The sequence below is a fragment of the Leguminivora glycinivorella genome, chromosome 13 (assembly GCF_023078275.1).
Source record: "Leguminivora glycinivorella isolate SPB_JAAS2020 chromosome 13, LegGlyc_1.1, whole genome shotgun sequence".
Lineage (NCBI taxonomy): Eukaryota > Metazoa > Arthropoda > Insecta > Lepidoptera > Tortricidae > Leguminivora > Leguminivora glycinivorella.
The window spans coordinates 22,866,349-22,938,437 of NC_062983.1; the positions used below are offsets into that span (position 1 = coordinate 22,866,349).

Here is a 72,089-nt window from a genome sequence, read left to right on the forward strand (position 1 = left end):
AAGATTTTGACAGACATGAAAAGAATCGATTTTTCAAAATGAACTGAGTTGTGGACTGGATAACTGATATTGAGTCCATGGAATTTAGATGTTGACCTAGGGTTAGATTTCATGATTTTATATTGACTGATATGAGTTTTCACAAAAAGACATGTTTCATAAATGTATAATGTTGGTAACGGAAGAATTTTTAATTTAGTAGTAGTAGTTAGTAGTAGTTAGAAGATTTAGTCATACACTGTAATGCAACTAGAATGCAGCAGTTACTTTGAAATGAAGAGAGGTATCTAAATTTATAGCATTGTTTTTTTTTAATAGTGGTTAAAATGTGTGATGGTAAGAAAAGGGCACTATTGAGTGTTTCTAGGCACATTTCTGTTGGATTCTTTGTTGACTGGCAGAAATCGCCGTAATGTCTGTGACATGCACAGACATTGTTCTACAGACATAGCACTGAAAATGACCTCTTGTCGATAAGTGTGTATGTATAGGTACCCCGGTAGCCGCGTTGAATCCCACTACCACCACCTTTAGATTATTTAAAAGCAAGTTTGCGCGGTATTACAGGTGAATCGCTCGTAAATCTAAATTAAAAATCTTCTAAAGTTTTTCTAGATTTCTAAACTTATTCTAGTACGTTAATTCGAATATTCTGAATAAGCCCCTGCGCCCTGGCAGCGGCAGCGCCGAGCTCCACTGGGTCGCAGCGAACCGCGCGCCGTCGCCTCGATACACCTAATTGTACAACAATGTCAGTCCGCAGTCAACGAGCCCGCCACATGGCAATGTTTACAAGTCTAACGAGAAGCCTGTTGTACGGCACCGTATCCGAATAGGTCCCTGGCACCGGCAGCGCCCTGCTCCACTGGCTCGTAGCGAACCGCGCGCCGCCGCCTCGATGCAGCCGCTTGCGCACCTAATTGTACATTGTACGCCACCAACACGACAACTGTACTTCAGTGTACCTTATACCTTTGCAGTATGGCTTAGAAATAGTCATTTAAAAGGAAGATGGTACGCTGGCAAGCGTTTCCATTTCTTACTCTCGAGACATCCAGAGAATCTGCGATCTTAGTATACGTAGCAACTATGTGGTTACCAGCTCATTTAATACTAGCTCGAGAATAGTTGAAAGTGTTTGGAGTAGCAATATTAGAGTAGACTGTTGTGGAGTCAGGACTTATGCTAACGAGACAGACAAACAGGTGTACTGAGGCAGTCGTTCATTATCATTTTATAATAAATCACGCGATTTCTGTGTAGGTCCTTACTACCGGGAAATGTAATTATTTAAATTGGAATCAATGTCCTCTCAGAAGTCAGAAGTATTAATGTAGTGTATGCATGGCTTGAATTGATAATTACTAATTTGCTAATTCTGTAACAAACGGGTCAGAGAAAGTTATTTTGTAAAGGCTTTATAAACGAGCACGCTACAGTTACTTGTTATTAAGTATGAACAGGGCGATCAGTAGGTGAGTGTTGTTTCTCTAATTGTAATAGTTATTTGTTATACAAGTTGTATTTTAACGCCGAGTGTGGAATTGAAAAACGAGCAAGTGTAAGGATTCTATAGTTGAATCACGAGCGAAGCGAGTGGTTCGAGAATAGAATCCTGAACTTGCGAATTTTTTAACACACGAGAAGTAAAATATATTTGCACCCGAGTGTAACACAAATAAACTTTTCCCCTCACTATAGCGAGGAAAGTACAACGCAAAAAACGCATTTACCACTGCTTTCAGTAGTTCCACAGGTGGTAAAACATCGTCATCACTAGATTCACTCACTTTTATCAATTTTAAAGCAGAAAAAATGACTATATTCAAGGTCAAACTACTTTATCCACTAGTGGATAAAATGCGTTTTTACCCGCTGGTATTAAAGGACAAAACACGTGTTTCCGAGCTAGTGAGGGGAAAAAATAATTTCCACTTACTAATTGCTTAGAACTATTATCTTTCCTTTATATATTTACCTCCTTATTTATAAACGCACTATAAAGTTATCAAGCCGATAAAGTTCGTTTGTCTTTTTTCGACGTATTGGTGTGATAGAAAAGGACAAACAAATTTTAACGGATTCATAACTTTAGAGTGCGTTTATGAATAAGGTGGTTAATGTTTATTGTTAATATCAATTTAGTAGGAATAAAACTAATAAAATATATCACGCAACGTTAAGAACTTAGTAAAATAAATAAGAGCCACCTACACATCCAAGACAAATAGCCTGTTTTATAAGCAAAATTGAAATTCAGCGTGCGTTCACGAAATAATAACAATCAATAAAACTCAATTACGTGTGGTCGGAAAAATGAGGTGGTATGGCCGGTTCGTTCCGCGCGCGGTGACAAACGGCTGGAGTGGCTCGTAATGGCGTCGCAATTAATCAGACAAGCGTTTTATTGGCGGGTTCCGCCAGATCACTCAGGCGACGACAAAACGTTCGGCCGCTTTTGGACGCAAATGGTCGCGGCGGGACTGCCACCTGATTTATCCCGGGGTGTAACCCCAAGGATATTTATATGGTCGCTGAAGATACGCGTTTAACCATAGCTAAGCTAGACTAGGATTACTAAATATTCTTGTGTGCTTAGAAGTTACTTTTGTCTTTATATCTGTAACTTTTCAAGCTTTAAGCGCTGAAAATATATACTTAGACGTACCGTGAAATAAAGCATAACGTTACCATGATTTTCATCAAGAAAATCAGCACTTGAGGACAGAAAGAAGGGTTTAGTATTAGTACTTATGTAGTTACCGCTGTAGTAAGAGTAAAATATACCTGTAGTAACTAGCGTTCTTTACGATTTAAAAAAAAAACGCAGAAACAACAGTGTAGGTGTAGACAGACTAAAATTAACATCTTTTTATATACCGTCCGGAAGTAATTACAGGTATATTTTTGTGTGTTTAGATCAGAAGAGCGTCGGTACAATCACATCGGTCCGTCTCGCCATCTGTCACTGCGCAGCGTAGCGGGGAGACTTGCGCGCGCACAAATGTTTCGGTTTAACCAAGACGCTGTACAATCATGTGGACAAACTTGTCCATACTTAACTAACTCGACTGTGATGATTAAAGTATGTTGAACCGTTAATTAAATTAAACCTCTAGGAAATAAAATGGAGAAAACAACAGATTCTAACTGAACTTAACATTTCCCTCTCCTTAGGATATTATGTATACCTTGTACTTTTGGCACTTGAAAAAAGTGTAAACAAACCTGAGCTGTCAAATTTGAGGGTTGTTTATTAGGTAACGTTTGGTTCCTGAATTTTTTTCTCTATTTAAAAATAATTGAGCTCACTACTATTTTCCATTTCATTCCACTAACATGTAATTTCGTTTTCCCCTCACTAGCTCGGAAACACGTGTTTTGTCCTTTAATACCAGCGGGTAAAAACGCATTTTATCCACTAGTGGGTAAAGTAATTTGACCTTGAATAAAGTCAAATTAACTGCTTTAAAATTTATAAATGCAGGTGAATCTAGTAATAAAGATGATTTACCACCTGTGGAACTACTGGAAGCAGTGATAAACGCATTTTTTGCGTTGTAGTTTCCTCGCTATAGTGAGGGGAAAAGTTTTGTGTTACACTCGGGTGCAAATGTATTTTACTTCTCGTGTGATAAAAAACTCGCAAGTTCAGGATACTATTCTCGAACCACTCGCTTCGCTCGTGGTTCAACTATAGAATCCTTTCACTTACTCGTTTTTCAATTCCACACTCGGCGTTAAAATACAACTTTGCCCCCTTGTATAACAAATAACTATTAATTTGACGAAACGTATACACATTCACGAATATAAAAATATCGTCATTACATTTAATGAATATTATTATTTTCTTCAGGGAATCATCAACCAAAAAGTACCTAATTTTGTAGAGGTTTAAAACTCATGGTTGCATTTTAATCTGGGTGTAACTCCGGTTTCACATTATCCGATCCGATATTGGATGTCGGAAGGATTTCGATTGAAAAATCCAAGATGGCGCCTGTAATGTATGGGATATCGGTCCTACATCCGATATCGGATCGGATAATGTGAAAACGCACTAACTCTACTAAAATATAAAGGTAGTACAACTTACGCGATTTTTAATTTTATATGTCTAACATTTGCCATTGCTTGTTATCAATCATCATCATCATCATCTGTTCAGAGTTCGATATTTGTGTTGATGATTGTTATATTTATGTTTTTTAGGGTTCCGTACCAAAAAGGTACAAAAGGAACCCTTATGGCTACGCTCTGTCCGTCTGTCTGTATGTCTGTCACATTTCTAAATATCTCGAGAACTACTTACGCTATCGATTTGAAATTTGGAACAGTTATGAACATTTTATACCTCTACAAGCTGAAACTGTTCTATTATTTTAAAAAATATATTAATATTAATTATAGAAAATGGCCAAAATGGAAGGGGGGCAAACTGTAAATGTCAAGTTACTAGGTCAAGTGGGGTATCGTTAGAAAGAGCTCAAATTTTACATATCAAAACTATTTTTTATAATTTTTTTGTAGTGGAAAATAAAAAGAATTATGAAGGAAAATGTAAAAAATAAAATACCATTCCTCCCCCCCCCCTTATCTCCCGAAGTTTACCAACGAAAACTTATGACTTTTTACGAAATATTGGTTTTAAGCTAAATTTTACAGGAAAAGGTTTCTGGCCTTAAAAGGTTCACTATCCCTGGATCTGTCAAATTTGACGGCTCCGGTTTGTTTACACTTTTTTCAAGTGCCAAAAGTACAAGGTATAGGTAGGTACGTCGATACCATTTGCGTCATTGAAGGTTAATAAGTTCACCTGGCCATAACATTGCATACCTGCAGTCCATGTTGTCCGCTTGCCCAGTTCAGGGTGTTGCTGTTAGAGCAGAGGCTAGGCACGTCGACCTTAGCTGACGCAACTCCTTGTTTCCAAAACATAATTCCGCTACGCCGAAATCCATTTGAGTGGAAATGTACAACAAACCTTTCTCGTTGACGCCGTCAGATGAACGTGGTATGTATGAGTCGAGTTTCCTGTGTAGCAATGCGATCCCACAGCAAGTGTACCGGCCAGAGACTTTGCCTTTTTAAGGATCATCATATTTAAGTTGCCTTTACTGTCTTATGATTGGATGATGAAAATCATTTCACGGAACGTTGCGATTTATTGGTAAAGCGGGTATGCGGCCGCCTGAAATGAAAAACCGGCCAAGAGCGTGTCGGGCCACGCTCAGTGTAGGGTTCCGTAGTTTTTCGTATTTTTCTCAAAAACTACTGAACCTATCAAGTTCAAAACAATTTTCCTAGAAAGTCTTTATAAAGTTCTACTTTTATGATTTTTTTCATATTTTTTAAACTTATGGTTCAAAAGTTAGAGGGGGGGGACGCACTTTTTTTTCCTTTAGGAGCGATTATTTCCGAAAATATTAATATTATCAAAAAACGATCTTAGTAAACCCTTATTCATTTTTAAATACCTATCCAACAATATATCACACATTGGGGTTGGAATGAAAAAAAATATCAGCCCCCACTTTACATGTAGGGGGAGTACCCTAATAAAACATTTTTTTCCATTTTTTATTTTTGCACTTTGTTGGCATGATTGATATACATATTGGTACTAAATTTCAGCTTTCTAGTGCTAACGGTTACTGAGGACGGACGGACAGACAGACATATATGGCGAAACTATAAGGGTTCCTAGTTGACTACGGAACCCTAAAAAGGTTATCTAAAAAATGATAGTATTTTTTTAGGTGGGTTAGGTACATTACTTTTGTGCTGCACAGTTAGAGCTGTTTCTCATTATTCGATCCGATATCGGATGTAGGATCGATATCCTATACATTACGGGCCATCTTTGATTTTTGCCTTTGAAATCCTTCCTACATCCGATATCGGATCGGATAATGTGAAAAGGTACTTAGCATGATTTTGGAGCGACCTTTCGTATGCTACTAGGATACTGTTGATGCATGGTTGATGCTGATAGGACAAAAACGAATTGGAAACGATTGTTTTTTTTTTTTACATAAACAATTTGTCAAGCGCCTACGGCCCATATTTTGACTAGATAATCATTATGCCATTGAGGAGTGAGCGTACTCAATCCTGTGTCATGTAAACAACCGACTCACCGCTGTCACTACTAGTTTAGTGTAGGACGCCGCGCCGCCGTCAGCTTGAGGCGGCCATTTTTCATGGCACGGCTGAACGCTCGGCCGCGCCTCGGATTTAACCACAGACAACAGACGCGGCATAACAGCTAATTGCTTTTTTCAGCGGGAACGAGGATGCACGCTCCGCTGAACCAACGATATTTTAATAGGCTTCTTAAACTTGACTAGTGATAGTTGTGTAGGTAAAGAAATACAATCTCAGGTCGGACGGAATTGTTTTGTTGCACTTACACAAACGGTTGTCCTTTTTTTCACGTTGTAAGCAACTATTCAGCTTGCGTCTTGTCTATAGAAGTCCTCGTTGCCTATGGTGTTACGTATCTACACACCTACGCGTCGGTGACCCTTTAAGAACCCTTTTTTGAAAGACCCCGTCTACATACTAGGTACTACATTTTACTATAGATATTTAATTATACGATTTAGATTTGTACATCGTTAAGAATAGCAGAAGATCGTAAAAGATTACCAAAGATAAGTGTCATTCATGTTTGTATGTCGTACATGTGTATGACCCAAAATTTACTGAGTATGTACTCTGGCATCGCCAAACTGACACGACACAGTGCGTGCGGTGCGGACAGGCGCGGGCGCCGGCGCAGCCGCGGCGCGTGAAATTAACCGCCCACCGGAACGCGCGCGCAAAGCCCGCGCGCCGCCGCCCAACACGCAAAAAATACTACAATCTTGTTTTAATTACATTTTCATAATTAGCCACGCGGCGTCTCTGTGTTCGCTTCTGTGCCGATCATCTGCAGCCAACTCGGTCGAATGTCACCTTCCCTAAAATGTTAAAATAACACATTGGACGATAGGTAATTAAATTATGTACAAAATACCATAATATGCGGTACAAAATTCAATGCGGTACAAAAAATGCGTTTAACACTGCTTCCAGTAGTTCCACAGGTGGTAAATCATCTTTATTACTAGATTCACCTACTTTTATCAATTTTAAAGCAGTTGATTTGACTTTATTCAAGGTCAAATTACTTTACCCACTAGTGGATAAAATGCGTTTTACCCGCTGGTATTAAAGGACAAAACACGTGTTTCCGAGCTAGTGAGGGGAAAACATAATTATTCATATTGCGGCTAGGTAATACTTGATTAGGATTACAAAGAGCTATTTTATAATACGGCGGCTCAACGATTGTCATTGCGATACGTTCTTCTATAAGGCAGCCCACGTTTATCCGTATCAACTATCTCAGAGAGTAACGATCCTAGTATGTTCTAGTCTACTTAACAGGAGTTTTAAAATTAGAATTTATTTCTATGTATTAAAATACCTACCTATGCATTAATTAAACACATCAACAACGTAAAGAGCAGCTTGTCCATTTCAAAAACTGAAACCTACATGATATTTAGGATAATTTTAGAAATCATAGAAATGAAGATTATCAGTACTTACATAGACATAAATATATTGACCGGGATATAGACCGTGATTACCTTTTTGATTTTATGCTTATAGATCTAAGGCTGGCTAAACTTTAATTTACTCGCACCTAAGAACACACACACAAACACACACACACTCGCACACCTAGAACTCATTGTCAGTCAACACTGTACACTTTTAAACAATAAAATATAGTACTCTATTATACAATTTTAGTCATTTTAAGTAAGGTACATGTTAAAACCTAAAATTGTATATAAAAAAAATGTTAATTAGTCTTAATATCAATAAACAATAACAATATATTTATTTCAAGAAATAAATGACTTTTAACTCTGTAATTGTATCACATGGTGGGCTGCAAGATACAGGCCTAGCCTAGTTTGGAGTCCACCGGATATTACATACTTATGTAAAACTTTGTGTTTTTAATGAATAAATTTACTTACTAGATTTTGCCGAGCTCCCGATATTTCGACGCAGTTGCAGTTGCATGCATCATGATCACTAAATACTATATAAACTCTAGAGTTAATACGTGCAGCTTCTACGTTTCCCATACAATTGAGCGGCAACAATTTTACTAGCGCCATCTAGCGGTTCGAGTTGATCAAAGTAGTTGTTCAGACTTTTATTTTAGTAAAATAAAATAGAAAATGCTATTACTTGATCTACTTTAACATTTTTAGACGGAATAAAACAAAAAATAAGAATTTGTGACTTTTTTTAATTTTATGCTGTATGAAACTAAACTATTTTGATCAACTCATGCCGCTAGGAGCGCTAGTGTGCATGTTGCCAACTTTGGCACCGAGCTGCACGTATTAACTCGTAGAGTTTACATAGTATTTGTGATCACGGAAAACTGAAGAAAAGGCACACACTGTGAGTGTAGTGTGTTTGGAAAGATGGTCTTTCCAGAGTGTGAATGCGACCAGTGGTAACGCTGAAAGTGAACGCAGCCGCGATTATCAGTCTTTATTTTTATCTGTCATTGACCAGTTGATCACGGCGTTTGGGCAATTTTTACTTTACGCTCCGCGCACACGGATGCAACTGTTGCACGGCGACATTTTTTGTCTCTGTCGTCACTCCTTAGACGCACGACAGAGACAAAAAATGTCGCCGTGCAACTGTTGCATCCGTGTGCGCGGGCCCTTAGGCCCCCCACAGACGGGAGACATAACTGTTTTGTTTCCGTCATATTTGTATGAAAAGTTGCGTCGCCTCGTGTGCGCACCTTCATACCAGCCCATAGACCGAGCGACGGAGACAAAACAGTTTTGTCTCCCGTCTGTGGGGGGCCTTAGTAAAGTTTGAATATACAGCGCCACCTGTCGCTAAGTAGAAAAACTATACATACATTGCGTAAAGCGTCATCTAGTGTGCAATAGCAGCAACAGTTGAAAAACTGATCATCTTTGATGAAAATTACTTAAAACTAAATTAAGAAAATATTTGCATTTATTTTAATATTATTATTATATATATATATGTGCTGAAGGTTTGCATGATTTGTAACAATTAAATACATTAATTTTACAAAAAACAAAACGCGAATAGTAACTTCCACAGATAAACAAGAATGACGAAAATAACAAAACGCATTATAGACAGCCATCAGCGGCAGCGGGACGGAAATGTATCTTGTGAAGTGAATTTCTTATTTACTATCAATTTATATTGATTGAGCCCAAAATGGGGACAGAAGTAGCAATATCGTTTACGGCACTTCGTGCTCAGCTGGAATCAGAACGGAGCAGCTTGTATAAAATAGACGAAAACATCAAAAAGATAGTCCAAACGACGGGTCGATTCTCTAACGATAGGTTAGTGTGAGCCTTGACGACAGGAAATTTCCAGTTTATGACCATATTTGCTAAGAAATTTGTTTTGTTTTAGGTTCAATAACTCGTCTAGTGACTACTTAAAAGGTGGACCACGTTTAGGAGGCCGAAATTCATTCCCTGACTCTAGACAAAATGACGATTCTTTTGGAAAGAGAAAACAAGAAACCAAAACAGTTTTTAGCAGGTAAATATCAGACTAATTAATCTCTTGATACGCTGGATACGTCATGCAAGTAATTAAAGTGGTCTGTTGTGTATTTTCCATGCTTATTTTGCACTTAACTTGTCATCTATTGATTGATTTTCATTTCACACATAGTTTATTTCTTAAAAACTAGAAATTATTTGCCAAACATTCTCATTATCCTAGTAAATCTCTTAGTAGAGTTATCCAAAAACGTTATTGACCATAAGTGATGTTAATTTGGTATAGGAAGTGATATTATGGAACTCAAAACCGAAACACCTTCATGTGATGGCTGAATCAATAGATTATTTAAGTACGCTAGTAGTGCGTTAGGCACTGGATAAACAATATAAACATGCTGCAATAATGCTACTACACTTAAAGATGGTTGCATAAAACTTGCTCATAAAAATACTACTGGTAATTATAAAGCTATGTGAAATCTGGCCTCTGGTATCACTATTACTGGGTAACATCTTTAAAGCTTACTATTTGCTGCAAGACAGGTTTTTTTTCAAGTTTATACTTCACAGATTATCAGCCCGCACACCAGGCAGTGATGACGAGGAATCTGGCGGCAAACGTCCGCGTGTCATCTCCCAGGTGTCGCGCGAGCTGCCAACTCGGGCGGCCGTGCTGCGCGCGCAGGGCGGCGACGAGCAGGCGCGGACGCGCAACCGGCGGATCTTCGGCTCGCTGCTCGGGACACTGCAGAAGTTTAAACAGGAAGAGATTGTGCTGCAAACTAAGGTATGGTGTAGACAACGTCATCCAAAACTGGATTGTTATAGAGAGGCCAAGATGCTTAGGTTTGTCATGCCTGTATTGGCTGGGAGCCTTACTGGCTCAGCCACTATGAAATTTAAATTTTTATTGTTTTGTTTATTGTAATGATACAAGATTAATGCTGGTAAATAATTAATTTATTACAGGAAGAAAAAAAGGCGCAGGTGGAAAGAAAAATAGAGGAGCAAGCTCGAGTACAGAAAGAAAAAGAACAGAAGGAAAGAAAGACGCTCTTTGCTGAGAGAGAACACAAAAAAGCCACAATCAAAGCCCTCGAAGCCAAGATGGCACGAGTCCAAGAATTTGAGAAGTGGGAGGCGTCTCAGAAGAATCTGGGTAACTTTATACTGACGCGAGCCAAGCCACATATATACTGGATACCCAAGAAGATGACCGACAAGGCCACAGAGAAGCTCAACTCCAGTAGAAAGTATCACGAGAGTAAGTTATAGTGCTTCTACTTATATTGTAGGTTGATTTTATATTGCGAAATTTGATTTTTTAGTAATTACATGTCAATTTGCAGCTAAATATGGTCCTTTGTATCGCAGTGAGTAGTAACAAAATGAATGTTTTTTTAATGATAATTCTTCTTCTTGAGCTTTCTTTTTTATTGCCTTTATTATAGGGCTGGTAAACTGGTATTAGTATTTTATTGATTCATATTTAAAACTGATCTAATAAAAAGGTTTTTCACACTTCACTTTTTATTTCTACATGTTAGCAAAGACAATATAACTCCGTATAGACAGATAAAGTCTAAGAAAAAAACGTACCTCAGTACCATACAGAAAAAGGTATGGTGGCCTAGATGGCATTACACCTTTTGGGGTACGCTAAGCTAGATGGCGCTAATATTAATATTTGACATTTTAACACATATCAAGATAAAAATATGGGCCAAATTGTCAAAACTGAGGTTCAAAACTTTTAAGCCTGGGTTAAGAGATGGCAGTATATGTACTGTGATTAAACATTTTACTTCGACAGTGACTCTCTATAATACTCGATCCTCTTTGATGTTAGTAACAAACCTTGATCAAAAATCAAATCAAAATAATTTATTCAGCAAATAAGCCACAGGGGCACTTTTACACGTTATATTTAGAAAAGATTTGAAATTACAAATGATAATACTAATTTTAAGTTCTAACTAAAGTGTAACTCTACTACAAAGTGTTTATTTGTTTGTTTATTTGTAAAATATAGGTACAGTATACAGTGGTGGATAAAATTGTAAATATGGTATCACTATGCTTTGCCTTTTGGCGTACAAAAACATATCTTTAAAATAATTCTTACATAAGGTCTAAACTAAAACTACACTAACTAACTTAAAATAAGAAGTACAAATACAAAAAAAAAAGTCTAAAATCTAATCTAATCTTGTATCATTTTCAAAATATTACTATATGTAGGTAAGTAAACACAAACCTTTAATTAATTCATCGAATGTTGTAATCTCCAGAATGCATGGTAAAGAAGCGCGCCGAGCTGCAAGAAGAACTACAACGGATAGAGCAGCGCTGCCTGCGCGCGCGCGGCCCGCAGGCCAAGGAGAACGAGCCCGCTAGAGACGGGGACGGCGCCAAGAAGCGGGACAAGTTCGCCAACGACGCCGACCACAAGGACGGGGACGACAGCGACGGCGACGGGGAGGAGCAGCAGGACCACGAGCCGCATACACAGCCTGAGGGCAACGGGCATGCGGAGATCAAGGAGGAGCCTGGTGAGTTGTCGTTTATACCATCTAGGAGAATCTAGGTATCACCATGGCAGTGTTGGGCAAAACGTAATTGAATTACAAATTGCAATTACAGAATGTAATTTCAATTATAAATTGAAATTACAGAAATGTAATTTGTAATTGAATTACGATTTTCACTAAATTACAAAATGTAATTTGCAATTCAATTACAAATTACATTTTGTAATTTTAATTGGTAATTCATTACTTTATGAAATTACAAATTACATCCACCTAGGAAAAAGATTTTCATTGTCCTAATGTAGCTTGCTACTAAGTATATTTTTTGTGGGTTTGTGTTGCAATATAATATTAGGTATTAAATTAGAAACATTAAAAAAAATTGTTCTTTTTTGTCATACTTGTTTAAGTTTTTTAGTACGTATTTTAGCTCTTACATTTTACTTCGGATGTGAGCTATTTACTAATTTCAATTTTGATAGTTTGTTAGACGATAACTTGTCTCCGATATTTATGAAATTCGGGACGATTACAGCTGAGGTGCACTCAATAAAAAATATACAGACAATCTAAAATTGAAAAAAATGTACCTAAGTACTTTTTTAAATTCCATATTTAGTAATTTAAATTGTGCAGGTAATCGTAACTGTTTATTAAATAATTGTTTAATGTTTTAACACTAATTGTTGTTGTTGTTACACTAATTGTTGTTCTTAACCATTCCAAGTGGGTAAATTGGGTATTTTTGTGTAAATAATAATCAAATTTACATAACGTAAATTCGTAATTCAAATTACAAATTAATGTAATTTCAATTATAAATTACCAAGTAATTTCAATTACATTTAATTCAATTACGAACGTAATTAATTACAAGTAATTGCAATTTTTATAATTTAATTTGTAATTTAATTACAAAATAATTGAATTATGCCCAACACTGCACCATGGTCTAGTGGGCAAGACATTGTCAGCCGCCTAAAGTGGCAATAAAATTACACCATTCATCTAATACGACTTGCGATGGATGCGTATTTATACTATTTATACACTATTCAGCTAAAAAAAAGTATGGGGTTGCTAGGCAACCAAACTTATTTTCATGCGGCGAACGACTCAGTGTAATTGAGCCATTCTTTTTCAAAGTTGTCCCCCCACCACTTTTCTTTGGATTTGGAATTTTTTATGTGGTTCCACTCAGAATCAGCTCTTTCAATCCTAATAGGAGAAAAGAAAGTGTCCCAAGGTTTTTTTTCCCATTCCGTTACCATTTTTTCATACATTTTGTATGGCAGTAACGGAATGGAAGGTTTGAAAAATGTATGGAAATCTTGGGATATTTTTTTTCTCCTATCAGGATCGAAAGACCCCACGATTCGAGTTTGAACCGCATAAAAAAAATACCCAAGTTATAAAAAAAGTGGTTTGCCGCTTTGTTTCAAGACGCATGGTTTACTCGCCTCGGCCACAGGTTGTATGTAAACTATATATCTTGGTCTGAAAGTATTTATCATTTTAGATTTTAGTTTTCATCTGGTCTGTGCAAAAGCAAACAAACAATTCTAATTGATTTGTTTCCAGTAAAAGAGGAAACGAAACTGGACACAACCACCGAGCAGAACTCTACAATGGAAGCGGAGAAGCCCCGAGAAGACTCGCACATGTCGGTGGACAGCAGCTGGATACAGAGCGCGGAGCCGCCGCCTGAACCCGCCCGGGTGCAAGCTGCATGCGAGCTGTAGTGTAGGACAACATGTTAACTGTATATGTGGAGGGTTAGAATTCTGAGCTTTGGTCTCCATTTGACCCTGTACCACAATCCAAGTAACTAAACATTTGTACATGTCATTGCAAAGATTTAAAGCCCGCCCATACGCGTCGCGTGGCTACAGTTCAACATCAACCTTTGCGCAAAATATTGGTTTTTAAATAGAGTAGGCGGTTAGTTCTTGGTATGCCCGGAATGTATACAAACATTACAAACTTCTATAGGTGAGGTGATGCTGTAAGTGGCGTATGGTGATGGTTTTAAACATACGCCGTGGTCGAAATCAGCCAGGACGGATGGTTATCTAGAGACCAAAAGCCTAAAATCAAAGAAATTATTATGCTGTGATAGTGTCAGTTACATTAGATATTTTGATTTTTCTAAAACAGTACTAGTCTGTTTGGAAAGAGAAGAATCAAGTAAAGTGCAGTTAATTTTAAGACTCTTCTTTCTGTACAGACTAATATGTTTATTTGTTTGAGCACAAGGTTTGTACGAGCCTGTTAGAAGGTTGAAGCGTGAATAAGAACTGTGCGTTTCTCCAGAAACTTCCTGCCCCGCACAGCTAAACTGTGGAATGAATTGTCGCCTGCGGTATTTCCGGACCGATACGACCTTTAAATCTTCAAGAAAAGAGCGTACACCCATCTTAAAGGCCGGCAACGCACCTCCAAAACCTCTGGTGTTTCGGGTGTCCATGGGCGGCGGTGATCGCTTACCATCAGGCGACCTGTCTGCTCGTGTGCCTCCTATCCCATAAAAAAAAAATAAGATCACATGTAATTGTCGTCCGAGGCGAAGTGGAGGGCACAAACATTAGAAGGCTTTCTTATTTACTGGCCAAGAACGATGTAGCCGGGAAGCTTCGTTTAGCGCAGTGGCCTGAAATTTGACGCTTTCCGGCCGGAGGACAGAACAATATTCTCTCTTCTATCTTGACTTTTTCACAGCATTATATTTTGTTTGTCTCGTTCTGCCCTCTACTGGTATAAGTGTGAAACTTACTAGTGTATTATAAATAAAATGGAAATGTTTACATTCAGCAACACTGTGATTATAATTGGGATGTGTTACGACGTGAATAAACTGCTGACTTTATGTAAAAGTTTTATTAAAATTTGTCTTTAAATAAGTATGTAACATTAGATCCAATCCATAGTGAAATCTGTGCTACTGTTTGGCTGCGAAACGTGGAGAGTGACAAAGGGCCTAACGAAAAAGCTCCAAGTATTCGTCAACAAGTCCCTGAGGTCGATCCTTCGCGTTTTCTGGTCAAACACTATCCGAAATCAAGACCTGTGGAGTATATGCCAGCAAACACCCATTGACGAGGAAATCGCGACACGAAAATGGAGATGGATTGGACACACTCTTCGGAGAGGGGAAAGAAATAATGCGAGCATTGCTTTCGACTGGAAACCGCAGAATGCAAGCCGTGGCCCCGGGCGCCCTGTTCACTCATGGAAGCGGTCCGTCGAAAATGAGCTACGAGCGGCTGGTCTGAGCTGGAGCGAGGCCACGAGGGTCGCTGAAGATAGAAAGGCGTGGCGCGAGCTTGTGAAGGCCCTTTGCACCTCTGGGGTGCCTTAGGACTACAACATTAGATAATGTTCGAGAAGCGTATTACAATTATTAAGCCTAGTAATTCATTGTTATAATAATACTACGCTACAATCTTTTTACCCATACATAGACAAACGCAGGCCTTGACTGAGCTGACTGAGTGATATAAATATTGAAAGCTACTTTGAACAGTCTTCGACTTTATAATTGTATTGTGTGTGAAGCGTTACTTTTTCTACCCTTAGACTGCATTCCCGCCAGAGTTGTGGCAAGATAAGTATTAGTGAGCGGCACTTCTGTTACGTATCGTCACTTAGCTTAGTTCTGGCTTCCTCATTGCACATCTCTGATATAAAAACCGCCTTACAGTAAGAATATAATATTTCTATACAAGCTACAATAATAGCAAATAAGGTACAGCGGGGCAAATCTAGACTGGGGGGCAAATGTAACTGGTCCATTTTTTTCATATTTTACAATGTTTGCATTATTAAATAGTGTCCACCGGTTAGATAGGTGCGTTCAGTGGATACATGTAGAACTCAACATTATAGTGTAATAATGGAAAGAATGGACTAGTTACAATTGCCCTCCAGTCGAGATTTGCCCCGCTGTACCCTAATGGTTGAAGTTGATCCAAAATAGCTACAAAATGTTAGTTATATCTGACAATAGAGAATTATTTTTACATAATTTAGATCTTATATCAAACCAATAAGATTCTCATTGACTGCTACGTAGTACATCTAAATTTCCTTCTGCATTCCATAAAAACATCAACTGGAATTATTTGAGTAGTAACAGCTAGAGTATAAAAAGTCTAGTCTAATGAGAATATCCGGGAGGCGATGTCGTCCAGCATCCAGTCGATGCCTTCAAGCAGGTTCTCGCCAGTGACGGCCGAGCAGCGCACGATCCGCCAGTGGTGCGACTTGATGCTGTCGAGGTCCAGGGCCTGCGACATAAAAGGTATGTTTAAAACACAAAATAACCACAAAATTAAAATGAAACATGGCTAAGAACACTCCCGACTAACTCAGCTTTCAGACAAAAACAAAATAAATCTAAATCGGTTCATCTGTTCGGGAGCTACGATGCCACACACAGACAGACACGTCAAACTTATAACACCCCATTGTTTTTGCGTCGGGGGTTAAAAAAAACCTATCTTTTGTTTACACATTCACTGCCAACATACGCCTTGTGTTCATTTTGTATTGCAAACGCGCGCGTTTGTTTCATGTGATCGACGTCATGTGATCATCAACTGGTAGAGACTGCTGTCTGGCATTAAGTCCGCCTTTTGTACTATAAGTTTTTTCTTTCTTTGTATACAATAAAGATTAAATAAATAAATCATTTGATCAGCAGCATTGTCATCAAAGGAAAACCTGTACATACCTAAGCCTGTGAGAAGTGCATGGTAATTTTTCATACATTGCGTGCATTTAATGCATGTATCGTAACAAATAGGTGCGCGTTTAATTTTCGATACGGTCGAACATAGGGTTATGTTGCACTCTGAAAGGTCTCCCATTTCATTATAATTTATTCTTCTATTGATAAATTGAAATTGCATTATTCTTACTCACTTTAGATATCATAAAATAAACTGATTTCTGATAAAGGTAGACTATATATATCACAGTTAATTGAAAACTTTAGTCATTCATATTGCCACCAATTCACATGACATAGTCCCGCTCCTGATAGTCCAACAGTAAAATAGCAGTATAAGTTACAACGGTGTTAAACTAAATGGTTTACCTCTCTGATCTCCTGCAAAGTAAGTGCTCCTGGCAGGTCAGCCTTGTTGGCCAGCACCAGCAGCGTAGCTCCGGCGAGCCGCTCCTCCTGCAGCAGCGCCCGCAGCTCCTTCGCACAGCCTTCCAGCCGCCTCGTGTCCGCACTGTCCACTACCCATGCCACACCATCTGTGCTCTCAAAGTAATTCTTCCAATAGGATCTGAAATTAAACAAAATATAGTAAGTACATTTATTCTGCATCAGCTACTGACAGTACTGATCTACTGATTGGGTTGAGAGGCCATTCTAGTTTTTAGTGACTACCTACACTGTATTGTGTTGACTAATCTGCAGCAGTCCAGTATATAGAATTACTTGTAAACAATTACATTGCTCACCTATAATCTCTTTATAACCCTAAACCCGGTCATATTTGATGCAGAGATGACGTTTGATAGGGCCGGCTAGTACTGTTGTGGAGACCTAGGCTGGGAAGCCAAGGTGACGGGAAACCATGAGCCAGATGGTCGGACAACATAAAAAGATGGCAGGGCCGACCTGGCACAGAACCGCCGCATATAGAACGGAATGGAAATCCATGAAAGAGGCATATGTTCAGCAGTAGACGCAAATATGCTGAGAAGAACCCGAAAAACCAACCACTGGTCAAAAGAAAATTAATATAGTACTGTTGGTGGCTACAACAATGGTTTTTCAGTATTTATACCGTCTAGTAGGCTTTATTTAGTAATTTGTGAGGTACCTGAGCGACTTTTGGCCGCCGACGTCCCAGATGTTAAGCTTGTAGCCGCGGTGCTCCAGCGTCTTGATGTTGAACCCCAGCGTCGGCGAGATCGTGTCGATCGGCTCCCCGTTAAACCTTTTCAGGATCGTTGTCTTACCCGCGTTATCCAGTCCTCTGAATGCAAGCTAAGGAAATTATTGTCGAACGACAAAGGCTGAAAGAAAGCAATGGGTAAATTTTCCAAAGGATACAACATAAGTATTCGCATTTCTTTCTCCTTCTGGCGAAGCTTCTTCAATATGGTTAGAAATCCCATTTTATAACAAGTTTTGTGAATGAACAGCTATTTTAATTAAATTTTATTGTTTCATTTCGTGATTCACAACACGTTTGTTTGTCAGCTGTTAAACGTCAAATTTTATTTTTAAATACAAGATAGACTAGATCTTGCGCACAGCGAAACAGCCAAACTAAATTATAGAAAAATAATAAAATAATTTAAGAAAATAAAGAAACTGAAAAGATTTTAGAAAACAGGCTAAATAAATATTATTGCCTAAGTTTCATGTCGCACAATAATGTAAAATCGTTATCTGGGAAGACACTGTAAAAACTGAAGTAGCAATTACATTTATAATCTCAATAGTTAATGTTTATTTTAAGGAGTTATTGTAAATAGTGTAGCCTGATTAACATTACATTTGAATCATAATTCAACAAAATGATTTTATTTAAAATATTTTTATCCCAAAAAGTACCCATGACCAAAAACTCTATCCTGAAACTTTTTAAAATCGAATAGGAATCCATTAGCAACCATAGAGTAAAACATCCATCCATGGCGGATCTCGTCGCTGTCAAGACTTTTATTTAATTCTGTTTCAATTATGAAGCACCTTCAATGATTTTGAGTGGGCTTATTGTGTGGAAGTGATCGTGCGGTGGCGCGGCGCGGTGCCGGCGATCCGGTTGTGTCAGCGCCATGTTCAGCGGAACGGTGCGCGTCAAGGTGTGTGAGGCCACGGGCCTCAGGCCGACCGACTTTCAGAAACGGCACAACATGACCTTCGGGAAACCAGGTGAGTCCCGACCGTAGTCTTAAATCCTTTCTTTATGAACCTTATGACTGGTTTCTAATTAATTATGCCCTTGAAAAATGTCGCGCAGTCGTCAATTTTCGTTCGAAATAGGCGTAGCATGTTTACCAAAATGGGTGTCTATAATGTATGTAAATATGGTGTTTGGTTGTAGACGACCAGCCGATAGACCCGTACGTGTCGATCGACGCGGACGAGCACCACCTGGACCGCTCCACCACCAAGCCCAAGACCTTCGACCCCGTCTGGAACGAGACCTTCATCCACGAAGTGCAGAACGTCTCCAGGTACCGCGCCCTCCGACCCAGTTTATGATATATTATTTATTATCCATGGACTTGTATGTTTATACTCATATTTTTTCTTCAGCTTGGGGATCACTGTATTTCACGATGCTGCTATACCTCCGGATGATTTTGTTGCAAATTGCACAATTCCTTTTGAAGATTTAACTCATCGTGATAAAGACGCCACAGACTTTTGGGTGAGTAAACAAAACAGTGTTACAGCATTGAAGCTACTGACAAGTGATTGGTAGGGATCTAGGAGACAATGGCTTATCTATATCCCGTAATCTCTGATAAAGAGTGCAAACAATGAGTATTGTTGTAAGATGTTATCAGCAATCAGTGTGTTTGTTGTGGTGATAGCGGTTATCAGTCTTGGGATTGTTTGATGGCCTTACATTTGTCTAATCAGAGTGTGACAGGCATGTATTGCTGGAGAAGAGAGCCATTGTCATCTGAACCCAAATATGAGGTGCTAACAAATGAGGTGTTTATTATTTTGTTCACTTGATAAAAGTTCTTTAAATTATTAATTTTAGTTACCTATCTCAACATTCTGGACTAGAAATGATGAATTCATGAAAACTTTTTGTTTTATTTATAAGTAATTATTTTTAAACTGTTTTATGAAACATGTTTACTCAACTATATATAAATTAATGATGTATTTTCCCTTGTAGGTGGATCTAGAACCTCAAGGAAAACTGCATCTGAAAATAGATCTGAAATGGAATTCTCAAGGTGAGTGATTGGTTTATCACAAACACTACATTCCTACTTAATCACTTAATTGGCTAGCTGAAAATAACTCAGACTCATGAATTTAATAATCCTAGGGATTGCAATTCATCATTTATTTCAGTTCAAGTTTTGGTTAACAATTAATTCCATGTGAATAAGAACCCCTAAAGAGCTGTACAATATAAATAACTGGTTGCAATCCTTAACATAACATTTTTGACACTTCCAATATAATTCATGACTACATTTAATGATAAGCTTCATTTTTTAATAGAATCTGTGATTTATTGTTTAAAGGTTTAAGGTCATTTAATATCATTAAGAATTTTACAATTCACTTAAACAAGATAAACATTAATAAGTTAAAACATTGTTATGATTATGAGTTTAATACACAGATAATATTAAAGCAGTGAAGTGAAAGTAAAGATTCAATGTGTGGCACATGTGTGGCTCATTCTCATCTGACTAAGACAACACAAATTACATTTCTATATAATGATTGTAGATGTAGATGATGAAGAGTAGTATCATCCACACTTTAACTGACAATTTGTAAACTTTACCTTTATCTTGAAAATCTAAGGGCCATTGACAGTCAGTAAAAATTGTTGCTGATAGTACCATTGTGAAACCCTGCTATCAATACTGTTATATATGTATGTAAGGAAATTTTGTGAATAAGGGTTGGCAATGAACTTACATCAAATTTCACATAAGCACATCTTAACAAATATTTGTACCTAATACAATTATAATGTACAAGTTTAGAGTTTTCATATTAGTAAAAACAAAATTTTTGTTTGTGTTGGAAGCATGCAACATGTATATTTATTATCTGGCAACTATATAACGAAATCATTGCTTGATATAATTATTATTTTAGTATTTTACTTGGTGAAGTTCACATTTCCTATAGTTAAGGTTTTGCCAACCCTGATTATCAATGAGTTGCAACATTGATAGCGGGTTTGGTTAAGAGTGTAGTTAGTATTATAGTACTAAACCTTGGGACTTTGTATGTCTACTGCTACTCTACACTACTGACAGGATGTGCGATGGCAGCAAAGACCAAAGCCAAATCCTCATATTTCGCGGGCAAGAGTAAGTCCTCATTATCAGTAGTGCTATCTTAGACCGTGTCTCATTGTTCCTCTAGGGTTTATTTAATTGTTATCAAATTTCTTGATGCTTCGCTTTTGTTTAGGAGTCATCTGGCCTCAAAATTTACGCCACAATTGACAAAAAAATCCATTAAAAAGTAGAGGTTTGGATATTTTGTTTGGTAGCAATTTACTTGAGCTTTATTCAGTATGAAGTAACGCGCAAGTTTGCGTGCACCAATCTTAATAATTAAACTTTGCTAAAAACATATTAGAAAATATTGGTTGTCAAAATTTGTTTTAATTTTATTAGCAGTTCAGTTTCAAGGAAGTTTGATATACAATAGCCATTCATAGTAGATTTTCTAAATCATTTAGCTTATGTTCAAAACCTTAAGTTGTCAATTTTCCCGTTATAATTTCACTATCAATGTGGTTTACCGGGTTCCACGGCCACTCGTTCAGTGTAATTGTTGACACAGTTTATTCTTTCCAAGAAATTACACCAATGATCAGGTAAAGAGAGATTGAAACACTAGTTTGCTGCATCTATTAATTACGTGAGGTATTATTAAGGATGTCTTGATGATCTATCTTCCTTCTCTGGTGGATATTGTGGTGGATGACATAGCCTTCTAACCCCCCCTTCTACAAATCTTTCCAAAACGTTATTTTAATATATGTCTATTGCAAGGAATTGTATTTTTTTATGTATAGTATGCAATTTAAATTGATAACGTGCGTTTATGTATTTGCATTTTGATTTTGTTAAAAGTGATAATATATACCTCGACCTCTTTGGGATCATCCACATATTACGTCACACCAAATTTCAGGTTTTTGGACTCCTCCCCCCCCCTATGTCACGCTTTTTTGTATCCCTTTAACAGGGCTTGTCACATTTAGTATGACCCCCCCCCCCCTCCCCCTTACACTGTGACGTAATATATGGATGACGCCTATGCCCTCACGCGACATTTGTTACCCCTCCCTCTTCTGAACTCCTTGCGTAATGAATGGACGCCTCCTTTCCTGCTAAGATTGTGATCGCCTGCGGCATGCCTCTTGCCGCGTTTCCGTCACGTTAGCGTGACGAGACCACGAGATGTCCTTATTATTCTATTACACATTCGTTAGCCACACTGGCGCTACCTACAAATCCTGCAATGAGTAATATCTGACTTCAACGGTGGGGGTCACCAAGTGGAAAATTGTACTGCCGAATTTTTTTAGACACGAATTTGGACGTTCAATTTTATAGGAAATTGCATTTTCCTTTACTTTCAAATTATTTCGTAACTTCGTTACTCAGAATCTAAAACGTAGCTTCTTCTGACCTTAGTTTCTAATATAAGTAGACAGATTTAAATCAGATTGTACGTTATGATTATGATCCATATTCCTTTTTTGCTCGTTCTTCTCCTTTTCTGTTATTCAAAAACTAGGAATAAATCGAGCATATTTCCGATATCGTTTTTAAACACAGATAGGTTTGAATGATGATTGTGAAGTAGTATTGGACTGCTGTTATGATTATGAAATGTTTTTGTTTGAGAAGCACCTGCTGCTAGTGGTTTGTTGTAGCGGCTGCTTGCTATTATACTACTTATCATACATTAAGCTTTCGTGCTACGTTGATTTTGCGATAGATTTGAACGGCAATTACTTTAAGTTTCAGTAATTTTAGTCTAATAATATTATGTAGGAAAGAATTCACGTTACTATGTTATTATTTATTTAATACGTAAGAAAATCTAATTCTAACTTGTAATAAACTATGAAAATGGGTCTTTTTATGTGGAAATTAAATTGTTTGGTGTTATGGTTATTTTAAATTAACAGTTCACAAGTTAAATTATCCATGAAAGAGAAAAAAATCTAATCGTTGAGTTTTCCTCTCATTCAGTATAAAAAAAACATGTTAGTAGTACCTTTATCGTAAAGAAATAATAAATGTTAACTTCTTCACACTTATTTCATTTAGATAGATCTCTTCCGTGTAACACGAGTCGAATTATGGTCTTTAATATGTTGTCAGAATGTAACATTGCCCTGTCCCACAGTAGGTTTAGAATTAGATACTCCATCGTACAATTTAATTATAGTGTACCAATATTTCATATCAGTTTAATTACTAACGGTACAGAGGAGACACATAATACACAACTCTTTAGTTAGTCCTCAAATTTGTACACATCACTTCGCTTAAGTTTAGAACCTAGCGGCCTCGGTTCTCATTCGACGTCCTATGATGCTCAGCGTCAGTATAAAGCGGAGCTAGCCCACTTTAAGAATTACTGATCTAGATAGACCCGGAGAGCAATCTTGAAAGCGGGATCCGTGTGAGGTGTCAATAGTGAGTGGTGTACGTGTGTGCAGGCTCGGGCGGCGGCGGCGAGGCGGCGCGCGCGCCTGCAGGCGGCCATGCGGGCGGCGGCCGGCGCGAGTTCAAGGAGGGCGCGGGCTTCGCGCGCCGCCGGGGCGCCATGCGCCGCCGCGTGCACCAGGTCAACGGACACAAGTTCATGGCCACCTTCCTGCGCCAGCCCACCTTCTGCTCGCACTGCCGCGAGTTCATCTGGTGAGTGTCTCCACATGCGCGAGTCAAGGAGGGCGCGGGCTTCGCGCGCCGCCGGGGCGCCATGCGCCGCCGCGTGCACCAGGTCAACGGACACAAGTTCATGGCCACCTTCCTGCGCCAGCCCACCTTCTGCTCGCACTGCCGCGAGTTCATCTGGTGAGTGTCTCCACATGCGCGAGTCAAGGAGGGCGCGGGCTTCGCGCGCCGCCGGGGCGCCATGCGCCGCCGCGTGCACCAGGTCAACGGACACAAGTTCATGGCCACCTTCCTGCGCCAGCCCACCTTCTGCTCGCACTGCCGCGAGTTCATCTGGTGAGTGCCCTGAACGAACGCCCCGCGAACCCCAGGCTAGCCGACCGTAGCGAGCGGGCGACGGCGCGTTGATAACCTCGTTCTTTGGATGACTTCTATCAAATATCAGCGAGTCTTGCGGCATTTTTTCTAGCGGCATTAATTGAGAGGGACAAGTAGGCGTTCTTATGGGCGATACAGATTTTAACCCATCACTACTCCACTTAGTTTTGCGTGCAATCGTTACATATAAACTTCATTAAAGGAATTCCAGACATTCCAGTTTACTAAAGTCACAATTTGATTACAGGGGTCTCGGAAAACAAGGATATCAATGCCAAGGTAATTATTTGTCTTTTTTGTCAAATCCAACTTGTGCCGCAGAATGTGATGTAAAGATGAGTGTTAACGAGTCCCGTCTGTTGCAGTGTGCACCTGCGTGGTCCACAAGCGCTGCCACTCGTCCGTCGTCACCAAGTGTCCCGGCATGAAGGAAGAGGTAAATTATTTCTAATTTTAATAAGTAGTTGCGCCAGTATCAATTAACTACTTAGGTCTTAAACACATGTTTTCCTACTAATTGCAAAACAATAATAAGCAATGGTTCACTATGTCAGCAGGCCTAGCACATGATGGCCGCGGGAGTATGTCGCCGCGAGATAGACTACCTGTCCTTATGTCATTAATACAATTAGACAAAGACGTGTCATCTATCTCGCGGCGACATACTCCCGCGGCCATCATGTGCTAGGCCTTTAGGCTAGAAACTTTTTGCGCATTTATTTGATTCGTATAATACGTTCTTGGCTCAGAAGCGGCAGAAGTCACGTTTGGCAGAAACACCTTACGCAGAATATGCTTTGACATAAATAATTTCGCAGATATTTATAATACCGAATGGTATATTGACATAATGTTAATGAGCATAATTGTCTTCTAGTTGAAAAGTAATTTCGCAGATAATATTTGTGCACAATAGTTAGGCAGCATAGTTGTCATTCTCCTTTCAAATTGGTTTTTGATTATATTATTATTGGTATTAGGGATGCAAGATACCTAACACTCCTCCTCGCTTCGCTCGTCGTCGTAGCTAACGGTGGCTCTGAGACAGTATTTCCTTTTTGATAGCGTGTCAGAACCTTGCTCTTGTAAAAGTATGCTGTATGATTATTATATTAAGGTATATAAAATTATGCTAAATCAAATTCGACCAAGGTAATATTCTGCAGAACAATATCCTGCCAAGTGTGTCGTACGCGTGGTAGTAATAATGCCAACTATTTTTTCTGCAAAATTTACATTCGACTAAAAGTGTTTCTGCGAAACATGTTATGCGAAGTGTGTTTCTGACCAAAATTATTCTGCCAGATGAGACTAACCCTAAGCAATAGGCTACTTGCCTCCTAGTCAAATCAGCTTCTTTTTAAGAACTGTCAAAACGAATTTTAACGACTTGTTAATATGGAATTAACATGAAATCGAATTGAGTGACGCCACGGTCAACTCAGTTACTGTATTTATTTCTACCTGACTTATTAAATAGAAATTGGAGTTAAAATAACTTCTGTCCATGTTTTTCTTATAATTATCTGATGCTATTTCGTGCACGGTATAAAATATTTTATTTTAACTACAGTCAAGTTCCCTATACATGAGCCTTGTCTTTTGCGATACATGTCTACACAGACCGAGCTATTTCACGAGGCATTCTTTTCACGATATGACTCGATCTGTGCAAGGTTATTCCGCGATTTAAGGTTTGTTGGTTATCCCTAACTTGTGAGTGTTGTGTTGGCAGCAACACAGCGCCGTGGGCGTGTCGGGCGGGCAGCGGTTCAGCGTGAACGTGCCGCACCGCTTCGTGGTGCACTCCTACAAGCGGTTCACCTTCTGCGACCACTGCGGCTCGCTGCTCTACGGGCTCATCAAGCAGGGGCTGCAGTGTGAAGGTACAGTCTGCAGCACAGCCGCATGTAGACACAGCGTGCACGTGCCGTGTGCACTTGTACAAAACAGAATTCAATTCATGACAAAAAAAATATTTTTACATTTTAGCTGTCATAGATTTAATAATAGCCATAATTTTCTCTCCGAAAGCCTCTAAAACGATATCTGATCTATGATAAGTTGACGACTTACGAGCATATATTGACAAGTTTTTGGTTGCAGTATGCTCGATGAACGTGCACAAGCGCTGCCAGAAGAACGTGGCGAACAACTGCGGCATCAACACCAAGGCCATGGCAGAGATCCTCTCCGAGATGGGCATCTCCCCGGACAAGAACCCGCGCCCCAGGACCTCCAAGGTACCCCCATTACTACACCTTTACCTATCATTAAGACACTCCCGATCGGTTGATTCCGGCAACGATCGGCTCGCATTGCTACAACTGGAGCGCTGCTAGATTAGATAATTTCTTCTTTACATAAAAGTCGACCCTGAACTGTCTTTCTGTAAGAACAATTTGTTTATTATGTGCTTTAAATACACCATAAGACCAAAACTGTCTGTAGGCTTTGAGTGGATGACATTCGGAAGATGATTTCTGGGTGAGGTTGGCTTCGGACCAGGTTAATCGCCGGTACGAAGTACTTATAGATACTTTGAGCACAGAATCTGTGCATGTCTGATATACTCCGTGTCAAGTCAACGTGAAGAAGTGGGCAATAAAATGTCATATGATGAAGATGACACTGGAAGGTGTTTTTTTAAAACTTTGATGAAACCTTTGGCAATATATGTACTATAACATAATCCGTTGCAGTACAACCCGGTGCTGATGGAGGGCGGCGGCGGCGACGCGGCCGCCGACTCCGACAAGGAGCCGCTCGACAAACACGACGACAAGGGTGAGTGTCTCCCACACCACACCACACCACACTACTCCACACATGACCTATGTCCAAGTGACAAGGTTTACTTATGGTCGGTTAACTGTCTTGATGCAATATTTATTATTGGCAGCCTGTTATGTCCCACTGTTGGGCAAAGGCCTTCCCCCTACTTTTCCTAGTCTTCCCGGTCTTGGACAGTCTCGGGGAAATGATTAAGGAAGAAATTTAAGGGCCACTTGCACCACCCGCTTAACTCAAGGTTAGTGGGCTGTCAACGGTCAAATTCTATATAAAATGGTGGGTGCCAGATCTTCGCTTTAGGCCGGGTTGCCACCCTGTAGCGATCATAGCTCACTCGGCATGCGGCAGACGTGTCCAGCCCACAGCCACTTTAGCTAGGCCCGCTTTCCGAGCCGCATTGACAATTTTTGTCTTGGAGCGCAGCGTAATTTTGTGGATACATACGTTTTAATATATATCTGCTACTGAACAAAAAACAAACGACTGTAGGTGATTTTAACTGACCATTCTTTAATCTTACTACAATGAATGCACTATTAATCATGTGTTTCTTTGTTGTTCAAATGTTGTGAAATTTTAATATCACTTCCAATTCATCATAAATCACCAGTTTAATCACTTAGCATGAAATTTATTTTCCTCGCTAACCCGAACACGGCGAAGCGTTAAATGAAGAGCTGATTTTGACGAATGAGACTTAACATTCTAAATAAACAAAAAAGTGCTTGTTAATTTTTTTTAACTTTTTATTCCTTAATGTTAGCACCCCAATGTGTTATGTTTTAGTGGCTTGTTTTGTTGATGTTGTGTTGTTACCGTGTTTGTTTGCATCCCACACTAGTGCTGGACCTGCTCATGTCGTCGCCGTACGACTTCGTACCGCCGTTCGACTTGGTACCGCCGTACAACTTGGTACCGCCGTACAACTTGGTACCGTCGTTCGACTTGATACCGTCTTTCGGCGAGTACATACCGGCGGCGCCGAGCGGTGGGGACCACTGGGACGACCTCAAAGACATATTTACGTGCTACGAAGGTTCCTTTTTTTGGTTTGCACGCTTTTTTGGTTATGGATTTTTTTAATTTTCAGGGCTTTCAAATTCGGTGGATTTTACTAAAGTTTATGAAAGTATTTTGTCTTAGTTACGAGCTTACGAGTATGTTTGTATTCTGAAAAATAATAAATCCACCTAATTGAAAGTCTTCACATGTATTTTTAATATCTACCTTAATTACTAGCACATTAAGTTCTGCAGTAGCACACTGGTACTGGTGTCAGTTAAGTTACCTACATATTTATGTAAGTGTATAATGTTTATGTTCAGACGTTTATAATAATATAATTAATGATATACGTCGGTTGAGTCGAAAAACGCCAAGTTTTCAAGGCAAATGCTACATTAACAAATAGTATTTGAATGGCATAAGTAGGCCAGACAACATTTTTAAACGGGTGTGCGTTTAGGTGGCGACGCGGCGGGCGCGCGCGACAAGGTGTCGCTGGAGGACTTCACCTTCATCAAGGTGCTGGGGAAAGGGTCCTTCGGCAAGGTCATGCTGGCTGAGAAGAAGGGCACCGACGAGGTACCACTTGAAAACATTGTATTACCACTTCAACTCTGCTGTTGCTCTTTCGCGAAAGGAGAAGAAATTTAAAATGTTTAACACTGTATTCTTTTTACACTGAATTGATATTATGTACATACATTCTTCCAGATTAGACATAGTTTACTTATATTGTACTGGAACGTCAAAAAATACTTCGTGAGAAAGTCAAGTACTCCGAAGGAATATTTCATTAGTATTGGTGAGTGTCCACCGGAAAACGTCCCACTTTGTCGATTGCTATAAAGCCGCTTTGTCAGTTTATTCATATAAAGATATTAAAGATACAAGTAAATCTCGCCTTAATGGTAACCGACAAAGTGGGACGTTTTACTAAACACACTCACATTTTGTTACTTATATTAAAGAAGTCCTATGATTAAAAAAAGCGCTGGAGGGGGGCTGCGAAAGACGGTTATTTTGTCCGTCGGCCGCAGAGGTGCCCCGTGACTTTAAGATTATGAGATCTGAGGACAAAATCCCGAAATAAATTACGCCCCGCTTGCTACTCACTCGTGTTAGTGCTTAATCGAGTTATTGTTTAGGTGTACGCAGTGAAAGTGCTGAAGAAGGACGCCATAATCCAGGACGACGACGTGGAGTGCACGCTGACGGAGCGGCGCGTGCTGGCGCTCGCCGCGCGCCACCCCTTCCTCACCGCGCTGCACTGCGCCTTCCAGACCAGGGACCGGCTGTTCTTCGTCATGGAGTACGTCGACGGCGGCGACCTCATGTTCCAGATACAGCGCGCCAGGAAGTTCGACGAGCCCCGAGCGAGGTACGCATTCTGTACACCACGCTCACTGCGCCTTCCAGACCAGGGACCGGCTGTTCTTCGTCATGGAGTACGTCGACGGCGGCGACCTCATGTTCCAGATACAGCGCGCCAGGAAGTTCGACGAGCCCCGAGCGAGGTACGCATTCTGTACACCACGCTCACTGCGCCTTCCAGACCAGGGACCGGCTGTTCTTCGTCATGGAGTACGTCGACGGCGGCGACCTCATGTTCCAGATACAGCGCGCCAGGAAGTTCGACGAGCCCCGAGCGAGGTACGCATTCTGTACACCACGCTCACTGCGCCTTCCAGACCAGGGACCGGCTGTTCTTCGTCATGGAGTACGTCGACGGCGGCGACCTCATGTTCCAGATACAGCGCGCCAGGAAGTTCGACGAGCCCCGAGCGAGGTACGCATTCTGTACACCACGCTCACTGCGCCTTCCAGACCAGGGACCGGCTGTTCTTCGTCATGGAGTACGTCGACGGCGGCGACCTCATGTTCCAGATACAGCGCGCCAGGAAGTTCGACGAGCCCCGAGCGAGGTACGCATTCTGTACACCACGCTCACTGCGCCTTCCAGACCAGGGACCGGCTGTTCTTCGTCATGGAGTACGTCGACGGCGGCGACCTCATGTTCCAGATACAGCGCGCCAGGAAGTTCGACGAGCCCCGAGCGAGGTACGCATTCTGTACACCACGCTCACTGCGCCTTCCAGACCAGGGACCGGCTGTTCTTCGTCATGGAGTACGTCGACGGCGGCGACCTCATGTTCCAGATACAGCGCGCCAGGAAGTTCGACGAGCCCCGAGCGAGGTACGCATTCTGTACACCACGCTCACTGCGCCTTCCAGACCAGGGACCGGCTGTTCTTCGTCATGGAGTACGTCGACGGCGGCTCCCTCATGTTCCAGATACAGCGCGCCAGGAAGTTCGACGAGCCCCGAGCGAGGTAAGATATTCTGTACATTGCCAGAAGTGAGAACTCTCACATGCTATTCGTATTGGGCCATACACTCGACTAAATCAGTCTGTGACTAGTGATGGCATCATTACGGCAGCGCGGGGAGCAGAGCGTGACACATACTCACCATAAAAGAGTATGACAAGTTTATTAAAAGTTCCGTTCGTTTCCCAGGTTCTACGCAGCCGAGGTGACCCTGGCGCTACAGTTCCTGCACGCGCACGGAGTCATCTACCGCGACCTGAAGCTCGACAACATCCTCCTCGACGCGGACGGACACTGCAAGCTCGCAGACTTCGGCATGTGCAAAGAAGGCATACTAGGTCAGTTTCTAGACCAGGTGACTGTTGGCGTACGACTCAGCTGTTCAAATCACTGCTTTTCACCTGAAAAGTTGCCAATCCCTGTTCTAATTTGAACTCTAACTATTGTTCGACTAATTCTACCAAATTTAAATGTGGCGATCTTTACAGAAACCATTTTATAGATCATCAAACTAAGCTGAGAAGATAACTGTCGTTATTAATAACACAACAATATGTAAAAATCTTTTTGTCCTATGATTATAAAAAGCGCTGGAGGGGAGCTGCGAAAGATGGACCTTTTTTGATTGTCTGTCTACCGCAGAGGTGCCCTGTGACTTTCAGATTATGAGATCTGAGGACAAAGTACTACCAGCATTTAAAATGTGTCATTTTTGAGGAATTTTAACATAAGTATTTATTTCAGACGGAGCGACGACTACAACCTTTTGCGGTACTCCAGACTACATAGCCCCAGAGGTATGTTTTTCCAGACATCAAACCATCTGTTTTTATTTAAATAAAATTCACCAGGCGCTCAATTCCAATCGTAGAAGTTGGTAATCTTACTCTTATTAGTACTTATTCACACATAACTTACAAATGCTAGCGCGGCAATGATTGACAATTTCCCTGCGAGGCGGCTTATTTTCTACGTGAATATGTTGAGTGATGCCGTAACTATGAATGGAGAACTTGGTCTAGCTGGATTTTTCCTGTAGAGGAACACTATTTTGTAAGAGTGAATCATATCACGCGTGTGTATTTTGTTAATGAGAAGTTGGTGATTATGTACGTTTGTGTGTAGATCCTGCAAGAGTTGGAGTACGGTCCGTCGGTGGACTGGTGGGCGCTGGGCGTGCTGCTGTACGAGATGCTGGCCGGCCAGCCGCCCTTCGAGGCGGACAACGAGGACGACCTGTTCGAGTCCATCCTGCACGACGACGTGCTCTACCCCGTGTGGCTGTCCAAGGACGCCGTGTCCATCCTCAAGGGTGAGTGCACGGACGGACACGTCTTCTCCTATACGACGTGTCGGCCTCGTCTGCTCGTTCAACAATGCAACCTCATGCGTGTGCCCAGTATTCACCTTTCACGCGCGAGTGTATGGACAGAAGTGTGTGAATACGCAAAGTATATTTGGCGCAGTCGGTAAAGCGCTAGTGGCCTAGCGGTAAGAGCGTGCGACTTTCGATCCGGAGGTCGCGGGTTCGAACCCGGCACGTACCGATGAGTTTTTCTGAACTTATGTGTGAAAATGTCATTCGAATGCCAGTCGCTTTTCGGTGAAGGAAAACATCGCGCCTACGCCAAATCTCGGGATCGGTGGCTAACGCCGGGATAACGCAAGGAGGATGATGACTCGGCGCAGTCGGGAGGATCATGTCGATTTCGAGCGATCATATGATCCGACTGATAAACAATGATCGTGTCCCATGAACGTGTGTATCTCTAGAATAGTGTAACGTTGACGTGTATGTAACGAGCCCCCCCCCCCGCAGGCTTCATGACGAAGAACCCGGCGCGGCGGCTGGGCGTGGCGGGCGGCGCGGGCGGTATCCGCGCGCACGCGTTCTTCAAGGACGTGGACTGGGACGCGCTGCAGCAGCGCCGTCTGCGCCCGCCCTTCCGCCCCAAGGTATGCGGCCTCACTGACGATATCTCTCTCGTACCGATCTATCTCTTCTATCTCTATCGCTCTTGCGTATTGGCTCTGTCGCGCCGGACTACATTTCTACGAGGCTTGTACATTATTCGTCGGTCACCGTAAAATATATCGGCACGCGGCGCTGCCAAAATGACCTATGTATAGTTAGAGAAAAGCATGTTTCGATTTTTAGTTGTTCTAAATGGATTTTATTTAGTCTCATGCGAGCTTTTGATCTTGAGATTAAAATGGGATCGATTCGCCTAAACAATTTTTTTTACGTAAAATATTTTTTTCTGTGAAATTTCTAAACGGCAATATTCAATAATTAGAAATCGAAGGATGGTTTCCTATGAGTATTTTCGTGTAGCAGCACGGGATCTGGTAGCTGCCCTCATTGACCCGCTATCAAAATACATTTTATATGTAGACTTAAAAACTGATTTATCCGTCGAAAATGCTTGTAATTCTAATGTATGAGAGACTAACCTTTCGAGTTCTTAAATAGGCTAAAACGAAATTTACTGTTATGTACCAATTATCAGTGTACCACTTGAGTTGTGAGAAATAAACTGACGAAATGTAATGTTGTATTTGCAGAAGAGCAAGCGCGAGGCGGTGAACTTTGACGCGGAGTTCACGAAGGAGGAGCCCGTGCTCACGCCCGTGCCGCCCGACGTCGTGCGCACCATCAACCAGGTACGTGATTCTGTGAAGAAACTTACGCGTGTTCTTCTTTAGTACGCGGAGTCGAAACGTAATCCAAGGACCGGCTTGAAAATAAGGCATTCCTAGTTTCAGTTTTTTGCCCCGTTTTACCAGAGTAGACAAACAATTGAACAATTGAATTGTAACGACGATCATGTTAATTGCAGGAGGAGTTCCGCGGCTTCTCGTTCGTGAACTCGGACTTCACGCCGACGCCGGCGCCGGCGCCCGCGCTCGCGCCCGTCAACTGAGTCCCCCTCCCCCTCCCCCTCCCCGCGCCTGCTCTAACGTTGAGGCTGCCTTATTCATAAACAGGTAACTCTTACAAAAACGTGCTCCTTTAATCTCCGTTCCGGCTCAACAATTGTCGGCTAGAGTATAGATGCTATCTCGCAGTCGTCGCTTTCGTGAATTTCATGATCGTATTTGTAAATTACTATCCTGTGCCGCCGGTTACGTCTGCGACGACCTCCGCATGCGGGGCGTGAAAGTTACCGTATGTGGCGAAGATTAAAGAGATTGAACTGAACGCACGATTAGTATTTTACGTACTGCCTATTCATAATAAAGGTGACTGCGAGGATTTACATCTTATGATACGTTTACTTTGGAGAGTTAATAAGGCGGCTCCGACGTTGGAACGTTGCGGTATAGTTCCGGGCCGGTTCTTATGAAATTCTGTCCACACACGCGAGCCGGCGATCTAATACGCGGCGGCCGGCGACGGCGAATTGTTCTCCGTTCATTGTAAACCGCCATGTTGTATTATACTTTTATAGGCGATCGATAGACGTAGGTACGTAGCCATTCAATTGTTTTTGGTAAGTTACCAGCGGACAATTTAGATGTAACAGCTTAATGCATCTAAATAATCAGATGACATAATATATTTGTCTACAAGGGTATAATGCGACATAGTGCTCTTAACGATGCGCTCGAGTTTATCGCGCGTCATTTTAAATTAAGAAAAAGTATTCGCTCACGAGCTCGCCGGCCGCCGCGAGTACAGTTAAGGGCTAAGATTTATTTACCTAATACATTATCGTAAAGGTGTAACCGTGTACGAGATCGATCGTGCGCGAGTCCCGGCGCCGCCGGCACAGATTATATATAAATGGAAGAGTTAGAGCAATTATTTATCGTTGTAAATATTGGAGATTGAATATTCGGGTGTAAAGCGGAGGCGGAATCAGTAAACCCCACGTCGCCGCCCGGCCGGCTGCAGGCGCGACGCAGCGGCGGCTCTAGTCAGACACGTTTAGCGGAAATAATACTTCATCCAGAACTGTCATTTATCGCATATAGTTTCATTTATCGACTGGTTTTTGTATGCTAGATACTTTTCCTAAACGTTAGACAGAAGGTTACGAATATACAAGTTGATCTTTTAATAAAAAACGTTCAGCATATCGTTTCGCCTTCTAATACTGCGCTCCTTAAGGCTCAAATAAGAAATGACAGTATATTTGGTAGCGATGCTGCGTTCTCTATCATATGTAGTCGCAACGCGATAATCTGTAGCACTTTGTGATGATATATTTATGTTTAGTTGGTTTACAATAAAACGATGACTTTAAGAATGTTTGGCTGTTTCAAAGTCATCTCATCTGCAATTAACAGGTACTTAACCTAAAAAAAGTGCTGTAACAATGATATAAAGTATGCCATTAGACTATACTTCGTATCGACGTTGGCCAGCTTACAGCTTTGCTTTACGATCCGATACATACCTACGTATTTCAAGTAGGCCTAGCCACTAGTTCCAAATGATACCAATTGATAGAATTATTCTTAAAAATCGTAGGTATGTTGTAACTTTCTGTCGCCCGCCTGGTTAGACTAGCAGGACGGCCCGGCCGCTTCTAGTCCGCGCGTTCCGTCCGGAACGCGCCCCAATACTCACTAGGGGTTTTGTTTGACAGTATTCGCGGCAAACGCGCTTCTTTTTATTTCTATTTTTATTGTTGGGTCGATCGAGTTTTTGCTGCTTTTCTTAGCTCAGAGAGCTTGTTGATAACATACAATGTTAAAAGGTTTCTGTCTTGTTACTGTAAAACAGTGTATCTTGATAAGAAATATGTGATAAGATTCATCGTTTTTACCGTAGCAGGGTAGTTAGTGGATGACTCAGGGTGCCATCATGTATTGGTTCAGAACCCTCGTATGATATCGCACAAACGTGGTCAATCGATTGAAACGTCGCTATACACAAGTTATTATCAAATATTTCTGAGTTGACTGAAAATAATCTCAAAGAACATTTTTTAGTTAGCCAGGAGACACACCAGGATCACAATGAGATCGTTAGAAGCAAAAAATCGATCGAGTCAACATTTGTATTGGTACCTCTGGTACATTTTGAGTGATGTTCAATGAATTTATTTATTAACGTTTTTATGAGTTAGTATTGACCGGAACCAAAGGCTATGTTGTTAGAGCGGTAGTCGTCAGTGCGCGCCGCGCGTGCGCCACGGGCGTGGCAGCGCGTGCGCCGCGCACGAGTGATGCTTTATGTAGTTGTTAGTGTATTATAATATTAATAATATTAATTATAAATCTCTGTACGTGTTGCCCGTCTAACGACATGTTTATAACTAATTTCGTGTTCATTTCGGTCGCCCCCCGGATTCTATGATGCCACGGTTCCTTGTACTAGATTAAAGCTGTTATTTTGATTTTGTGTACGTTGTTTTGATAGTGGCGTGTCCGGGAGGGCTTCGTTCGGTGGATTTGTTTATGGTAATAGTGGTGGCACTAGTCGCGGAGCGGCCGCGAGGCTTTCCGTGTCCACTGTGTAATCGCGTATGTATGTATCGTGTTTGGGCGTTTCTCTGTTATAGCGTAAGTGATGTGAGTGCTGGTTTATTTTTGATGTGCGTCGTACTAACGTAGCGTAAGGGCCGCGGCGCAGGGGCGAGATGTGCGCGGTTCAGCGAGGAACGCACAAATGTGAGCGCATATTTGTACGTCGAAGAGATTAGGTTATATTTGAACGGCACGCGCCGTCGCTATGATACGTGTCAATGATATATTTGTGACAGATTTTACATAAAATCGTGTACAAATATCAGTTCATGGCCGGCCGTGCCTATTAGGCCTATGGATGCTTTTATCGCGCGATAAACATAATATAATGCATTTTTATCGTTTTGGCACTTCTCGGTAGCAAGAGACTGATGCTTTATCATATCTTTATCACGTGATCGTGGCCACCGTCACTGTTGTAGTTGTATGAATTTGCAAGTATTATCCGTCTATGATAAGTGAGCCGTCGAATCACATCTCGCCTCCTATTGGTGCGTCGCGGCGACGTATTCCCGTTAGCACGCTCTTACACGTAATTGGGTTTAAAATACTGTCGGTATGTGGCTAAAGTCTGTACACGATTAAGAATGGTGTGTAAAGAAATTGACATATTTAAAATGACGTGACACCAAATACAGTCGTAAAAACAATAACTACTGTTTTTATCATGCAATAGAATCTCGCATTTTTTTTAAATTAATACTTTAATGCACAAATGATAATCTTAGCATAATGGACTCGGTACCGAATCTATTATCTCCACACATTTAACCCTGTTCTTGGCAATATATCTCACGTGTTACATAATTGTACACTATCTTTTTATATTTTGTAGAGTAGTATTTTGCTCTGCCATATTAAGCTAGGCTTAACTCAGGATATGTTTAGCCAAGAGAATGGTAGTACGTATGTAAGTACCGATAGTGTGTTTGAAGCCAGCCGGTGAGAGCGTCCTACGGATAGGATTACCGGCCGCGCGGGCGCCGCTCGCGGGGCGTCTAACTAGTCAGTTAAGCGTAAGAGCGCGCGCCGACCGATCTCCACCCGACAGTGTACTGACAGGAAGGTTTGCTAGGTATTTATATATTCAACTATACTTGCTACTATGTAGGCCAGCGGGAAGCTAGGACGGCAAAGTGGTCATCAAATCAACTAGAAAGAACTAACGAAGTGGTTGTTTCGGTTATTGCGGTAGAACCTCAAATATCAAGTTTTGCCTTTATATTTTATCACTATTTTGAAAAAATCTCGTATCTTACACTGCTACTCAATAATGACATCCTAGAATCATTATTTTGTATAAAAAATTCTTTTCTAAAACAAAAATGAAGTTACTGGTAGTTCTGAATCACGCAGGTTGTTTTATCTTATCTATGGGATTTTGAAGCCGATAGTGTAATATTATTCGCTGAATAAAGTACATATAATTTGAACACAATGCACAGTGTAGGCAAGCTTTGTTCTAGACGTACGTAGTCGGGTTGAGAGCGGCGCGGCGCGCTGTAAGAGCGCGCGGCGGCGCGGGACGGGGACACTACTCAACATAATGTAAACGACCCCTTACATGACATGGCTAGAGTCCGGCTAACTTGATTCACTCTATTGGAACTCATCTGCAGAGTAAGATTAGTCAGACTCTTTCCATTTCATAATCACTCTTTTCAGTTGGCGTGCTAAGAATGTCTGAAGTGTAAATAGGTGTACAGGTAACCCCTCGCGTTGCTCGCGACATCGCGTCGGCAAATGTAATAAACACGGACGCGATACCGCTAACAAAATTGAAAAGTCTTAAACCTCCCTTGGGCTCGAGGTTATTGATTTTCAACTGCAACTAGAGGGGTTCATGTAGTCGTTAACCTTTTTCTCGGGCATATTACGATTTGTCCATTGCATTCGCGACAGTAGAATATTCCCAGTGAGGGTTCGAATTAGATTGCACTGTGAAATGTTAAAGCGGTATTATTTGGAATTTGATATAACCTTATAGTGCAGCTTGAAAAGGGTTAAAAATGTATCCAGTAATGTCTTCTCGGAGCAGAGTAGTGTATGATAAGTATAGTAGGTTTGGTCCCGGCCGCAGGCCCTCCCCGCCGCCGCGGTCCCGGCCGCAGGCCCCCCCCCGCCGCCGCGCGACTGTCCGCATCCGTTTGTTATTGAGAGTTTAAACATTTTTGAACATATGTTTTTTAATCATTTTTCTAAGAGAATTTTACACGTGTTTTAATTTTTTGCGATTCTAAAAGTTTATTTAAAAGAGGAATATATGATGTACAATAGTTGGTAATTATAGTGTTTCGACTCGTCTGAGTTCGCTTCTCCCTTCCGATACTTCGGGTTTAAGAATCTCTAGAGTTCTATTTCTTCCGATCTCTACGTCTGTCGTAGATGTACAGTACAATTACGGACGGGTAAATAATAGAGACCGTCCGCACATCGTCCGATACTTTTTTATTGAAGATGGCGTCATTTAGCGAGGTTGTGCTAATGCTAAATTCTTCCGATATACCTCAGTCTAGTAGTCAGCACCATCTAGTAAATATGTAATATGAAAGTTTAGAGAAATTTACCGTTGTTGCATTACTTAATACACTTCAACATATCTGATGAAAGACTTAGAGAAACTCCACACTGGTGTTTCGCGAGTGTCTTTGCAGCGACATTGGCACTAGTGCGCAGCGGCACAATTTTCTGTAGTTACAGCGGACTCGACGCAGACGCTCAAAATACTTGTGTGGGATCTCTTGAAGTACATGCGGTATATGAAACTGAAACACTTAATGACGCCACCTGCAACATCGAAGGACACATGTACAATCTCTATCATTTACCTGTCTGTCATGAATGCAATTTACGCTTGTTAATAAATAGTATATGAAGAAGCCGTCACCGTTTGTGCCAAATGTCCTAGACCACGTACAAAGCTCGGTTGACTCGACCGTTTCGTAGCGCGCCGCGCCCTCGGCGGGGCGCACTTTATTACATAACTATATTATAGGTTCACACGTCACTTAGGGAGTTAGTCGTTTATGATGTACGCATACCCTGTCAGAGGAGTTGATTGTTTATCTATGGAGATTGTAAGAACGAAGGGAATTGGTGCACAATCGGTTTGTTCCCCAAGTTGATTTTATAAATATCCAAATACTTCCTCCCGATAGTAGTAAAATAACTAATCCAATGTTTATACTTGAATATGTTTACAATTGTATTTATAGTTGGACTGTAAACTGAATTTTTTGTTTAAATGTTAAATCAGAATGTTAGTAAATCTAATTGCCAGATTATGAATCTGTTATTTATTAGATATTGTTTTACTGTAAGTATATAGTTTTTATAAAATTATTTAAAATGGCATATAATGTACAGTGCAATGTGTTGTTTCCGTGACAGGGTATGTGTTGAGGGTTTAAGTGCAATAAGAGTAAGTCGCCACTAGTCACGTTGTTACGTAACCTCGCAAACGTATTCTATCATATTATACTCATTTTGACTTACTGGAGGGTTTGGTGACATTTTATAACTTCATACGTAAACTCGGGGAATGATGCGATCATAAACTCCAAGGTTTTAATCAAATCTATTATTGTTGTAGTATAATTATATATTATAATTATGAAATTTACTATTTAACTAGTTTTATTTGCGTATACATTTAATAGCAGATGGTTTTACTACGAAGTATCACAACAAAACCTGTGAAAATATTGTCATAATAAGTAGTTAAGAGTTGGATTGTATTTTTTTATTTTGATAAGATGTGATCTCATGATTTTATTGAATGTCACCGAACGGTTTCGCACAACACCATTTGTTAGCCACATATTAGCCACATCGTGATACAGTAGCCGCTCGCTCCGCGCCGGGCCCCGCCGAGCGCGAGCGTGGCCACGCGCGCGTAGTGCGCCCTAACCTAACATATCACGCTGTTTTCTTTACATATATATAATTACATGTATTGTCCTGTGTCAAACATAGAGCATTGTTTTATGTACTCCGTCGGCAGGTGGATACACAATCAACACAGAAAATATAAGTTCCGTCTGAGGGCACTAAAAAATAAAAAAAGAGATTCAGATATTCTTTTAAAAAATACTTAATACGTGATGTTTCAATTGTGCAATATTTGTTTTGAATCCAGGGTAGAAATGTAACGTTAATATATTAAAATATGATGATTCGACAATTCGCTTGAGTTGCCTGCGTCAATCTTTATTAAAAGCGGGGAACCTAAGCCAAGGTTATAATCGTACATCGACTAACGCCTAATAAAGTTACACAATCAGTCATTAAAAAAATCATGTGTATACAATTTTCGTGTATTATTTGAGTTTCGTGTGGCGTTTTCAATGAACGATTGGTGTCTTGGTGAAGCCCGCCGTCGACTGAAGGTTGACGTTTCTAGCGTTCAGTTCAATTGCTCCAAATGTTATTTTCATGAACACCTAAATTCGCAGTTAACCGCACAAATGTACCCGCCTGCCGACGGACCGATCACTTACTCATTTTAAACGCTTATACAAAGGTATATTTTACGCTTCCCAGAGGTGTTAAAGCCAAAGAAAATGTATTTTTATTGTACAAAGCGGCTGTAAGCCTTTATTTTGTTATGTTTTTAGTTAATTTCTTGCCAGTGTATCACACGGGTTCGACAGCGGGGCCGGCGGCGTAGATTAATAAACAGAGATTATTAGTATAGTGTACCAGTGAGGTTGTGCCGCGGGCACACCGGGCGGGTCACGCCAGGGAGCTGGGGGTGGTAAATAATCCGTCTCGAGGTAGTATGTAAAATGGTGAATTCTTGCGTATGATTGCAGTTTTGTTTTCATTGGAGACTTTTATTTAAAGTCCCGTGTCTCATTGGTATTGTATGAGGCGACTTTAGTTCTAGAAGTAACTTACTAACGCCATCTAGTTGTTCTGAACCAGATGGCGTTATATTGAATTAAAGTGGCGCCACCTACAGAAATAATGATGCAAGTGACTTAACGCGGAATTCAGCAGTGTTTATTAGTTAGTTGTCTGTTCTCTGCCTACCTGACAGTGACCCTCCAGTCGGTGCTTTGATCCTAGTCGAGTTCTGAGCATAATATAAGGGTCGCCGGCCCGCCGCCGCTAGGAAAATGTTACGTATGTGAAATGTGAGCGGCTCGACGGAGACAATCGATCAAGCTTGCTTAATAACCCATTTTGATTGTTAGATCGACTCACATAGATAAGTTGAATGTTAAAATTGTTTGTTGGTATCCGTAGAACCGCGCTCCCCGGCCGCCCTGCGGCGGCTGCGGCGCGCCACCCTTGCAATAATAAGGCCTGGAGGAGCATTCACTGTAAACATAGTAAAGGCACTAAGAACAAACTGTATCGCATGTTGCCTTATAGTGTCGGCTTCATGATAGAACAGGTGTCCGGTCCAGGCCTTAGTGTTGTAAGGCCATACCTATATTTGTTGTTGGTTCACTGATCACTATTAGGTCACATAGCTGAGTAAATTAATGCATATAATATAGTTTTATGGTGAGATAAATATGTATATGTAACCTACCTACATGTCTATTAAATCAATGAAAAAAATAGATTATATACAGGTTGTTTTACTTCACCTTCTTACCAACTTCCTACATCCATGTTTTAAATCCATTCTGTACCAATACAATCGCCATCAGATATATTGGAGCTCTAAAGTCTGGCCGTGTTTGGCAGCTCGATATATTTGATGGGGACTCGACCATATACCTATTTTTATGGGCACATCAGAAACCTAAATTAACCTTTATGTAGGTGGTGTTTGGCTGTTTGGCTACCGACCGACAACATTTCTTGGTCCTAGGAGCCACGATTCTGGAGATACGATTTTTTTTGTTCCTAAATCATCCAGAATGTGATATTCGAAGCCCCATAACTTTTTTTTGTGGAGTTAAATGCATAATTTGTTTAATACTGTTACAAATTGCAGCATAAAGCGAACACATGGCCTTTTTATTACAAATAAACTGAATTGAAATCTAATTTTAATGGAGAGAGTTAGTAATTAGTATGGTTAAGGAAAGAAAATCGGGTCCAAAACCGTGGCTCCTAGGCCAAGGTTCCAAGGACGGAATGACGTCACAAACCCCCAAAAAATGTTGTCGGTTCATGTGACAAGCATCCTGTATAGGTAATTTATTTACGTTCGAACTGTTTGAACGCTTGCACCACCCGCTTAACTCACAGTTAGTGGGCTGTCAACTGTCAAATTCTATACAAAATGACGGGTTAACCCTCTATTTTCGGTAGTGCAAGTGACCCTAATAATAACTATAAGCAAGACTATAATTTGCTTCAAAATTGAAGCCAGTTCCTCTAATTCTTAATTAAGTCATAATGTAGTAGAGTTCAAATACTTAAACTTTTAGAGCAGCTCTGTTTCCGATATGCTGTATCTACTCGTCTAAATTTATTGTGCAGCCTTTCCGGGCCCTACTCGGAGCGCCGGCTAATGAAGTCCACAACAAAGCAACGTCGAGAGCGCGCTAACCTTTAACGCGAACAGACTCGCTGGAATCTAATGTACACCGAGAGACAGAAGGGAAACTTGTTGTGTTGTTTAGTACGCTAGTCAGTAATACTAATCAATCAAATAAGTGGTCAAGATATTTAAAACAAATCTAAAAACACAGGTTATTTAACAGAAAACATCAGACTGTTGCAGGTATACAAATACACTTTGTTAAGAAACACTGCTCCTCCGTAGAAGTTAACGACTTCGAATTTCGATGATCGGAATAATATTGTGTGTATAAAAAAGGTCTGTAATCCAAAGAAGAATTCATAATGTATGTTGTTGACACGATAAAAAAAAATCATTAAGAACACGCTAGCCGCTCCAATATATCTGCTCCTCCATGCACGGATCCGGGCGAGTTCATACTTGAAATCGCGCTTGATGTATGGACTCGCGCGCGACAACGCAAGTGTACACGATGACCCTAATAAACTAACATCCGTATCCCAGCCTACCTCATTCTAATACATTTTCCCTGTTGTAACGTGGCGCCCTAATGAAGCGATAGCGGGGCAAGGGTCGCGCGCAGAGCTGAATTACTGATGCTAGACTCGCCAACTAAGGACCTGCTGTATTCCCATTTTGTACAGATGATTCAGAAGTGTATCTCACATTAAAAGTGGATCGTCTTAGCATTTCAATATACACGATGAGTCGACGACTCTAATGAAGTAGCATTTGTGTCCCAGCCTACCTCATTCTAATACATTAACCCTTCTAATACATTAAGCGATAGCAGGGCAAGGGTCGCGCACCGAGCTGAATTACTGAGCCTAGTCTCCAAGTAAGGACCCTGCTGTATTCCCATTTTTTAGACATACGAATCTGGAACTCAGTCATTTCTTTAACAGAAATAGAATAGTGAGTGAAGTTAGGAATCCAAGAGAAAACGTCAATGATGAAAGAAAACCATTTTCTACCTGTGACACATGCCTTCTGCTTTTCACTTTCCTTAACCATACTACCTAGGAAAATATTACGTAAGAGCGCTCATGTCGATTGGTATATAGCTGCACAGGATACCATTGGAAATCGAGCGTCAGATGTGCGTTAATCACCAAGACGATCCTCAAGATCGTATCAAAACCAATTCAATATTAGAACAAATTATTATTTTAGAATCTCTTGTAATTTTTAATTCCCGACGCAAAAACGACTGGGGTGTTATAAATTTGACGTATCTGTCTGTTTGCCTGTCCGTAGGTCTGTTTGTGTGTGTGTGTATGTGTGTGTTTGTCTGTGACATCGTAGCTTTTAACTTTTTTTTTACCTGAAAGCTGAATTAGTCGGGAGTGTTCTTAGCCATTGATAAAAATCGGTTCAGTATGTCGGGGGCTTTTTCAAAATTATTTTTTTTTGTATCGTAGTTATTACGGATCTCGGAGTCACAGTTAAACTGGTCCCATCACTCTAGTTCGATGGACTCTTCTCGCTGCTGGGAAACATCGCCGGTCCTCCCGGTAAGGCGCGCAATACTTGCAAATGGCCGCCGCTTTTGGCGCGAACTCATTCGCAATACAATTTGTTTGTTTTGTTTGTCAACAATACTTATCATTATGGCGAGAAAGGCGCCAAACGATCGCTTGTTGTATTGATATCGCCTGGTTATGGCAACTGCACGATTGTTATGTAATTTTATATGAGTTTGTAATGTCCTTTACATGCATGCATGTTGGTAAATCTGAATCTCGAGAATGTTTACATAATGTGAGAACCTACCTATGTTTTGTAATTCTAAATTTACATGGGTACAACTAGTTACTATCGACAAGTTTTCTGAAACTCAACACATCCTGTGATCTAACTCCTGTATATAAGTAGGTGTCGCATATATCATCCACAATGTTCAGCAACATATCTACATAATTAAATTAAAGACAATTAAATCGTAGCAACTTTATTACAATAAATAAAATAACAGTAGTCTTTCCCATCACGGAACAATGGTATTCCGGACCTTTGCGAGGCGTGCGCGGGGCCGAAGCCAACGCGTAGAGTCCCTTTCGACACTTTAATGAAATGTAAGGGGTACACCGAGCGGATGTTGCCCTTGCCCATATCATGGGACACACGCAGAGGCAACACCCGCCAGGGTGTAAGGACTATTTGAGAGTTAATGGAATCTAAAATGAACTGGTCTATTTTGATGAAAGTGATGGACTAAATACTGGGTGTTACGGCCATACCTAAAACGCATATCAACTGACGGCGGCGCGTGACCTTCATCCTGGCGCGCGCATAGCGACCCGCGCAGCACATCCCCGGCTGCGCTGCCCTACCACGAGTCAACCTACGTCACAATACGTCACATGCATCATCATCGCGCCATCTTACCGGCAGCCAATGACATGCATGTACGCGATATGTCGTGATCGCCAACCAATGGTGTCGCGGCTCGTCATCTCTTCGAGCCCCAATGAAGATCGACGATGACAACCACTTTCGCTTTCTCACCTTTGCTACCACGTAGCACATACCTAATTTCTACTTTGCTCATTTTTTTATGTAAATTTTAATTAAGTAAAAAACATGTAAAAATCCCGGATTAAATCACTTAATTCGAAGAACCCGCTGCCTTCGTCATTTCATCAACCTGCCATCCACATCAGCGCAAATCCTGGCCATCAGCCCCAACGTATGTCTATACGCGCAGACATAAATTTTGGTCCTTCGAGCCGGATGTCGACCAGCCTTGGACCCACGGATTGGATGTGAGAACGCATCGGCAGAGTGCTGCAACGACCAGAAGCTTCGGCAGCGGTGAAGATCTTCGGTGAGACGAGCCAACCTACCTTTACCTACCTTTCCCTAAAACGCTTGCGTCATATCGTGCTTTTCTCAATTCCAGTGCTTGTGCTTTCGTTGTGACCCTATCGCACGTCGTCGAGTCGACCTTCGCAAAAGTCTGCAAGCAACTCGCGTCAGCTTTGCTGCTAGCTGCCTTGCTGTGCTCGACCTGGGTGGTGATTGCAACTGTAAGTACTTAGCGCCTGCCTTTATTCGATTCGCAAAATGACTGGCAAAGACGATGTAGTGTTTCACGCCGCGGTAGGTCCTAATCAAGAAACGGACACAGAAACAATTAAACAATTAAATCGTAGGCGTGGTTCCGTAAAGTGTAGGCTAACTAATTTCAAAAAGTTCGCAAGTACGTTTGAGGGTTTAACTTTGTCCGATACTCAACGCACGGAGCTCAGTTTACGCATGCAAGGGGCTCAGGGTATTTTTGATGATTTTACTGACATTCATAATCAGTTAGAAGGTTTAATTCCCGATAGCGAAATGAATTCACTTTTTGAAACCAGAGAGGCGTTCGAAAGCGAATATTACGCGATTTTAGCTAAGACGCAATGTATGGTGAAATGTTCGGAGAAAGCTAACGAACCTAAAATGCAAGCTTCTAATAATCTAGCGCAAACGGTGCGGCTCCCCGTCATTTCCTTGCCTACTTTCGACGGATCTTATGAACACTGGTTACAATTCCGCGACACATTTTCATCGCTAGTGCATAACTCGCAAGAAATAACCAGCATTCAAAAGTTCCATTATTTAAAGTCATCGCTAAAGGGTAATGCGCTACTTGTTATCGATTCGCTCGAGTTTTCGGCAGACAATTACGCGATTGCTTGGGAATTGCTATTAAACCGCTATGATAATAGTAGATTGCTAGTACACAATCACGTAAAAGCTTTATTTTCCATACAATCGCTCAATAAAGAATCGCCGGCACTGTTAAGAAAGCTTTTAGACACAGTTTTAAAAAATTTACGCGCTTTAAAGCTGCTCGGTGAGCCCACAGAAAGCTGGGACACACTTATCATTTATTTAGTTGTTTCCAAATTAGATTCCACAACCGAACGTGAGTGGGAACAATATAAAAGCACTTTGTTACCAGTGTCGAACGAAAACAAAACCGCGCTTAAGGTAGATGATTTGCTTAAATTCATTCGCGACCGCGCCGATATGTTAGAAACATTATTGGTTACGCACAGCCGGTCTAACTTAAATAGCACTTATCCGCCGCACGATGCTAAAAAATCAAACACACATAACGCGCACACGGCTCCCAAGGTTCACTACAATGTTGTTACCGAAAAGTCCGTAGACAAATCTCACTCTAAACAAACACCAATTAAGAAGTTATGTTCTATGTGCAATGGTAAACATCCTTTGTACTCGTGTCAAGCATTTATTGATTTAAATATGCAAGATAAATTAAAATTGGTACGCGATAAAAGTTTGTGTGAGAATTGTTTACGAACTGGACATGCGCCTAGTGAATGTCGGTACGGCCCGTGTAGGAAGTGTAACAAGAAACATAATTCCATAATTCACGAGGACGAGAAGGATGAAGCCAGTGACAAGCGCTCCGTGGCACTGCTGGCGACAGACAGCGCGCCAAGGTCGCCCGCTTCCTCCTCCTCGATCCCTGATAACAACATCGCACACGCACAACACGTATTGCAGGTATCGAACGCACACATAGATGAAGATGTATACGCGCGATTGTCTTCCAGGCGTCCTGTAATACTAGCCACCGCCCTTGTCGAAATTCCAGATAATTACGGTAATTATCATAAAACGCGAGTGATTCTCGATAACGGTAGCGAAGGTTGTTTAATTACCGAAGCGTTGTGCGACAAATTAAATCCGCAAACTTTACAGTCCACTGAAGAATTAAACGGTATAGGTAATTCAGCTACACATAGTTCGCGAGTATGTGAGATCGAAATAAATTCCCTTGTTACCGAATTTAAGGCGCGATTACAATGTAGGGTTTTACCGCGATTAACCTCATCGTTGCCTACGTTTCCGAGCAAACGTAACCACTTCCGCATTCCAGACAACGTAAGTCTGGCAGATCCTAACTTTTATGAAAGTCGGCCCGTCGAGGTACTCATAGGAGCTGACCTATTCTGGGAGCTCCTCGAAGGTCTAGTTAAGATAACGCGCTTAACTAACGGTGCATACTTAATAAATACGCAGTTAGGCTGGATAGTTTCGGGACCTGTTTCCTCTAACGCGCGCAGCACAAAGCCTATTAATTGTAATTTCGCGCAATCTATTGACATGCCATCATTAGATACTCAATTACGTAGGTTTTGGGAAATAGAGGAGATACAGTCCAACACCAAGTCGTACGATACGCGAAGCGAAGAAGAAATGGCATGCGAAGACCATTTCGTCAAAACTACCACCCGTCTCGAGGATGGTAGGTTTTGTGTGCAGCTCCCTCTCAAGGAGCCCCCCGAGTCTCTCGGTGACTCATTCGCGCAAGCAAAAAGACGCTTTATGTCGTTAGAGAAACGTCTCAGTCGCGACCCCATATATAAAGGCATGTACAGTGACTTTATAAAAGAGTATCTCGCGTTAGGTCATATGAAACGAGTTAATACCTACGGAACCCCCAATTACTTTTTGGCCCACCATGGAATTTATCGTGCACATGCGCAAAAAACACGTCTGCGAGTTGTTTTCGACGCTAGCACGACCAGTGGCAAATCACTGAACGACATACAAATGGTAGGTGCGCCTATACAAGGTGATTTGGTCGCGATCTTGCTTAGGTTCCGCGAGAATAGGTATGTTGCATGCGCCGATATCGAAAAGCATTACAGACAAGTTTTAATTGACGAATCTCAGCGCGATTTACAACTCATTCTATGGCGCGATAAGCCGAGCGACGACCTTGACATATATCAGCTGAGCACCGTAACATATGGCACGGCGGCCGCAGCCTTCCTCAGTTGCAGGTGTCTCAAACAGTTGGCGCTCGAATGTACTGACCCCGAAGTAGCTAGGACAATTAGGGACGATTTTTATGTAGACGACTTTATTTCGGGATCGTCTTCAATTCCCGAATTGTTACGAATTTGTGACGAAACCGCGAAAGTTTTAAATTCTGGCTGCTTCCCATTACGAAAGTGGGTTTTTAATTTCGAGTGTACCGATAAACGTTACAACGACGACGATACGTCTAAGGAATTATCACTAGGCGAACACGCGCATAGTAAAACTTTAGGTCTCGGTTGGTACAATAAAAGTGACGAATTGTTCTATCATACGCGACACGAACAAAATGCGAAACCTGTCACAAAACGCATTATATTGTCCACCGCATCGCAGGTTTTCGATCCCCTCGGATTATTAAGTCCTATGATAATTATCGCCAAATGTTTACTACAACGGTTGTTTTTATTAAAGGTTGATTGGGATGCAGCTGTTCCCGATGACGTCACGCAGGCCTGGCATCGTTTCGTAAACAACCTGGCTATCTTACCTAGCATTCGCATACCACGTCATGTTATGTGTAATGACCCTATATGTATAGATTTACATATATTTACAGATGCGAGTCAAGTAGCGTATGGTACTTGCGCTTACGTACGGACAATTGATAAGCAATCAGCTGTTACCGTTCAGCTGCTTTGCTCGAAAAGTAAAGTGGCCCCAATTTCCCCTCCGCTGAGTACGCCTCGATTGGAGCTGTCCGCGTGTTTATTGGGCGCTAAACTATTTAATAAAATTAAAGAATCGTTCCGCGCGAAATTCAATCAAGTAATATTTCATACCGATTCAACAATTGCATTGAGCTGGCTCCGAATGCAGCCTAATTTACTAAAACCTTTCGTTCAGAACAGGGTTGCACAAATCCACGAAATTACGAAAGAATATTCGTGGCATCACGTTAGTGGCAAGTGCAATCCGGCCGATTTGGTTTCTAGGGGCGTGCAGTTGGACGCTCTTCGCACTTCCTCTCTGTGGTGGAATGGCCCTGATTTCCTCCATGATGTTAATTACAATGCTCAGTCTGTAGATCCGTCATTGCTGCCAGACGAGTCTCAAATACCCGAACGTAAAACTAATCCTATGACTAGTCTGGTATGCAACGATAAAAATAATACATTGTTTACATTCGACAGGTTTTCTCAGTTCAATCGCATGCAGCGCGCGGCCGCGTACGTACTTCGCTTCATTCATAACGCGCGCAACAAGGATGCACGAGCACGTCGTACGGGCGCGCTCACTGTAGATGAACTGAGGCAATCTGAGACAGTACTCTCGCGCTTATCACAATTAGAGTCATTATCGGACGTTCGCGACGAGTTGACAAAGAACAAATGTATCGCAAAGGGTTTTTTAGCTAAACTAAATTTGTTCATTGATAATAATAACCTAATTAGAGTCGGCGGGCGGCTTGCAAATTCGGCTAGGTTTGATTACAACAAAAAACATCCGATATTGCTCTCTAGTAAACATCAGTTTACAATTTTATTGTTCCGATTTGAACATAAACGATTATTACACGCTGGACCGCAGCATATATTGTTCTCGCTTCGCGAGGCCTGGTGGCCTATAAGCGGTAGGAATCTGGCAAGAAAAGTGGTTCACAATTGTGTACTTTGCGTTCGTTTTAAGGGTAAAACGTTAACTCCTATAATGGGTAATTTACCTACAGAGCGATTGGAACCCGGGTTCGCATTTGTAAATTGCGCTGTGGACTACGGAGGTCCATTTTATATTTTAAACCGGAAAGGTCGGGGAGCCACGACTATCAAGGCGTATTTATGTATATTTATATGCTTTGCTACGCGCGCAGTTCATTTAGAGTTGGTTACCGATCTCTCTTCAGAAGCATACCTACTGGCGTTGAAAAGGTTCATTTCGCGTCGCGGTAAACCTTCAAAAATATTTTCCGACAACGGACGGAACTTCGTAGGTCTCATGAACGACTTTTCAAAGTTTTTAAAATCGTGTTCTGGCGAAATAAAAGAGTACGCACTCTCGCAACAGATTGAATTTATTATGACGCCACCTTATGCTAGTCATTTTGCTGGTCTAGTCGAGGCTGGTGTTAAGAGTTGCAAACATCACTTGCGACGTGTGATAGGTGATGTTAAATTAACCTATGAACATTTTAGCACGATTTTGACCCAATGCGAAGCCATCCTTAATTCCAGGCCCTTAAGCCCTTTGTCCTCTGACCCGCAAGACTACACTCCTTTAACCCCCGCTCACTTCCTGGTTGGACGTCCGCTGACAGCTCCTGCGTGCGCTGACCTCGTCGACGCCCCCGCACAGCGCCTGTCACGATACCAGCAAGTGGAGCAAATGCGACAACATTTTTGGGCCCGGTGGTCGAAGGAGTTCATATCCGAGCTGCAGGTCAGGACAAAATGGACGAAGAATATGGACGACTTAAAAGTGGACACCCTCGTTTTGATCAAGGAGGACCACACTCCGCCCCTCAAGTGGAGCTTAGGGCGGATAACCAAGACTTTCCCGGGCAAGGACGGCGTTTCCCGAGTAGCCGATATACGCACCTCTCGCGGCACTGTACGCCGAGCCTTTTCGAAAATTTGCCCGCTACCTACGCATAATGACTGACGTCGCTGCCTCATCTTCACGTTGGAAGCCAGCACTTCCAAGGCCGGGAGCTTATGTTACGGCCATACCTAAAACGCATATCAACTGACGGCGGCGCGTGACCTTCATCCTGGCGCGCGCATAGCGACCCGCGCAGCACATCCCCGGCTGCGCTGCCCTACCACGAGTCAACCTACGTCACAATACGTCACATGCATCATCATCGCGCCATCTTACCGGCAGCCAATGACATGCATGTACGCGATATGTCGTGATCGCCAACCAATGGTGTCGCGGCTCGTCATCTCTTCGAGCCCCAATGAAGATCGACGATGACAACCACTTTCGCTTTCTCACCTTTGCTACCACGTAGCACATACCTAATTTCTACTTTGCTCATTTTTTTATGTAAATTTTAATTAAGTAAAAAACATGTAAAAATCCCGGATTAAATCACTTAATTCGAAGAACCCGCTGCCTTCGTCATTTCATCAACCTGCCATCCACATCAGCGCAAATCCTGGCCATCAGCCCCAACGTATGTCTATACGCGCAGACACTGGGCTATGGATAAAAAACCGGACGCCTGCCTAATAAAACGGTATCCAATTTTATTTCCGGCAGACGGTGACTCGTCCCCACAAGATGGGCCCCCACAAAAAGCGACATCCAAGATGGCTCAAGGGCAACACCGGTGTGAGAACTCAAGGGTGTCGAGAGGTGTACACCGCTTTCTGCCCAGTGGCTGTTAAGCCACTAACAGTAGTTATTATTACGTACTTTATTGTGTCAATTCTCAAAATGATTAACGGTACCTGTGTACCTTCCTATTAGTCTTCCTACCAATACGTGTTATCAGCTACCAATGTCACAGAATATCTACATTCTGTTTATAAATACTTGATATACATTTATAGGTAACACAGTAGTGTTACCCGTATTACCCGTTACTTGGCGTTCTGGGAGTAATTCTAGCTAATTGGCGTTTATCGTGAGACTGGCCAACGCGTGAACATGCACGATGCAAACGGGTACCCTACCGCGAGCAAAGGCTGAACACATATAATATGAACACGAATAATTCGTCTGATAATTTCTTTTGTGATAAGATACCATACAGTTCTAACAAGTACTCTTATAGTGAGAATGAGCGATCATGTTACCAAAAAGGGTTAAAAACTGTTGGCATAAAATACTTTATATTGACTGATACGAGTATGTACCTATGTCATTAACATTTTTATAAGGTCTAATCTTATTATTATGTACTTAGGTATCACTCCGTTACTTCATTCTGTTCAAGTCGGTGCAAAATAAATATGTACATTGTAGGTAGGTACATACTTAAGTAGGTTTAGATGGACTATACATACGATAATATCACACTAATAACATCGATGTAAAATAAAAAACGATAGGACGGCCTACGAAGAAAGGTGGCGAAACCAATATATTGAATAACATTTAAATTATAATATTTATAATATATTCGCGTTCGCCCACCGCCGTCAGCGGCGCTAATTTTATGGCCCGACAGTTTGTTTTACCGTTTATCGAATTAAAATAAACTACAGTCGAGTCCATTAGTTAATAACACGCTTGTAAAATTGATCAGCTTCTGGATGAATAACTAGAAATCCAACGTTATAGAACTTAATTATTATATGTAATATATGAAAATGAGATTTATTTCAGTGTTGTGTAACAACTTGTGTACGGTCTACGTGAAGAATGATGCCTGGTAAGTTTCTATAAATATAAAATAAGAATTTAAAAAAATCTAGATTATAAATATGATAGACTATTAATATATCATCAATTAATATATGTACCATATTAGTGCAATAGACTGTACGTATTGGAAATCTAGGCAAGTTCCGTTAATAAACCCTAATACGGTGTAGGTACCTAGCAGGATTTTCGTGAGAACTAGTACCTAATACCCTAATTATCTATTGACCTCTACAATCTCTACATGTAGGCATAAAAGCCAAGGCTATCTTCTGCACTTGATTTAAAATATGATAGTAATTCTGCACTTTAACACCGTTTCTTACCTGCCTCGTCGTGACACTCGTGACCACGGTATCTTAATCATTAATTAAACATTTTGTGTGTAAAAAGCCGAGTGTTGGTACGCGTTATTGATTATCCGTCTATTATTATTTATTGTCCCCCGACGCTACACATCTGACAGGCTTGGTTTAATAGAAACTCTAACGGTCCATTTTATGATTATGACGGACCGAGTATCAGTTTCACGAGCAGACTTGTAAAAAATTCGCACGACAGACGTCTAACACTTATTTATGTGTGTTTTAATTGGGTGCCATTTGGCGTTATCGTGTTTGCAAATATAATTTGAATAGGCCTGGCCGATCGCGGTTCGCGGGGTTAGATCCCAAGGGGTGCCACTTAATAGTTCAACCGCAGACGAGTTTTAACGACCGATAGAACCAGCCTTATTGCGCTGTTTTGTTCCACATATTTTTGACGGACCCCAGGGTAATGTTATGTTGGTTAGTTCGAGCCCTTGCGTACGAATTCAGGGCTGCGCCTGCGCCCCTTTTTGACAGGTTTTTTATGGCGTCAGCTGCACAAGTGGAGCTTTGTACTCCGCTACAATAATAGGATTAACCGCGATCATTGAATAATATGTTCAAATCGCACGATATTGTTTAGATGACGCCGCAATAGACAGCATTACTCCTTCGCAGTTTATTTTCAACATGTGCGAGCCCTCGCCCCTAAATCTTTTTTTTTATTCATTAAAGCGATTATTGTGTTTAACTGTGTATCGCGGTGGAAAATAGGATCGATTAATGCCCCATCGTATCGAATAGTTTCGAGTTTTGCGTATTATCGTAATCGATTTTAATCGCTACCGTCAGACTCCGCCGTGACCAATCGCGTAATTTGAATGATGACTCCCGGGAACGCTTTTTATCACGTTTTTTAAGCGTTCCAAACTGTGGCTTTGTTGTTTAAATTAAAACGCTGTGTGATAGCTCCTAACTCAGTAAAATTATGATTGTGTCGATTCACATAAATTAATCATTCGTTATTTGTATGATTGACAGGAAATTTAATTTCGGTTAACAAAAGACGTTTGATTAAATCCACGATGCTTGGGTCAATGGATCGGGTGCGAGAGTCGATTCGGTTCGAATAAACTGGTATGTGGTCGGTGGCGATGAGATGAGTTGAGTTTAGTGGAAATCAATTAGAATAACAGGTACCTACAGGAGGCGCGTGCCCCCCCTCCACCCCCCACCGGCGCCCGCGCAGGGCAGGCGTGTGCGTGATTACTGCTTTAGAAATGATTCCCAATCAATGAGACCTTTGAATGCGAACGATAATGGGTGGAATGATTATGTTTCTGACCGGGATGAGATGTCGATCATAAAATCCCGTCGAGTTGATGGCCGCTAGGTTGTCATTATTTTCCGTCGGTTTCATTATCGTGCAGTAAATGTGTCGTTCATTCAGATTTCCGGGGAGATTTATTGACGCTCATATTCCATCTCATTTGATTAGGACTAATTGCAATTAGCAGTAATTGGCATACATAGGTGAAATAAATAAAACCTAATTAAATAAGACGCTACGGGAGCGAAAATGCTGAAATGGAAAGGAGTCCCCCTTTCAATTTGGGAATTTCAGTTGTATATTTTTAACTAACTACTATATTTAACTAAAAAAAAATGTCCATTAAGAACATCTCGGTTAAAAGATATTGCGAAGAAATCTTCTTTAGACTGTTTCCTCCTTCAAAACTTATTTAAACGGAACGAAATTTGAGAATCTGAATAACAGTCAGATAATCTGTGTCGGACCGTTTAGATTTTTTGGCTAATTGTTACCGATCTTGAGTATCACACCTTTTTCTGAGCCATCTGCGAAATCAACCACATTTTTAATTAATCACGCTAGATTCCTAGATACGTTAGACTCGTAGGTAAACTAGGTAACGTGTAAATGCATGGGTTCCACTCCACGCCTATTGCTGCAGTTTAAGGTTTGGCAAGATAAGATCTGATGGTTCGAACCTTGGCTAGATGTGGATTAGAAAAAGCTTCAGTACTTGAGTAACCTCCCCCCCCCCCCCTTTCCCCCCTTCCCTCAGTACACCACCACGAGGAATGCTGGGAGCGACGCGATAGACCGGGAGCCGGAATAGAAACTACACGTTCATACCAAACTGTACCAATATTAGCATTTGCTATTGCAAATTTTTGCAGATCCCCTGAACCGTGGACATAATCAATCATCTATGTAAATAGGTATAACACATACTTACACATGCTTTACTTATCATAATTAGGTCCATGCCCCGTTCAGAAATGAAATATGTATAAAAACGATAGCGGAAACACGTATATTTTCTGTAGAAACTAAGTAACAAATGTAAATTAATATAGATATTTCAAGACCTTTTTAAACGAATTTGAAAACTTAGATTTTTAACATGCCTATACGAAGTATAGCAATTCAGAGGTATGCCTTTATACAAGTTTTTGACCATCCCCACTAGTCAGGCATACCTTTTACCTTTGACACCTAATCAATCTCTGCAATGAAAAGCGCCATTAATACTCACCAACAATGCTCTTTTGCCATCTCCACAATAGCAAATGAAAACTTACCAGTGGTAATTACTACTAAGCAGAAAACTTTACTACCTTTTACCATCACAAGTCTTTATGGCCCCTCAAAGGTCTTGACCCTGGAGGTGTCTGATTTAGCAGGCCCGTGTAATTAACTAATTACTTTACACCGGAGTGAAAATGGCGTTACACTCACAGAAACGATAATGTGTAGTAGGTAACTTTTGGTTATGTTTTGTACAGTCCACTTTTTCACCTTATTGCATTGTAATAAGCTGAAAATGGACATCTCTTTGTAGTCGACTTTACCATGTAATGGACTATGTATTAGGACATTTGGTAGCAAGCGGTCCAGAGCATACTGTATGCTGTGGCCGGAATCGGTCACGAGGAGTCTGGGCCGAGGGAGGAGTATATTTTCAATTTTTTATCCGGTCGTATTTTTATGATTTTATTATTGTCACACACGTATAATAGAACAAGTTTAATGATATTGTTTTTGCATTGACCTCAAGTAAATAGTGAAGCTTTGTTTTGAGCGGCGGGTCCTGGTTGCGCGCGCGCACGACGCGGCTGCGCTAGTTTCGTGACCGCGGCGCAATTACACGTCACGCTCCACGCGAGCCCCAGGGCTGCCCGCAGCTTGTCTACTGTAAGGGATAGGTCCCTACGAGGTCCGGAAGAAGAGTATGTTTTTACTGCGAGGAGTGCTCTGTAATGACTGTAATGCATCACGTTCCACGCGAGGATCGGAGACTGCCCTAGACTTATGTACCTACAGCACCAGGAATAGATCTCATAGATCTCTCTTAGGATATGGATGAAGGGTTTATCTCTCTACTGCCTGCTGAAACAGAGTTCTCTCCATTATACGTCAAGCTCCACACGAGAGCCCAGGGCTATTCTCAGATCGATTTACTGCACTAGGGATGACGATTCTATATATGAAGGGTCCACCTCTCGTCTACTGTCTGCTGAAAGGGAGTGCTCTCCAACATGCCAATTACACCACCTAAGGCTGCAACTTTACTGCCCAAGCTGCTGCTTAACTTAGGTGTTCACGAGTTATAATTTTGATTTTTATTTCCTGTTATCAGGTAAGTGGAAAACATATGGGTATTATAAACATGCAACTGTACCTACTGTTCAAAAATAAAATGGCGTACTTACACCTCTTGCGTCGAACGGTAGCCTCTATGGCAGGTCTTTGAAGTATTTTTTACTGAAGAATAATACTTAGCACGAAGAATACTTAGAGATATCTCGAAAGGACAGCGCTGGTAGCATGCAGCAGCCCTGCGCCGGTCCACAGCGCGCCAATAATTTATGAGAGGAGAGCTTTTCATTTCGCTCCCGACGCGGCCAGTGTGCCCATCACCGCGGCAGGACGAAGGACATCTTGGCTCTCTGGCGTGTTTGTCGTAGTCGTATTTCAGGGATCTGCAAAAATAATTAGTTTCATTGGCTTTCTAAAAATATACTTTTCTAAATGCCTAGAAGTTTTTACTCCGAACACCTCGAGAGATAGTCTCATTGTCGAACAATGAGCCTAAGTAATCCATACCAATATTATAAATGGGAAAGGGTGTGTCTGTTTGTTTGTCCGTCTTTCACGGCAAAACGGAGCGACGTATTGACGTGATTTTTTAAGTGGAGAGTGACATACGCTACTTTTTGTCTCTTTCTAACTCGCCACTTCCCTAGAATGGGGGGTGGAAGTTTGTATGGAGAATTCCACAATAATAAACAGTCCTTGAAAACGTTCCAGCGTGGTGTCCGCTGCGCCTCGCTCGCAGCAACCGGCAGAGGTCGCGCTGCTGCAATCTATCTGTCACGGATCCGCTCATTGTGTGCATTTTTGCGGCGCCCGCGCAGCCCGCACCGACCGGACCGAGTACCGAGTACCGACCGGCCCGCACGAAATTGCTTTTAATTTTGCTCTTATTACACCCACTTATGATCCGTCTAGGCAAAAGAAATACCGCGATATTTAAATATATGGCACGGGTATTACTCAGCCGTATCGGCATGCGGGCCACGATCAGTATGTAACAAAATAGAGAGCATGTGATACAATGGTGTCGCAATCTCTACATCGAGAGATCTTATCGCTCGTGTTTTGTTCCGGCATAATCCAAAAACTACCGCCGCCTTTTAAATGAGCTTTTACTGTTGAGTCTGACAGTAACATAGCGAGCCGATACGATCGTAATGGCCGCGTCGATACTACAACAAACCGTCATAACGCGCCGAACGATTCCCAGATAAATGCTCACGTTTTCTACACCAATAAAAATACCAATCAAATCGAAACAGCTTACTAGAGTCGCGTGGGCATTCACTGCGCTTCGAATATACTAGATTTGTCCAATAAATAGTGTAGAGCGCGCATTAGCATATTAATAGACGGCGCTCCCCGCGCCGCGCCGCGCGCCCGCAACGGCGTCTTTAGGACTTTTATGTAAATGTTATACGCCGTATCTCTTACTAAAAGTTTCAATTACATGGAGACAGTTTTCTTAATTAGGCCCTATGGGATACTTATGGTGCGCGACGTCATGCAAATGAACAGATTAGTGAACTCGGGCCTACGAATGTTTTGTAAGATGTCGGATGTAATCGGGTTCGGTAAATCCTTCGATAAATTGTAATTGAGCCGCGTTATTGTCTCACTGAAAGCCGAGATGCCCGTGATGCCCGTGAGTCCCGTGATGCACGGCGAGGGCCGGGGAAGACAAGTCCCGACATCGGATCCGGCTGTCCGTTACGATATTAATAAACATGTAATGTGTACTACTAATAAATATTTCGTTACGTACATGTGTGCGCCGTTTGTTGACTTAAAGTGATTGCATAGTCTTCTGTCCTTAAAATTACCTAATCTGTCTTTTATGAAATAAAATAGCATCGAGATATTTTTATTTTATTTTATTTTTATTTTTTATTTTATTATCTTTATTGGGAAACAAACAGCTTACAATTTTACAGAATATAGATTACATGACTAATACATGAGCCAAAACAGTTTCAAAAGAATAAAGCAGAATTGCACCTATAGGTACTTCATTTTTATTATTATTATTACTAAATATATTAACAATTAGTGTGGGGAAAAGAATGAAGAAACAAAAACATGTTTTTAGGGTTCCATTTGATATAGGTATTGGGTGACATTTCCCATAATAATACTGCTCATTGCGCCGGCGCAACACATTTTATTTCATTAGGTACAATTTATGTGAGTCAGATGCAATTCATGCAATTGAATCTAGAGTACCTACCTGTTTAGGCCCAATTTAATAGTTACATACGTATATAAAATAATTCAAGAACAAATATTGATGCTCATCGTACACCCACAACTGATCTTACCGGGGGGTGCCCTCTATTTCGCCTATCATTAATTCGCATACTTAACAGATTTGGCATAACATTATTGTTCATAACATTGAATAAGCATAATAATAAAAATGCATAATTATTATTTCGCATAACAATGAATCTGCATAATTGAAATTTGCATACTATTATTTCGTATAACTTTAATTATCCTAAAATGAATTGCCATACTTACTAACTGTATGGAGCAAGCGATTGGATCAATCAGGGGCTGATTTTCCAATTTCGAGCGCTCGATTTTGAGTGTTTAATTTTATACTGTCTCACTTATTAAGCATGAAAAAAATAGGGGTAAATAAGGTACATCGGGGCAAATCTCGAGTGGGGGGCAAATGTAACTGGTCAATTTCTTCCATGGTTTACAATGTTTGCATTATTAAAAAAAAACTGTTTATTTTTAAGAAACATACCTACATGCATTTATGAACTCGACTGTTAAAATCTTAAATTAAAAAGATTATTTGAGTTAAGGAGTCTTTATTTTATTTATACATTACTTAATTTAAGTTTTTTCGTTTTTCATAAGTGTTTTTCAGAAAATAGAGTGTCTACCAGTTATGTAGTAGGCGTGTTCAGTGGATACATGTAATAATGGATATAATGGAAATAGTGTAATAATGGAAATGGATTAGTTACAATTGCTTTTTAGTCTAGATTTGCCCCGCTGTACCTCACTAAAGAAATTGAAAATCTATCATTTACCAGAAGAGTAGATTAGGTTAAGAACTGTGACCACTACACACAATGCGCTGCTACCAGAAAAATTGGTTAGGGTAGGTTAGAACTGAACCCTTAAACATATGTACTGCTATCAGAAAAGTAGGTTAGGTTAGGTTAGAATTGTGATCCCTTCAAAAAAAGGATAAAATTAATTCATGAAATGTTTTATACTGTTTGCTTGTTATATCATACTAATCGTATATCAATAGATAGTTATACCATATAACGGTTATTATAAATAAGTGTTATACGAAATAATGGTTATACAAAATAAAAGTAGATATTTCTATACCAAATGTTAATGTTAATTGTAATGTTATGTGTTAATGTTAATTATGTCATATGAGTGATTATATCCTTTAAATATATACCAAATGTTGTTATATCATATGTTACTATACCAAAAAAAGTTATACCAAACATTACACACCCCGTAGCGAGTGGTTCAAAAAGTGGAATCTTGAGCGTTGCGAGGGTTTCAAGGCACATTAACCTTCGTACGGCACGTTAAACATTGCCACCGAGTTTGAAACACAAAATTTTTCACCACCCCAACACGAACAATATACTGACTATAAAACATCAAACTAAATCAAATCCATCGATTTCTTCAATATTTATGATTCAAAATCATCATTTATAGGTAAAATTCTTAGAATTCTTAACTCTCTTCTAACTCTTAAATAGCTTAAGACATCAAGTTAAAATTTGTATGAAATTACTTTGCACTCTTGTGGATAAAATGCAATTTTGCTATCTGTTTTCGAACAGAAAAGTAAGCCGTTACCCGTTAGTGTGGTGAAATAGTTATTTGTTATACAAGGGGGCAAAGTTGTATTTTAACGCTGAGTGTGGAATTGAAAAACGAGCAAGTGAAAGGATTCTATAGTTGAACCACGAGCGAAGCGAGTGGTTCGAGAATAGAATCCTGAACTTGCGAGTTTTTAAACACACGAGAAGTAAAATACATTTGCACCCGAGTGTAACACAAAACTTTTCCCCTCACTATAGCGAGGAAACTACAACGCAAAAAAATGCGTATATCACTGCTTCCAGTAGTTCTACAGGTGGTAAATCATCTTAATTACTAGATTCACCTACTTTTATCAATTTTAAAGCAGTTAATTTGACTTTATTCAAGGTCAAATTACTTTACCCACTAGTGGATAAAATGCGTTTTTACCCGCTGATATTAAAGGACAAAACACGTGTTTCCGAGCTAGTGAGGGGAAAATATAATTTTCTTGTATGCCATTTAAACATTCTACGAAACAAAGTTATGCTTATTATACTTATACCAATTCATCATTATAACAATTTACATTATGCGCATTAGCATTATACGAAATCTGTTATGCGAAATAATGATATGCGTATTAAACGTTATGCGTAATAAAATTTTTGTTCCTATCTGCATGTCATTGAAAATAAGTTTTAATACAATTGTTCGACAACAAGCATCATACCGATCATACGACTTGAGCTCAAGCGGTTATCGCAACCCGGTTGCCAACCCTTTAATAGTTATTTGTTATACAAGGGGGCAAAGTTGTATTTTAACGCCGAGTGTGGAATTGAAAAACGAGCAAGTGAAAGGATTCTATAGTTGAACCACGAGCGAAGCGAGTGGTTCGAGAATAGAATCCTGAACTTGCGAGTTTTTTAACACACGAGAAGTAAAATACATTTGCACCCGAGTGTAACACAAAACTTTTCCCCTCACTGTAGCAAGGAAACTACAACGTAAAAAATGTGTTTATCACTGCTTCCAGTAGTTCCACAGGTGGTAAATCATCTTTATTACTAGATTCACCTACTTTTATCAATTTTAAAGCTGTTAATTTGACTTTATTCAAGGTCAAATTACTTTACCTACTAGTGGATAAAATGCGTTTTTACCCGCTGGTATTAAAGGACAAAACACGTGTTTCCGAGCTAGTGAGGGGAAATAGTTATTTGTTATACAAGGGGGCAAAGTTGTATTTTAACGCCGAGTGTGGAATTGAAAAACGAGCAAGTGAAAGGATTCTATAGTTGAGAGGGTTCGAGAATAGAATCCTGAACTTGCGAGTTTTTTAACACACGAGAAGTAAAATACATTTGCACCCGAGTGTAACACAAAACTTTTCCCCTCACTATAACGAGGAAACTACAACGCAAAAAAATGCGTTTATCACTGCTTCCAGTGGTTCCACAGGTGGTAAATCATCTTAATTACTAGATTCACCTACTTTTATCAATTTTAAAGCAGTTAATTTGACTTTATTCAAGGTCAAATTACTTTACCCACTAGTGGATAAAATGCGTTTTTACCCGCTGGTATTAAAGGACAAAACACGTGTTTCCGAGCTAGTGAGGGGAAAATATAATTTTCTTGTATGCCATTTAAACATTCTACGAAACAAAGTTATGCTTATTATACTTATACCAATTCATCATTATAACAATTTACATTATGCGCATTAGCATTATACGAAATCTGTTATGCGAAATAATGATATGCGTATTAAACGTTATGCGTAATAAACGGTATGCCAATTCATATTAGGAGTATTCAGTTATGCGAATTAATATAGACCCCTTACCGGGACGTCGTCAACCCGGCAAGTCCAGCATACTACCCACACACTAGTCACTGTCAACCATGCAGCCACCAGGCTAAGGCCGTTAAGATACAGGATAGAACAGTATGGCAGGCCATCCCCGCGCCGACACACCGGATACGTAACAATTAACCACAGATTAACTAGCTCGATAACCGCCGAATTGCTCCATGTTCACCTAAAAGGAAATAATGAGCTGCTCCACAAACTAAATAGGTTTGCGAGGTTCTCACGATATGGCGTCGATAGACGACCCGTGTTTTAGCGCTGACTGAAATATGCCCGCAAATTATATCGGAAATTTTACGAAATTCCTTCGTAACTCGTAACATTCTGATGATGCTTTGGAAGCTATAACGTTACATTTATTTTCATTAAGCGAGCAAAAGTCCATAAGGCTGTATAGAGATCGTTTGATAAGTGAAGCGGTAATGGCAGGCAATCAAAACATCTGAAATATACAAATACTGGTTGGGTAGAAAATGTAGAAATGCCTTAAGGCATTCAGTTCAGACAATTAGTAGCAGTATTAGTTACTGTAGAAATTGTAATGGTTTGCTATTTACATAAGTACGACCGTAAAATCGGCAGAAGCGGCCGTGTCGTGTGTCGTGTCGCTTATAACGCGCTCGTAAACGACACGGAGCTACGAGTTAATCGACGATTGCTACACAGCATTCCGAGGGTCGCAGGTTAAGCTTGACAAGTTGACACTACGTTTCCGGTAGACCTGTACCTGAATCGGAACTTATCATTTTTTGACGTCATCGTCAGTTGGAATGAGTAGGTACTCATGATAACAATAAAGGGAGACGGGAGGAAAAAGCTGTTAGCCTTTGAGGAACAATGATTCTGGCCGCTTCTTGTCACCGTCGGTCTCCGCAACAACATTTCCATCTTCACCAATTTCACCATTTAGATGGTCGACAGTCCTCAGACTTTACAAACCACGTACAACTAAACTGTTAAATGAACTGTCGATTCTATTATATTATAACATTTATAAGACCACTAAATACTACTACTAATCTTAAAACATCTTTACATCTCTCAAAGTTCGTTACCTAGGTATCAAATCCGGTTACGATTTGAAATAAGAATATTTCCGGAGGCGGAGTCTAAATAGTCGCGTGCGCAGAGCGTTCAGCCATGACGTGATTTTCAATAGCTGTGACCGTTTATATATTATGTTTTATAGAAGGTGGTGGTGGTGGTGGTGATGTGTCTTAATACATACTTATAAGTACTACTAAAACGAACTTACCGGCTCTCCGTGAATAAATAAATAACAAAAGCGGTTTTAGTATTTACCTACGTAATACAGTAATACTACTCCTACTCTAATTACTTACTTCTACAATTCATAGGGTAAACAACACGACAATCTTTCTCAGAGAAACGAAACGCTATCTGTCTCTATCGCAATATGTTCGATTATAGTGACGAATAAAGTATTACTTGCGAATAAGCTACAATCTACACTGAGCTATATTCTACTTTTGTAAATTGTAGCACTACAAACAATCGCCGGGACATTCTAGTATGGCATCGAGAAATCCGTGCGACATTGACGGTGACGGGTGAAAAGTCATCCATTGACCATTCGGAGACAACGGTAAAATCTGTCGCGAGAAATATCTCGCACCCAATTTGCCGTAACGACGCATGCGCGAAGCGTCACGACACTCGTTAGCGACATTTGACTTTTTGATTTTACACGTTTCACACCGTGAAGTACCATTTCTACTCAACTGGCCATACATAATCCTTAATACAAGGAGATAAGGTATGGGGGTGGGCAGTTAGGAGTGGGGTTAGTAATGAGGTGCTAGTACAATGATGCGCGATAGCGTTATGGCGGGTGGCGTCGTGCTTTAAGACTGTGGCTGCCGACGCTAAAATAGCGTACGTCGCACGTGCGCCACATAACTTTGGTCTATGATAGTTTTAGCTCCCCTCCCCCCTCCTTATGGAAAAAGACGCCGCTTGGACGTCGTGCCGACGCGGCGTCAGGCTTTGTCATACAGTTGGCCCGATGATACCCCCGCGAGACGCTAGATGTTGGGGGGGCATATTAACTCTTGTCACACTGTGCTATTCTCTCTGCTCTTCTCCACAAACGTTCTCTACTCGTGCATTACATCGCAACGCCCAAATATTGTTGATCGCTATATCGTGCTAAGAATTGGACAATAATACAGTGACAAGCTTGTTTTACCCATCACAAACACCAACCGTATGCCAAATATTACTGACCACAAACACAGCACCCCCAAGCTTGGAGAGGCCGTCTGCATACTTTTCTCACAGCAGCCAGTGAGAGAAAAATCGTTTCTAGGGACATTGAAATAGCCAACAGGTGGTCCTGAGTGGGCTGCTAGGCAAGGGACGGGAATGGCAGCGCGCATGGCGTGTGACACGCGAGGCGGTGGACGCTACGACTTGACACCTCCTGAATGCCCATCAATGTTTATGCTCCTGTGTTCATGAAACGCTGGAAACTGGCTACTCAGCTATAGACTGGTGCTCTATTTTGATATATTATTGTCACGGTAGCAGAACGAGACGAAGTCGAATATAAATCAAGTCTATACTCTGGCACTTTATTATTAAAACAGCACATCGAAATCGAAAACTGGCAGGTAGTTCGCTAATCACACTAATTAGAGAGATTACCTACGACTGATAGGTTGTACGAGTATTTATTTTACCCATCGAGATAGGAATGTTGGTAATATACGACGGGTATTTTACGAGCCAATTTGAGCTGTAAGCTATCTGACCTTCGGCGCTGACGTGAAAACACTAATTATCGTTGGCATCTGGGTATCGGCACTTGAAGCTTTTTCTTCATAAATGGCTTTTACTCGTCGATAATTTTATCCGGGTGCAGGTTATTATACGAACGTTGCGGCGCAGACTTTTGACTTATGAAGATTATTTTCTTGGGAAAATGCCTAGGTGGTAACCTAAAACAAATATGAGAAAATGTACCTTAGATTTAATCTGAAGTACCTGCACGAGTAACGTGTTATAAAATAATAAAAATAAAAATAAAAATAAAAATAAAAATAAAAATAAAATAAAATGTCTTTATTTCAGACCAAAGTCCATACAGTGAGCAAATACATTTTATAAAAACTTATTCTAATTCAAATTAAGTGCCTTGGTAACAGCCACATACACTCAGTTATATGTGTAGGTGGCCACCACCGAGTGCATTCTAGTCCAATGTATGAGGAGCTGACTATCCCAGCGATCAGCTAAGACGGCCAGAAGGCTGTTCCGGTTATGCTTATACAGTGGATACATACCTAAGTTGAAATTACCCGTTAGTCAAAATTGTCCTGTATCTTATGCAATAAATATTTTAGAATCCGTGCAATATGCAAGTTAAATAAAATTCTTTGCAAGATCCAACTTGCATTCTTAGATCCAGAGTCACAATCTTCCATCGCGTTAATTCCGCACAAATAAAACACTCGCGTTATTCCATTCGTGTAAATAGATTCCACCGAGTTAGATACAATCCGACCTGCTTTAATTTCCTAAGAATGCCTCGCTAGCGCTACCCTCGGACCCTCACGCCTCGAATATCTCTGTAATTTACACCGACAATAAATAAATTAATTGACCTCGAACAAACAGCGATCGGCGATACGCGGCGCCTCACGAGCTGCGTGCGCGCACCCTCACACCTAGAGGATCTACCCCTCCCTCTCATTCTTCCTATAAATGAAAAGGACAGCCTGAGGGAGTGGAGGTCATCAGGTACGGTACGTCAGTCGAACGCGCGATATCGGCGATCGCGAGGCAATAAATCGCGTCGGACAAACGACGCCGCGGCACGCCACTAGTATGCGAGATAGCTCAAGTAGCGTTTAAGCCTCTTCTGACTTATGAGATAACTGCCACGTACACAAACGTTTTGATGTGCACGAAATAGCACAGGGAAATAGCTTGAGCTCAAGAGTGTGAAAAGGGAACATTTTGATATCTTATAAAAGATTAGTGTTCGTAGTCGAATTGATCGTCACTGACAACGTTAAATCATCTTGATATGACAATCGACAAGACAGAGTCTCATCATTCTTAAGCCCCTATTACATGATACCCTATACTACTAAACTAAGGATGCTCTTGTAAAGCTATTTGGGTATTCTATGACGACCATACATCGTTGGAAGTTTTGAATAGTTGGATGATGTAGCACCAACCTTAACAGTCAATGGCAGGGTATAGTTTTAATGTGAACTCCTCTATTTCACCACCATTTCTGTGTTCTAGTGGACGGGAGTTTATTGTAACAAATCGATACAATTTCACATAGAACGGGATCGAGTTTAGCACGAGATAACTGTTTCTAACCTGATTACGATGGTAACATTCTTCACGTTTAAAGTGTTCAAGCTGTTTTTGGTAGGGGTATAGATTTTTAAAGGGTTGGCAACCGGGTTGCGATAACCGCTTGAGCTCAAGTCGTATGATCGGTATGATGCTTGTTGTCGAACAATTGTATTAAAACTTATTTTCAATGACATGCAGATAGGAACAAAAATTCGTATAAATACAGCTAATAGTGAATCAACAAGCGCATGCCTTAACGAACTTCGATGTTAACCACTGAGCCCTAGAGAGAGCTTCAGACTATGCTGAAGTTATTAGTCTTAGGAGTAATTGCGATAAATTATTAGAATCAAAGCCAATTTAAGAGTATTATCATTATCGTTAAACGGTTTCTAACCGCGATCTGATCAAATCGCATTATCTCCATTAATTATGAACGAGATCACGTGCGCCGCGCTTGCCATCCTGCACGCCGCTCACCGCTTCTCAATTCAAGAAATTGAGAGGATTAGAAGGAATCAAAATTTGTGGCCATCGAGAGTTTTTTTTAATAATTTAAATATGAAGTTAGATATGTTTTCAAGATCTTTTTCTTTCGATCAATCGTTAATCATTCAAAGTTATGGCACATTAGAACTCTTATTGCCTTTGCCAATTTTGGTTTTGTTTTCTTTCATTCTCCCCCGCAGTCTTTTACATACCTAAGAGACCCTTTTTCCTTATTATTTGTATCTCAACTACAAACTTAATAACCGTAAACCAATTACCTAGAAACATTTATCCCCGCACCATACAATTCAGCAACCAGAAGTGGACACTTGGTTTAATTAGGCGTGTGGTCGCAACCTCGCGATTACTGCGCGCGCGACGCTGTCGAATTACACGCTTCACGCGCACGGACTGCCCTTAAAGGTCCAACATTACACGGGCTGTAATAGCAGTAAATGAACTACGCCGGTGCGCCAGGAATCGCATCATGTTCGTATCATAGTTTATGTTCGGAAGTTTGGATAGAGGGTTGGCATTAGTTCAGTAACAGTCGGTCAGACAGACCGAACTACCAACGAACGAAAAAAACTGTACGAGTATGTAGATTTTCTGGTTGAGGTAACTGATGGTGGCCGAAGAGCTGGCGACTTCCTCGCACAACGTATCAGCATTGCGATACAGCGGGGAAATGTCGCCAGTATCCCTGGTCAAGGGCCTATTTTAGACATTAGCTAGCTTTTAAGTTTAGTCTTAGTTTCTTATATGATTATGTAAAAATTCATGTAAATAAAGATAATACTTATCTACTTAAGTAAATGCTAGTATTGCTAGTCAAGTTCCTGCTTTGTAATTGTTGTATACCGCGGTCGAATATATGGCAACAAGCGCAAGTCAACCAACTAATTGCCAGTATCCACGAATATATAATTTACTTCATCAAGGAGATTTACGTAAGGACATACCTTTATCCACATTATAACCTTTCATTTAAGAACGTTATTCCAACGAAATATCAAGCAATGGTCAACTGAGTCAGTAATAATAATAATAATAATAATAATAATAAGCCCCCTAAATCCAACCATACGTCCGAATCGACCATCAGATTCACGTGGGGGGCGGACACACGATATAATTCTACTGACGTGGCTAACATGGCTCTGGGTACCCATTATGGAGATGAAGTTAAGAAATAAACGTTTAGGGCCGCTTCCCGGGGGTGATCGCCGGGGCACACCTGGAGCTGACGCTGGGTGTCTCAGCATGCGAACCGTCAGCGGAGAGGAGTTGAATAGGCGGGCTCCCTCCGGATCTTCCGAAAATGCTACAGCCAACCAGACAGACGACAGACTGACCGATTATGACGACATTAGTTTAAACTCAGTAGTAGAACCATACAGTCCATCAACAGCATCATATATTCCATCACCACTGTCCTCCGTGGGTGCAAGCTCTTCCAGAGTACCCACGCCCGACTTAGATGTTGCGCAGGAGGCGAATGCCTTTATGCCTGCGTCCACTAAGGCTGGGAAGCAGAGAGTGCGCATGAGTTGGAGTAAAGAAGTTAACCTATTCATCATGCGCACCTACTATTATATCACCAAACTAGAAACAGACATGACCACTTATCGCAAACAGTTGCATGAGCTTTTCTCTCGACAATACCCCACTGTTAAAGTTACCGAACAACGCGTATCCGATCAAAAACGAGCCATTATTAGGAATAAGTTACTAAGTGACTGTGAACTAACACGATTGAAAGACGAAGTAAAAATACAGTTAAATGATATAGAATCGATACCTGACTCAAATAGTACCCCTATCATACCATCATACAATCAAACTCAAGATATAGAACATCACTCACAAAACACACATACTTCATATACACAATCAAACATGACCCATTCGTCAACACAGACTGAAACTATGACATTCACCCTAGAAACTGACATAGAAACTCTAGTAGAGCCCGACACGATAACTGAACCAAACACCCAAGCAATCCTTGATAAATTTCAGGCTGCAATTACCAAATACTCTGGAATGGACCCCGCAAGTAGACCTAAATTACCAAAATTGAAATACAGCAGAAAACTATCTCAATTTGTTTATTTATTTGACCGCGACATACTGAACCGATTTGTTTCTGATGATATACAGCTAATAGACATCCATACCCTTATTTATTGCACTGCGATAGTCATATCTGAAGAGTTGAACTATAAAGTTACGGAACATGCACCACACAATAGGAAAAAAGACATTAAGAAACCTCCATGGCAAGTAAGATTAGAAAGAGATATTGAAAAACTTAGGGCAGATTGCGGTAGACTCACTCAATATATAAATAATAATAGGACTCGCCAAGTAGTTAAAAGAGTAGAAGAGATATTCAGAAGTAGAATTATACACACTAGACACGAAGCAGATAATAGGAAACCTGAAGAATACTTAGATACATTAAAACAAAAACTGGCGCTTAAAGTACATAGACTTAGGAGGTACCTGAAGGGGCAAAAACGGAAGAATGATAATATTTTATTTACTACAAATGAAAAAGGATTTTATAGGAACCTACATAGTGAAACACAACATGCAGAGGCTGACGCGGACACACCCATACCGACACAAACACAACTTGAGACATTCTGGGGTAGTATATGGGGGGAAGATATACAACATAATGACCAAGCAGACTGGATAGAAATTGAAAGAAACAAGTGGGATACAATAGAAGAGATGAAATTTGAAGAGATTACAGAAACAGACATAAATAATATTACAGCTAATCTACACAATTGGAAATCACCAGGTATAGACAAGATACATAATTACTGGTATAAAAAATTAACATCACTACACAAACATATAGCAAAAAACTTGACAGACATTGTATTAGGGAAACAAAATATACCAGAGTTTATTGCAACCGGTATAACATATATGCTACCAAAAGGAACTCACTCCACACATCCATCACAATACAGACCGATCACATGCTTACCCACCATATATAAAATATTAACGTCAGCAATAACTAGAAAAATCAATAGTCACATAGAACATAACCAAATCATATCAGAGGAACAAAAAGGATGTAGGCGAGGCCATATGGGATGCAAGGAGCAACTGATCATTGACTCCACTATCCACAAACACGCGACTGCTAAAAATAGGAACCTACACTGTACATACATAGACTACAAAAAAGCCTTTGATAGCATCCCTCATTCCTGGTTACTACAGATACTAGAAATATATAAAATTGATCCAAAAATAACCCACTTTCTTCGCAATATAATGTCCCACTGGAAAACCACCCTTCAGTTAGCTGCCGGTAACAAGACAATAATTACACGCACTATCGCTATTAAGAAAGGTATTTATCAAGGTGATTCCTTGAGTCCCATGTGGTTTTGCCTCGCCTTGAACCCTTTATCACATCTTCTGAACCAAAGCCGAGTCGGATACAAATTTAGGAACACTCCAACCGACACACACATATCACACCTCATATATATGGACGACATTAAGTTATATACCAAGACAGAAAAAGACATGAAGAAATTAGTAGATATCACATCACAGTTTAGTAAGGACATAAATATGACATTCGGCATAGAGAAATGTAAAACAGTACACATAGTGAGAGGAAAAATACAACCGGGTGACTATACTTTAGATGACAATAACACTATAACAGCACTGGAAACAAATGACCTATACAAATATCTAGGATACAAACAGTTGAAGGGCTTAGACCACACTACAACTAAACAGACATTAAGTAACGAATACAAAAACAGACTCAATAAAATATGTAAATCACAACTATCTGGAAAAAATTTAATTAAAGCCATAAATACTTACGCCATCCCTATCTTAACTTACTCATTTGGAGTTATAAAATGGTCTAAAACTGATATAGAAGCTATAGAACGAACCACACGCACAACGCTTACAAAACACAAACACTTACACCCCAAATCAGCAATAGAGAGACTCACTATAAAAAGACAGAAAGGAGGTAGGGGCATGATAAACATCAGCCACCTATGGCAAAAACAAATATACAGCTTACACACATTCTTTCACACTAAATCACACACAAGCTCTATTCACAAAACAATAGTCCAAAATGACCTCAACTACACACCACTTAATCTAAACCAACCACTTGAAACGCGACATCTCGATGATGACCCACAAACTAAACAGATCGACAACTGGAAGAAAAAGGTACTTCACGGACGACATCCTCATGACATAGAACAAACCCACATAGACACGACTGCATCAAACACTTGGCTGAAAATAGGTAATTTGTTCCCAGAAACCGAAGGCTTCATTATTGCAATTCAGGACCAAATAGTAAACACCAAAAACTACCGAAAATACATCATAAAAGACCCAACAGTTACAAATGACAAATGCCGTAGATGCCACACTCAGTCGGAAACCATACAACACATAACCGGAGCATGTACAACACTTACACAAACAGACTACACACACAGACACAATCAAATTGCAAACATCATTCATCAAAACCTAGCACACAAACATAATCTCATTCAAAACAACCATACACCATACTACAAATACAAGCCACAGGTAGTTCTAGAGAACACAACACACAAATTATACTACGACCGAGCTATACTGACAGATCGCACTATCCACTATAATCGACCAGACATTACGTTAATAGACAAAATAAAGAAGATTACTTACCTGATAGATATCTCAGTCCCTAACACACACAATATACAGAAGACCATCACAGAAAAAATAACAAAATATGCAGAACTAAAAGACGAAGTTTATAGGATATGGAGACAGGAGAAAGTGTACGTAGTTCCAATAGTTTTATCCACAACAGGCGTCATCCCAAAACACCTTCACCATAGTTTAAAATTACTGGACCTAAAATCATACATTTACACTACCTTACAAAAAGCCGCTATATTAAATACATGTCGAATTGTGAGAAAATTCATGCAACTTGACACAGAAAACGATAGTCAGGAAACAAATTAACAATCTCTGCTGCATTTACTTGGTGGATAACCCGTAAATGTAGCTTAGTTACCAGCCTAGAGCTGAGAAAACCAATCTTTCCGATAATAATAATAAAATGCTTTAATTGCACACTACAAAAATAAAACATAAATGAAAACGGTTACAAAGTGGTAGGTAACAACAGGCGGTCTTATCGCTAAAACAGCGGTCTCTTACAGACAACCTTCAGATAGTCGAGTGGCGATCGGAGAGAACGTCAGTACGTATAGTATCAGCTCA

The 72,089-nt window shown here is 40.7% G+C and overlaps 3 protein-coding genes across 4 annotated transcripts; 2 read left to right on the forward strand and 1 right to left on the reverse strand.

Annotated features, from left to right (window-relative positions):
• Positions 1–9,213: 9,213 nt before the first annotated feature.
• LOC125232907 (pinin) lies at positions 9,214–14,545 on the forward strand. Of its 2 annotated transcripts, XM_048138742.1 has the most exons (7): positions 9,214–9,422; positions 9,496–9,627; positions 10,164–10,380; positions 10,563–10,857; positions 10,943–10,966; positions 11,885–12,145; positions 13,706–14,545. In XM_048138742.1, the coding sequence occupies exons 1-7, from the start codon at positions 9,292–9,294 to the stop codon at positions 13,864–13,866; spliced, it is 1,221 nt and encodes a 406-aa protein (XP_047994699.1). In that variant the 5' UTR covers positions 9,214–9,291; the 3' UTR covers positions 13,867–14,545. The 2 variants fall into 2 exon arrangements, with proteins under 2 accessions (XP_047994699.1, XP_047994700.1); XM_048138743.1 differs by lacking the exon at positions 10,943–10,966.
• Positions 14,546–15,494: 949 nt separating this feature from the next.
• LOC125232908 (ADP-ribosylation factor-like protein 2) lies at positions 15,495–18,339 on the reverse strand. The gene is made up of 4 exons (XM_048138744.1): positions 18,198–18,339; positions 17,965–18,120; positions 17,223–17,421; positions 15,495–16,410 (listed from the first exon to the last, which is right to left on the reverse strand). The coding sequence occupies exons 1-4, from the start codon at positions 18,260–18,262 to the stop codon at positions 16,276–16,278; spliced, it is 555 nt and encodes a 184-aa protein (XP_047994701.1). The 5' UTR covers positions 18,263–18,339; the 3' UTR covers positions 15,495–16,275.
• Positions 18,340–18,889: 550 nt separating this feature from the next.
• LOC125232909 (protein kinase C) lies at positions 18,890–41,292 on the forward strand. The gene is made up of 20 exons (XM_048138745.1): positions 18,890–19,025; positions 19,198–19,330; positions 19,413–19,527; positions 20,011–20,071; positions 21,122–21,175; positions 23,554–23,755; positions 24,357–24,388; positions 24,475–24,545; positions 25,845–25,995; positions 26,216–26,352; positions 26,812–26,896; positions 27,744–27,938; positions 28,368–28,486; positions 29,053–29,285; positions 30,424–30,572; positions 30,979–31,031; positions 31,360–31,546; positions 32,054–32,190; positions 32,800–32,898; positions 33,075–41,292. Exons 1-20 carry the CDS (start codon positions 18,929–18,931, stop codon positions 33,156–33,158), a joined length of 2,394 nt encoding a protein of 797 aa, XP_047994702.1. The 5' UTR covers positions 18,890–18,928; the 3' UTR covers positions 33,159–41,292.
• The last annotated feature ends 30,797 nt before the right edge of the window (positions 41,293–72,089 follow it).

Coding starts and splice junctions, on each gene's coding strand:
- LOC125232907 (XM_048138742.1), top strand. CDS start 9,292: ATGGGGACAGAAGTAGCAATATCGTTTACGGCACTTCGTGCTCAGCTG. Junction 10,381..10,562: donor AGATTGTGCTGCAAACTAAG/GTATGGTGTAGA, acceptor AATTTATTACAG/GAAGAAAAAAAGGCGCAGGT. Junction 10,967..11,884: donor ATATGGTCCTTTGTATCGCA/GTGAGTAGTAAC, acceptor TGTAATCTCCAG/AATGCATGGTAAAGAAGCGC.
- LOC125232908 (XM_048138744.1), bottom strand. CDS start 18,262: ATGGGATTTCTAACCATATTGAAGAAGCTTCGCCAGAAGGAGAAAGAA. Junction 17,422..17,964: donor GGCGGCCAAAAGTCGCTCAG/GTACCTCACAAA, acceptor GTTTAATTTCAG/ATCCTATTGGAAGAATTACT. Junction 16,411..17,222: donor CTTTGCAGGAGATCAGAGAG/GTAAACCATTTA, acceptor TTTATGTCGCAG/GCCCTGGACCTCGACAGCAT.
- LOC125232909 (XM_048138745.1), top strand. CDS start 18,929: ATGTTCAGCGGAACGGTGCGCGTCAAGGTGTGTGAGGCCACGGGCCTC. Junction 19,026..19,197: donor CATGACCTTCGGGAAACCAG/GTGAGTCCCGAC, acceptor GTTTGGTTGTAG/ACGACCAGCCGATAGACCCG. Junction 31,032..31,359: donor CAGACTACATAGCCCCAGAG/GTATGTTTTTCC, acceptor GTTTGTGTGTAG/ATCCTGCAAGAGTTGGAGTA.